The sequence below is a fragment of the Ascaphus truei genome, chromosome 4, assembly GCF_040206685.1.
Source record: "Ascaphus truei isolate aAscTru1 chromosome 4, aAscTru1.hap1, whole genome shotgun sequence".
Lineage (NCBI taxonomy): Eukaryota > Metazoa > Chordata > Amphibia > Anura > Ascaphidae > Ascaphus > Ascaphus truei.
In genome coordinates this window covers 332,835,973-332,908,061 of record NC_134486.1, presented here as the reverse complement: position 1 = coordinate 332,908,061, position 72,089 = coordinate 332,835,973, and positions in this window count along the sequence as shown.

The following is a 72,089-nucleotide window of genomic DNA, read 5'->3' as shown; positions in this document are numbered from 1 at the left end:
GTCAGGATACCTCTCAGTGGAGTGGTTGATATGCAAATAAAGGAAACCACAATAGTGCATACTATATGAACTGTAAAATGTGTATTAATCACAAATGGTAAAGAAATCTCACATTTTCCATAAATAAGATGGGTGGTGGAGAGAACCGCCGATAGAAGGGTGGTGAAGTATAGAGCTGCTACCCGGTGCTTCACTTGCGCCTCCCAGTGTATTTCCGCATCAGTCTCTGCCGTCGCGTCACTTCCGCTTTCGCGTCACGGGTGAGGGCGGGAAGCCAAAATGGGTCTGGTGTCAGCAGTGGATTGCCAGTCCTTCAGTGTGCAGATTCTCTCGAATAACACATTTTCACCAGATGCTCTTGTGTGGAAGCGTGCAATAAGGAAAAAGTTATTTATCGATCCATGTTTTTTTCGTATTGATCCCGGTGCTATTGGAGGGTATTGGTGTGTATCACCTGATTTTTCCCGTATCTATGATCATGGAGACTTCAAAAGGCGAAAGGTCATGTTAAAACCAACTAAGAAACATAATTCGCTGGCAAGCAATGCACCAGCGACTGCGCCAGCAACAGCGCCAGCATCCAATAACGGTCCGACCGTCACTGAAAACCTGGTGACCGACAACCCTTGATGTCTGTCCCCGCCCGGATACCTGCAGCCTGAGCCGGATTTCGCAAGTCAGATTCCAGCAAGCTTGCAGGTATCTAAGCGATTTCCAGCCTCATCAGCTGACTAGAGGTGTAGTTGTCCCGCTGTCACCTGTCAACTACGTGTATAATCAAGAATACAGGACTGGCAGTGGCCCGGCGCCAGCTGATTGACAAAGTCTATGGTGAGTAAAGTTGCCATATTTTATTCTGTTTTTGAAATATCAATTCAATGCACAGTCAAGCGATTCTCCTGTAAGCAATATCTCCTGTAAGCAATAGCATTGGCTGAGCAGCTTCTACAGTAGATACTGAACAATTGGTGGAAAACTAGGCGCATGCGCATTGGAACCTTCTTGAAACACATATGCGTGTCATCACATCGACAGTAGGCACATGCGCATGTGAACAGGAGACGCCCCCCGAGAAAATTATTGGTGGGACTGACTGTGAGAACTTCTTTAGGGGACTGACTGACCATTATAGTAAAACTTGTACTTTTGTTTTTCCTCAGAAAATAAAACTTTGTCATCTCATGCGGAAAACGGGAAATGGAGGGATTTCGATGGATAATGTCACTTTGTGTAACAATGCCTGCACATTGCTGAATCGGATTTTAAAAACCACGTACCGGAGTCTACAGTTTAGTGGCCATTGTTATTGATTAGGATAGAATACTGTAACTGAGAGCTTCATACAAAACCTGAAACAGTATGCAGTTGTTTTCAGACCGTATACAATACTTTTTTTTATATATACTGTATAATAAACCCGAAAAATAAAAAGTATGCATTTATTCTACATGTATTCCAGTACATATTTGTATTATATACCTGTACACCATGTATTGTTTTAATACTATTGTGATGTACAGTACTGAGCATGCCTACAGTATACAGTACAGTACTGTACAGTACTGTATGTTCAAGAAACACTGTATTTTGTTACAGTATAAAAGGAGACAATGGAACAATTTAAAACAAATCAACATATTCTTTTATTGGTGGAGTAAGTACAAAAACATTTATTTACAAATACAATTTAAAAACATTTAAAATGTACAGCAATTCAAAACATTAACAGGTGTATGGTTTACTGCTAGTGAAAACATTTATGTACAGAAAGTAAAAACATTTACAGTAGGATGGTGTACAGAACAGTCAGTCAGGCATGCACAACTCCAGTCCTGGAGGGTCGCAAACTGGCCTGGTTTATCCTGAAAACCGGGCCTGTTTGCAGCCCTCGAGGACTGGAATTGTGCAGGTTTTGTGTAAGTAAAAACATTTCTTTATTAATACAAGTTAAAACATGCAACATCTCCTTTATTAAAGTACAGACAATCAAAACATGTACAGCACAACAGTATGGTGTTAGTAAAAAAAAAATCTTTATTAATAAAATTTAAAACACGCAACATCTCCTTTATTAAAGTACAGAAAGTCAAAATATTTACAGTAGGATGGTGTAAGTCAGGCCTGCACAACTCCAGTCCTCGAGGGCCGCAAACAAGCCCTGTTTTCAGGATAACCTTGAAAACCGGGCCCGTTTGCGACCCACGAGGACTGGAATTGTGCATGTCTTGTGTAAGTAAAAACATTTCTTTATTAATACAAGTTAAAACAAGCAAAAAGTAAAAAAATAAACAACATTTGAACAGTCACGCAAATTCGATCCCCACCAGATTGTCCTTCCAGGGCCGATGCCTTGTATGATGCAAAATGCCATTAATGCAGTCTAAAACGATTTTCATTAAAGGATCTGAAATTGAAAAATAGCACCGCAATTCCTCCACAATAGTCCTTCTTAAATTTTCAGGAAGCGCCCTTTTTTAGCGATTTCCTTTGTAGTTCACATTGTAGACCCACCCGCAGTACACCAAGTAGGACACGTGGTGCTTAAAAATTAACATCCCATACTTCTGGTGTAAACCAGCACTCATCACCCTATACTTCTCCCTGAGTGCCGGTGGCAGCTCGCACAGGATGATGTCGGGCACCGTATCAATGCACGCGTATGTAGGTTGGATTCTGGGAACGTGTGTGCTTCTGGGAGTGGGTGGGTGGGCTTGTGGCAGCGGGCGAGGGAAGGTTGTCTGGGAGGAAGCTTTCCTCCTGTCTTGGTCGCCGTGTTGACGGGGTTTTCATGTTATTCTCCTCCTCAACAACATACATGTACACAAATTCTTCTGGTGGGGGGCTTGCGCTTGGTGTTGGAAGGTGGTCGAAGGTCCCATTCATCACATCCATGCCACCCTCTTGCTCCGGCATCGGGCATGAACACCAAGCAAATTATGTATCCCCGCTACGTCAGTCTATATCTTCACCATCCGTTTATCCATCTTCTCCATCCGTTGATCCATCTTCTCCATCCGTTGATCCATCTTCTCCATCCGTTGATCAATATTGAGCATGGTCTCTAAAAGAAGATCTATCTTTGCCAGCATAGTAGAGTTCCCAGGGATATCGACACTTAACCCCTTCAGCATGCGGTCTAACGAGCTGGTTCTTGTGCATGGGGTGCTGTGGACATCTGGGTGGATAGGTGCTACGGAGGATGAGATGGGGTTCCCTGGAGAGAAGCGGCAGCATCGTCGAAGAAGGATGGAGGAGGTGACCTGTGAATTTCCGGGAGAGAAGCGGCAGCATCGTCAAATAGAGGGATGGAGAAAGTGACCTGTGGATTTCCGGGCAAGAAGTAGCAGAGTCGTCTAAGCGTAATGGAGAAAGTGACCAGTGGATTTCTGGGAGACCAGCGGCAGCGTCGTCGAAGAGTAGTGGAGAAGATGGGCTGTAGATTTCCGGGAGAGCAGCGGCAGAGACGTCGAAGCGTAATCGAGGAAGTGGCCTGCGGGTTCGATGGGTTGGCTGCCATTTGTTTTGCCTTGAGTGTACATCACCGAATTTCTTCTTGACATAATAAGGCTTACGTGTATTAAAACCCTTAGCCTTTGGGGTCAGCAGAAGGTTTTCTTTATTAGACTTAGCCTGTCGCTTTGGTCTTGGCTTGGAAACGGCTGCCGCCTTTCGCTTTTTCTGTGTGATAGGCACGGCAGAGGCGAGTGGCTTCCTGCGTCCGTAGAATCAGGGTTGATCCATGGAAGCAGATGGCACAATGCAGTATCTGGACAATGGCAAGTTCAGATACAGATCATCGAGTGGTGGGCTATGCAAAGTGTGTAACCTTTTATGCATGGCGACAAGGTACAGGTGTTAAAAGTGGGCGTACTCTTATGTGAGTCATTAACGTATAAATACACCATCCATTTTGTGGATTCACTGCACATTGAATACACATCGACTAAACATTGAATATACATTCTTGTGTTTGTATTTCTTTCTACTTGCAGCAATGCCTGTTAAAAAGATTTCAAAGGATCTCAGCATGAGAACTAAGGAGATGTACACGAGCGGACAACGAATTGCAGATATCCAACGCTGGTTAGCTGCTTCTGGCCTCATTGGGCCATCAACCACCGTGTGCTATCATGCACATGGAAAAACCAAACAACGCACGAGGACACCAACGGTGACTAACGCGTAAGTATATTTATATAACTATATAATACAGTATTTCTATTATTGTTTATATTGCTGCATATTAATATAACTATATAGTATAGATCTATCCAATTTTATAGTTATTTCGGTATATTTATATAACTACAGTATATAATACAGTATATCTATTATTGTTTATATTGCTGCATATTAATATAACTATATAGTATAGATCTATCCAAATTTTAAGTTATTTCGGTATATTTATATAACTACAGTATATAATACAGTATATCTATAATTGTTTAAATTGCTGCATATTAATATAACTATATAGTATAGATCTATCCAATTGTATAGTTATTTCGGTATATTTATACTGTATAACTACAGTATATAATACAGTATATCTATTGTTGTTTATATTGCTGCATATTAATATAACTATATAGTACAGATCTATCCAATTTTATAGTTATTTCGGTATATTTATATAACTACCGTATATAATACAGTATATCTATTATTGTTTTTATTGCTGCATATTAATTGAACTATATAGTATAGATCTATCTGTTTATACTATTTAATTTTATACTATTTTTACTGTAAATGATGTGCTGTACTTGTGATCTACTGAAAGAGGGGGGGGGATCCTCTGGCGCGTGGTTTCACTCGTGATTCCGGGACACATGCAATGTAAAACAAAGAGAGGGACCACAATCAGGAGTGGTTAAGACACAGTAGTAAAACGTATGGAGTTCTATAAGGAACACACTTACATTAAAACAACAAGTCTTCAATTTGGGAATGGGGAGCACCTCTTGATGATACAAATTAGTAAGGTAGATGTCATCTGTTTTCCAATTCAGCCCGTAGCAGGACCCTTATGGATGGTCAGGCCATCCTGTATATATGTATGCTGAGTGTAGTGATCCTTCGCTGGGAATTACGGGGTTCCGGAGAGTGGATAGTGATTATATAAAAGCAGTTGTACCACACACACTGTGTACTTATTTCCTACTGTCTGTCCGCAGGCCACTTATGGAATATTAAGTATCCATAAAAGACTCAGACCATCACCTTAGCACCAGGTATCAGTCTGGGGCCTTTCAAAAGAGCTTTGCTCCCAGCAGAAATGATGAAGCTAAGCACCAGGCAGCTATGATGCTAGTTTTTAAAAGGTATATAGTGTATGAGACAGGTTGGCGCCGGCTGGGGTGTATGGCGTGCACACCACTCCTCTCTAAAGCTCACTCGCTTCTCCTGCCTCTCCTCTGCAGCTGGCTCCTGCAGTTCTTGGTTGGAGAACACGAGTGTTCACTGGTTTAGCAGCAGCTTCAGCAACAACACAGTCAGCGTCCTGCACAGTGGTAGTAGTAGTCATCTGGTTACTCAACGCGTTTCACCAGATCCCCGGTTTCATCAGGAAATCCGGGATCTGGTGAAACGCGTTGAGTAACCAAGAACTGCAGGACGGACGATTAAAAGCACAATGACAAGCTTTAGAAACGGAATGGTTCCATGACATATTTTCAAAAGGCAGGTCATAATAATAATTTGATCCCCACACCCCCAAATACATAGCAATGTAATTACACAATTCCATGATGTTTTTTCTGATTTAACAGGACAAACTAACTTAATTTCACATGCGATCGAGACAGCACCTGGGTAAAAGTACGTTCCCGTCCTTATAGGTTGCCTGAAAGTCGTAGGGCCCTGGTAGAGAAGGTACAAGAAATGTTACACTTAGGAGTGATTGAGGAATCATGCAGTGAGTGGTGTAGTCCACTAGATATGGTCCCTAAACCCAATGGGAAGGTAAGATTTTGTGTTTACCTCCGAAAAGGTCAATGCGGTATCCAAGTTTGACGCATATCCGATGCCAAGGGTGGACGAATTAATTGATGCCCTTGGTAACGCGGAATATATATCCACGCTGGACTTAACAAAAGGATACTGGCAAATACCCTTAGAGGAAAAGTCCAAGTGCAAAACAGTCTTTGCCACTCCCATGGGTTTATACCAGTTTGTGACAATGCCATTTGGACTGCATGGAGCCCCAGCCACATTTCAGAGACTCATGAATAAAGTGCTGAGACCCCATAGGACTTATGCCGCAGCCTACCTAGATGACATTGTCATTTATAGTAAACACTGGCGGGCCCATTTAAACAGGCTGAAAGCGGTCCTCAAATCTCTAAGAGAGGCAGGGCTCACAGCCAACCCTAAGAAATGTGCCTTGGGTAATGCAGAAACCAAATACTTAGGGTATGCAGTGGGAGGTGGAAAAGTAAGGCCACTAGCCGACAAGGTAGTTGCCCTGAAAGAAGTTCTGACCCCCCAAACAAAAACGCAGGTACGCTCTCTGCTGGGTTTAGCAGGATACTACCGGCGATTCATCCCCAACTACTCGGAAGTGGCAGCCCCTTTAACGGACCTCACAAAAAGTGTGCCCCTACACAAGTGGTATGGTCAAGGGAGTGTCAGAGAGCCTTTGAGGACATAAAAAGGTGTCTATCAGAGGGTCCCATCCTTAGAAGCTCAGACTTCAACAGGCCTTTTGTAGTGCAAATGGATGCATCATAGATAGGGTTAGGGGCAGTGTTGTCACAACAGTTTGAGGGAGTTGAACACCCTATCCTTTTCCTGAGTAGGAAATTGTTCCCGAGGGAAAAAAATTACTCAGTGATTGAGAAGGAGTGCCTTGCAGTAAAGTGGGCAATCGAGGCTTTAAGGCATTACCTGGCAGGAGTCCATTTTACTCTGGTGACAGATCATGCTCCACTGAAGTGGTTAAATAGCATGAAAGATTCCAATACTAGGTTAACTAGGTGGTATATGGCCCTCCAACCCTTCTTATTTGAGATTCAGCACATGTCGGGAAAAGTGAACGCAAATGTGGATTTCTTTTCTAGAGAAGGGGTGGATGATCGGGCTTCTGCCGTGCGTTGCCCCAGACACACACTAACAGGGGAGGAATGTGATAGGGTAAATAAAAGCCACCAGCTATATGCCTGGCAGACATATGTTTAGTCTGCAGTACAGCAGTGATGAGGTTTACTTCAGCTGGGAAGCTCATGGTAATTAGTTGAATCCCAGCTGCCTAATCAAGGTGTGTTAAAAACCCCAGGATGTGCACACATGCAGCTAGCTGGTCAGGAAACAGGAGTGAGTTACTGAAGAGATTACTGATATAAGGTCTGTTTGCAAAGTACATTTTTTTGATGAACTGTTGTGTCCTGCATGCTGAAGAAAACCTGTTTTGTTTGCATGCTGAAGAGAACCTGCTTTGTTTGCCATGCTGAAGATAAACTATTTTGTTTTTTCTGCTGAAGAAAAGCTATTTTGTTTTGTGTGCTGTATGTTTTAAGGCTGAATAAATAAGCCTTGTCAAAAGACCCCGCGTGGGTCGTTGCATGTACGCTGCAACAGTCACTCACTCTTGAACTTCGCAAGCAAGCAGTGGTGAAGTTATAGACGCATGCACAGTAATCATCAGCTATGTACTGTAGCTCCCTTCCCAAAGAGGATTACACGCAGGCGCACAGAGGTGATGCTCGGCTAGGGACGGACGATTAAAAGCACAATGAAAAGCTTTAGACAAGGAATGGTTCTGGAGAGGTGTCGATAAGAGGTTCAAATCCTTGAGCGAGCCTTGTGTGTGTGTGCGTGGGGGAGGGGGTTTTGATCCCCACACCCCCAAATACATAAAAACCACACAAATCAACCATGTGCAGTCAAACACACAGTGTCGCAGTCAAAAGCTACAGCACAGATTGAATATCATAATATCAAGATGGTTTAGGCAGGCTTGTGGAGAAAATAAAAATAAAAAATGACAAGAATTTTTTTTTTTTTGTCACTCTTGAACTTCGCAAGCAAGCATGGTGAAGTTATAGACGCATGCGCAATAATCATCAGCTAGCAATCAGGAATGTGATTGAAACTAGAAAGACCCACATTCAAAGGAATGGTGTGGGAGAGGTTTACTGCACTGTAGATAAGATAAGAAGTTGAAATACTGCAGTGCAGTAAATAAGCCTGTGTGTGTGCGGGGGCGAGCGAGGGGAGAGCGGTGTATATGCCAAAATGTGATACTGTTACAGTACACGCCTATGCGTTTCAACAATGTTCAAATGAGACATACAGCACTGCACATGCATGTATAAATATGGAAATGTACAATTACTGCGCGTGCTCACGCAGACTGTGTACTGACGTACTGTAGGTTGAACTGCTAAAGTATGACTTTGAAGTCAACAGCTCGCGAAAGCCCCCCTGAGTTTTTAGACTGTATTGCAGTATTGCAGACAGCGCTAATAAAATGCTAATATTACGAGCGCTAAAATAACGCAACATATTCCGGAAAAAATAAATACTGCATCTGCCCGCGGTTATCAGAGTTGCACCGATACGGCCGCATTAGTATAAAGGTGGCCGCAGCTGTAGCTAGGGCGGTGAGGTGAGATAGCCAGCAGCAGGAGGCGCAGGGAGGCTCCGGTGGCTCTCCACTGATTGTCGTCACCATCCGAGCGGGCGCCGCCATGTTGGACGTGTGCGGCGGCCGTCTTAGAGGTGGCAGATGGAGCACAGGAGAAGGTAGAGAGGCAGAAAGGCCCTCTAGAAGTTGTGCATGCACAGGGAAGTGGCGTGGCTGCCATTAGGATAGCGCAGGCGCAGATAGGACAATAGGGGCGGCCATTAGAGTGACGCCCATGCGGTTTCCATAGGTAGGAGCCTCCATGGGAACTACACTTCCCAGTAGGCATAGCAGCAGGCAGTCAGATGTTTGAGCTTAGCCAATAGGGCTGAGGAATCCTTCCATTAAGGAGAGGATCTACTTAGGGATATTATCAGGCTGGCAGGAAGGAAGTCACTCAGGGTGGGGAAGCAGACAGGGAGGAGGTAGGTGGGCAGTGACCCATGCACTAGGCCAGAGTACCCTCCCCAGGCCCCAGATAGTCCTGAGTCACCAGTGAGCTACTGCAGCTAGGGACAGACCCCAGATAGGGAGGCTGCCACTTTAGCTGAGCAGGATAGCTAGTTTCAACAGTATTTTTTGCAGTGCAGCCAGAGTAGTTGGCTTTGGCTGTGTCAGGGAAAGGCCCCTCATAGAAAAAAGAGGGGTTGCTTTCTGAGTTACAAAGTGTTATGTGATATCACCAGTGCCAGTTGCATGTGGTGAACTGCCAGAGTCTGGGATCAGACAGTATCTACAGCAAGTGATCTTCTTCATGCAGGGACTAGGGTAGAGGTTACCCCCAGGGCCCAGTTAGACCCCTGAGACACTGTAGAGGAATACTGTATGTTATAGGGACTGCCTTAAGACAGGGACTCCTTCACCATACTCAGAGAGGAAGAGACATGCTGCAGGACATTGCCTGAATGCCTGTGCAGCCTGAGTGCAGAAAAAGTATCTGACTCCATAGCAGAGACTGTGGTAAAGGATCATTCCAGCTGGGGATCCCTCCCCTGTGGAGTCAGCGTGTGAATCCATTCCTGCAGAGAGCAGCGCAGTGCGGTGTGGGATCACTGTGCGGTGTTGCTGAGTTCCAAGGATTATCCTGATCAGGAGCAGTGATCAGGGAGGTAGTATAATAAGTGCACCACCGGGCCCCAACACAGGGAAGCGCTATCCCTCACACTCACCTTATTGTTGTGGACACTCAAGGGATAAAGTGCCAAAGCACATTATTATCAAAGGGACTGACGGTTTTGTGATGATGGACATTTGGGCTGAGGGGATGGTATGCATTCAGGGTGATGCAATGTTATTCATATGATGTAATGATGTATTGATGTTATGCAAAGAGAGTTTCATTGAAGTTACCATTCATGCTCAGTAAATACTGTTTATTCACATTGTGTGTATTTACTGTATGGTTGTTCTGGTGAGGGCACACTCCCACCACGTTGGGATCCCTCACCAGTGGAGGCACTGCACCGAGTGAAAGTATATACCCAGGTTCCCTGTGGCGGAAGCTCAGCCCTCCTAGCTGCCAAACAGGTACAGCACCACACTGATAAGTAGTCAGATACACCTACCCACCCCAATCTCACTTAGGGTGGGGGTAAGAGGGCTACATATACAACAGATGACAGAGAAGCCCAATGCTACATCCAACATGACAGAAATACACAGTAAAATACTTATATATTCTCTTGAAATAGGGTCATTTAGTTTAACCCTTTGGCCAAAGCGTTGTAAGCTTGCGAGCCACGACAAGGCAGACACCTGGAGTGCTATTGAGCGTGGCATATGTATACAACAGATGATAGAGTTACATACTGTTCCATTCATCAAGTCATACAGGAGTTACAATGCACACAGGTTCTCATGAGTCTCACGTACACTGGCGACACACTTTATTCGAGCTCGGCTAGTCCCACGAATTCGGGTATACCCGGGTGTATTGAGGTTTGTGACTGTTTTCTGCCCGGGTGCATTGAGGTATTTTCTAAGCAGGGATTGAAGCATTTTATTCCCACTGGCTGCAATACTGCACAGTATATATATATATACTGCATTACAATTCATGAATTTATGCCATCTGGTAGACACGCGAAGCATTGCAGCCTATTAAATCCTAATCATTATCATTTAACAGATCAGCCGCCCGTCAGCCAGGCATGAACCCAGCCTGGGAAGGCAAACACAACGGGGCTTATCAGAGGTGAGGAGCGGCGCATTCCAGGTATCTGCCAGGTACAAACTGGGCATTTGCTCGAATAAAGTGTGTCGGTGCAGTAGCTTCAATCATAGCTCTATTCCCTACTCCAAGTGATTATCACATTTGAATTACATACAAGTGTCCTATTTGCTGCTGAGCCCTGATAATTGGGACTGGTCCCCTTGAACTTTCTTTATATTACTCCAATCAGGAGCTCGTTCATCATGGACTATTGATACTTCATGTTTTATGGGGGCTACTATATATACCAGGCTGGATATAGTGTTATAATTTTTATTCTTGGATTAGTGAGGGGTTTATAGCAATGAAAGAAACGACTGAGGATGTGATTACTGATAATCCAGTCAATACCACATTTGTACAGAAATGCACAGACAATACTGGACGCAAGAGGAGAGCTGCACAGGTTTTCACAGGTACAACATTAAATACCTGTGAAGACAATGTTGATTTGACTATGTACTTTGCAAGGTTGGAAAAAGCACTGACGACCAATCTCAGACTCTGGTCGGATATAACTACCCTAGATAATTATGTTATCTCAAAGAGGATACCCAGAGGTCTCCGAATTAAAAAGATGCCGTCATTCGGTTTCCCGTCAAAAGGTTTTGAAACTGAATGGAACAAAGTACTGGACGATTGCTCAATCAAGTTAATGGATTTAATCATTAAAACAAAAATACAAGAGAGAAATGTGGTTAAAAAGACCATCAAGGATTTACAACAGAATCTACATACCTTCAGAGACATGGCTGATTTTGAAAAGATGGATGATAAGTTGAGCCAAGATGTGGAGAAAATAGAGGATGAGATTATGATCAAAAAGCAGATCAAGTTTGATAGAGACCGTGTGGACTACGAACGCAATCAAGTATACATCTGGCAAAAACCACGGCCATTAACGAATATTAACAGACAAGAAAATACACAGAGAAGGAATTCCAATAGACGTCCGGACAATCAGAGGAAATCTACTCCCAAAAAGTAAATTTTGAAGAAAAATCCTGATAATTCTAGTATGTCAGCTTTGTCAGACAATGACACTCGCCACTCCATAGTCCCTTTTTACACAGATGATGATGCCGATAAGAGTCGAGACCATACTGAATATGAGGAACGTCAAATGAGATCATCACATGAAACCCCGACATCATATGATTTGAGAAGTTTAAAGAACTCAAAAAAACATCAAAAAGGACAAGGCGCTCGCTCAAAAGAAGGAGCGCAAAACAGAGGGAAGAGGGACTTTTCATCTGTCCTATTAATGTTTTGAATATCTCAGGCGTAAACCTGACGGAGGGTGAAATGGCAGTGCTGGAGAATGGACTTAACTTCGCTTTGAGTGATGATTTTGACCTCTTCAGCACTGTCATTGACCTTCAGAAATATGTTAGAAAACTCTCTTTAAAGAAATTCTTTCTCTCCAGGGGTGATACCAGCATCAGATGTCCTCCACCGGACAATTTGGACAGTTCTAGTCCAGTCTCTCCGGTTGACGTATCTGACAGACCCTCCTTTAGGGTGTTGAGCGTCCTTCAAGACATGAATGACCTACTTTCTGAACAGGAATCAGTTGAGACACCAGTGACGAATCTTGAAGAACAATATACATTTTTGACTGACAGTAAACACACGAAGTTTAAAAATAAATCAGTATTTTGCCCACTCTTTAACAAAGGGGCTCATATAGAGACCTTCGAAAAATTAGTTGAGAAAGATCTCCAGATGTTAGCTAGGGGCTTCTCCTTTTCTGCATCTACCCATGGTAACTTTTCCAAAGAGGAAAGAGTACATCTTAGTTCCCTTAGTAAAAGAGGGGACATCATAATCAAAAATGCAGATAAAGGAGGAGCGGTGGTAGTCATGCATATTGACACATACTTCAATGAAGCTTTGAGACAACTGAACAATACACAAGCATATTGTAAATTAGATAGGAATCCCACAGTCCCCTACCTTACTGAGATCAGAGAACTGATAGACATGGGCAAGGAGTTAGGAGTCCTCACAACACAGGAGTCTATGTTTCTTTTTAATCCATTGCCCACAGTGCCTATTTTTCACCATCTCCCAAAGATCCACAAGTCTCTGGTCAGCCCCCCTGGCAGACCTATTATATTGAGCATTGGATCTTTGGGAGATGGTCTTTCTAGGTACGTGGATCAATTTCTGCAAACTATGGTGAAGACTCTTCCCTCTTATTTAAGAGATTCATCAGATTTACTTTCAGATATCCAAAAGATTACATGGGCACACTCTTATCGATGGGTCACACTTGATGTGACCTCCTTATACACAATCATTGATCACACTTTCGGCACTAAAGCTATTAGTTATTATCTTAATCACTCTAATATTCACATGGCACAAAGCACGTTAATTTTGGATTTGGTTATGTTTCTATTACAACACAATTACTTACTATTTAATCACACTTATTATTTACAGACACAGGGCACGGCTATGGGGACATCTTTTGCACCCTCATATGCTAATCTTTTTATGGGTTTTTGGGAAACTACACACATTTTCGGTGACACTCACCCCTTCAGAAACTATATTAGTTTCTACCGTCGCTATATAGACGATTTAATACTTATTTGGTCTGGAGACACAGAAACACTACATGCATTTTTTGAATATCTGGATACTAATTTTTTCAATTTAAAATTTACTTACAAATATCATGATACCGAAATAGACTACCTTGATTTGCATCTTTATGTTGATATAAATCTCAAAATTCAAACAGACCTGTTCAGAAAAGAGAACTCCAGAAACTCTTTGCTCAGAGCTAACAGTGCCCATCCTAGACCCTTACTAAAAGGAATTCCGAAAGGACAATTTCTGAGATTGAGAAGGATCTGCTCAACCGAGCAAGCGTTCCTGACTCAAGCAGAACAACTATCCATTAGGTTTAAAAACAGGGGTTATAGTGATGGAGATATCAAGAAAGCTTTTGATTGTGCACTACACACAGATAGGACACTTTTATTGCACAAAACTAATTCTAAAAAAGACAGTTTTACTAGGAAAAAATCACACTTTCACACAAAGCCAATAGATGACATACCGTTGTTTATTACAACTTATTCCAAACAAGCTCAACAAATCAGAGCTATTCTGTCTAAACATTGGGATGTAGTAAAATTATATAAGGATTTGGACAGATATACAAAAACCAATCCCAAAATGGTATTTAGGAGAGCTAAGACTATTGGTAATAACATTTCTCCTAGTTTATTTAGCTTAAAGAAAGACTCCAAAATGACGACAATCAAAGGTTTTTTCAGTTGTGTTCATACTAAACAGAATTATACGTTACGCTCTTTTATGACATGCAACATCAAATACGTTGTTTACTTTCTGAGATGCTCCTGTGGCAGTGGCTACGTGGGGAGAACAATACGCACGCTCAGAGTGTGAGTGAACACGTTAGAAGCATTAAAAACAGGGATTAAAGTTTCCCAGTAGCACGTCAATTTATGCATTATCCATCTGGTTTACTGCAACACTTTACCTTCAGTGCCATCGAACATGTACTGTACACTTGAATGTTAGAGGAGGAGATAGAGAGGCCCTTCTAAACCGTATGAGATGTACTGGATTTATTCCCTTTGGACATTGGCACCCAGGGGCATGAATCTAGACTGGGAGTTGAAACATTTTCTTTAAATGATTCTTATAACACCTTTTGTTTTATGCATCGTTATGCATTTTTGCATCTATTGATCATTTATGTATTTTGTTTCTATGTTTGTGACTCCCATGTTCTTATATGGTGTTTTGCTTCTTATTATGAGATATCTCTTATTAGATTTATTATTCTACATAGGTTATAATTATTTGTTAATTCATATTGGTTTATTTTTTTAGTTTCATAGGTATCTACTTCATGATACATTTATTTTGTTTACTTTTATTTTATTTTTCATACATCTCTCTGAGGTTGCTTGTCTATCTCCCATAAATTGCATTTCAATTTATTTGGTTGCTTTTCTTTGATACCTTATGAACACTTTTGTGTCTATATTGCATAATTGCTTTCTTTAGTTTGCTACATTGTACATATATATGTGTTCCTGGTGCAGAATGATTTTCTTTTACCATTTAACATTCTTATGTTCTATTGCTTTATCCATTTATTTATTTATTTTCTATCTACCCACATCTAGCTTTATAATGTTTCTTATATCTTATGGTTCTATATGTCCTTCTTTAAGAATCTGAGCTTACAGACATCCACCAATTAGTTATGTATGTAATCCTTCCTTTGCTATAACATGGCTCAAGTTCGTGTTTTTACCATTATTAGCCCGTTGGCTACTTTGTTTTAACTATTGTGTTAGTTTGTTCACTGTATCTTGCTGTACACTTCCCGTTTTGTGTCTCTGTTCCTCCGCTACCACTACACGCACGAGATGCAGGCCTTCCGTCTGGCATCCCATTGGCAGATAGCTTCTGCCAATGGGATTTGTCCGTGGAGGTGTTCGCGGCAGAATTCCACCATGTGACGTCACTGTTGGGGGCGGGGGATCGCATACTTATACGGGAGGTTGTACAGACGCAAACTCACTCTTTGACAAAGGGATTTGTTCCCGAAACATGTCATAGTAGTTCTGTATACCCCACTTACCATACATTAAAGTCTTTTTAATCGTTTGTGCTGGTTTGTAGCCACCTTTCTTTCAACTGCTGTGCTCCGTTTTTGGACCTCACGGACCGTCTTTCCTAATCTGTTCCTATCCCACGCTGTGGAAATTCTTAATTTTCATGTGATTTAGTCGTAATCTCAAAGAGTGCAGAAATTGAAATTTAGCGTTGTCTGCAGTACCAGCCAGAAATGCAAATCGGCCATCGCGAGTTATTGTGTCTTAAAAATCTAACTTCAATGCAACCTGTCACTTATTTCCTGTTCATGTGCGCACAATCCGATATCTCACAGATGTTCAGTACTTTGTGTATGTAATTGAGATATAAAGAGTAAAAACGTGAACACACCAAAAATTATTTTAAGTGCATGGAATGTTTTATTAGCACACGATAATAAAGTAAAAATGAATAATACAAAAATACAAAGTCTCTTCTTCCAAATTTGCAATGTTCTTTTATTTTTCTGCTTCGAACTGGCTGGGTCCTGGACGTCTTTGCATGTAAAGAAATAGAGAATATTCAATATTCATAATCGCTCCTTACATTATGAAACAATAGTTCTGTGCTACACATACGTGTCGCTAGCTGTTGAGCCCGGTTGAAATGCATACTGTATGTGTCATAGAATTTCTGTGCATGTGTGTAAATATGGAATCTGGTTGAAACGCATATGCTTGTCATAGCATTTCTGCGCATACGTGTCACTATGGTACAAAAAACAGACAAAGATGCCAAAGCTACTTCCCTACTTCCTCCTTCCACATTACTATTGGAAATACGATCATTCACCAAGTAGCCCAAGCACGCTGCCTAGGGGTTACACATGATTCCTCTCTCTCATTCTCCTCTCATATTCAAAACGTTTCTAAAACTTGTCGCTTTTTCCGCCGCAATATCACAAAGATATGCCCTTTCCTCTGTTACTCGACTGCTAAAAGTCTGACTCAGGCCCTCATTCTCTCATGTCTCGATTACTGCGACCTCCTGCTTTCCGGCCTTCCTGCCTCTCACCTGTCTCCCCTACAATCTATCCTAAACGCTGCTGCCAGAATCACTCTACTCTTTCCTAAATCTGTCTCCGCATCTCCCCTCCTGAAATCCTTCTCCTGGCTTCCGATCAAATCCCGTATCTCACACTCAATTCTCCTCCTCACTTTTAAAGCTTTACTTCTGCCCCTCCATACATCTCAGCACTAATTTCTCGCTATGCACCATCCCGACTCTTGCGTTCTTCTCAAGGATGTCTTTTTTCTACCCCCTTTGTATTTAAAGCTCTCTCCGGCCTTAAACCTTTCTCACTTTCTGCACTGCACCTCTGGAATGCCCTTCCCCTCAATACCCGACTGGCACCCTCTCTATCCACCTTTAAGACCCACCTTCAGACACATCTGCTTAAAGAAGCATATGAATAGCACTGGATAATCCTGGACACATGATACATAAAGCTTGGCCCCCTGCAGATGCACTTATTAGAATTCCCTCCTACTGTCTCTGTATGTTCTCCCTACCTACCAGTTAGATTGTAAGCTCCTCGGAGCAGGGACTCCTCTTCCTTAATGTTACTTTTATGTCTGAAGCACTTATTCCCATGACCTGTTATTTATATTATTTGTTATTTATATGATATGTATTACTACTGTGAAGCTCTATGTACATTTATGGCGCTATATAAATAAAGACATACAATACAATACAATGTGACAAAAATACACGGTGCAATACCTATATATTCTCTTGAAAATAAAAGTGGCAGCAGGCTTAAGACGCTTTGGCCAAAGGATTAAACTAAATGACCCTTTTTTCAAGAGAATATATAGGTATTGCACTGTGTATTTTTGTCACATTGGAAGTAGCTTTGGGCATCTTTGTCTGTTTTTTGTTGTATACATTTAGCCACGCCCACTAGCACTCCTTTTGACACTTATATAAATATATATATTTATTATGTGGTAAAGGTAGGGGTTTCTCAGAGCTTGTGTGGTATCTGTGTGTCACTATGGTACCTGGTTGAAACGCATATGCATGTCATAGCATTTCTTTTCTTTTTTTTTTGCCCATTCGTTGCCTATGTGGTTATCTGTGATCCATTTGGTGGCATAGGTTACCACAGTACCAATTAATGGGTTTATTGCCTACATTGTATTTGAATGTACTGTACATTTTATTTTATTGTGTATTTATATTTTTTAACACAAATGGGAGAAAGTGCTATTAGCCAAACTTGGTTACCAAGGTTTTTGCACATGTGTATGTATGATGATGGGGGTAGATTGCATCGGGGGTGCAAAATGTAAACATTTTTAAATTAGTTATTTATATATATATATATATATATTTAAATGAGATTAGTATTTATGTACAGTACTACTGTAAGTCTATTTAATTTACATCTAAAGAGTAGAAACTTGAAAACATCAACAACTATTTTTAAAGAATGAAATGTTTTATTAATTTATTTGGTAATGCTAACAGAGTGCAACCGTCAACACACCAAAAAGTATTTTTAAAGAAGGAAATATTTTATTTGCAAATGCTAATAAAGTAAAAAATGAATAATGTGCAAATACAAAGTCATCTCTTCTTCCAAATTTACAATCTTCTTTTATTTTTCTTCTTCAATCTGGCTGGTTCTTCTTGGACGTCTTGGTCTGTAAAGAAAGAGACAATATGCAATATTAATAATCACACCTTCAGCAGTAGTGTGCTGTGCATGTGTGTCAATATGGAACCTGGTTGAAACGCATATGCATGTCAAAGCATTTCTGCGCAAGCGTGTTACTATGGAACCTGGTTGAAACGCATATGTGGATCAAAGTATTTATGCGCATGCGTGACCCAATGTTGATGCTAGGGGTGTAATGTGCATAGATGCTCAGGTCGATCATGTAGTTTGCATGCAAGTTCATCTGGCTGATGGAGTTATTTGGACCCTGCTGATAATGATCTTGGGACAGGTATCCAGATGGAGTCATATAATTAGGTTGAGGCTGGTCCTCAGTGTTGGTTGAACCGTACTGGTAGTAGTATTGGTATTGAGGCATACACTCATGTTGAAGCCGGTAAGCGGTTGATGGCACATTGGAGGGCCATGAAGTATGATTATGTCATGTGCTGGTCCCGATCTTTCTCCTTTTTTAAGTTGCTGTACCAAAAGATTGGTGCAGTGTCCAGGAACCTCCTTTTCAACAGGACGTGAATTGGTGAAAGGGGTAGTAGGCCCAAGGATGGTGTTTAGGCTAACCTGGGGGTGGGACTGGTTAACCCAGTGAAGGGGTTAACTCCTCCCACAACATTGCTGGCAGGTCTAACCACCCAACCCTGTCTACTACCCCCTTCATCCATTCCCTCTGTCCCCAGGCTATTGAAGTTAAACACCTTCATTGCCTTAGCATCTAGCCGCTAAGGTAATGAAGCTGTTTTAATAACAATTGTAAGTATATGAGCAGAGGGTCTCCAGAGCAGAACAGCATTGATTTGAGGTCCGGGAACCCCATGATTCCTGAGAAACAGGCCCCTTAATGGGGTGCTGGTATCCCCTATGCATTTAAATGTCCTCCATCACGTGACCGGGACATTTAAATGCATAGGAGATACCGACACCCCATAACGGGGCCATTATCTTGAGAAGCAGGGGATCCCGGACCTGAAATCAACGCTGTTCTGCTCCGGAGACCCACTGCTCACGTACACTAGTATTAAAATATTTATTAAACCCCTGCGATCACTGGTGAGATATGTGCAGAGAGAGGCGGCTCTCTCTGTGCTGCTCTCTATGCACCTGGGCCAGATCACTGCAGATTGCTGTGGTAGTCAGAATCTTTCTGATTACCGTGTTAAATACACTGACAAAACTTGCCACGTAACATGTCAAGCGAGACATTTTATGAAAGCTACTAGAATAGGCTCCTAAATCGAAACAGGAAATACATTAACTGTCTGAAGGGCACCATAACTATTCTTAATGTTCCTAAATATCTTACGGAGCCCTGTTTAAGTGATGTTAATACAAATACATTTACTTAAATCAAGTTTTCACATATTCTTAATCCATAATTCAATACCTATATCAAAGTATTTATTTTTTATTTCACTCACGTTTTCTTAATATGATTTAGATCAGGACATAGTAATGCATTTTTTTTTTTTGTAACTTTCATTTTTATTTGTTTTTTACAAGTCGTACAATGCATCGCCTCCCAGTGTCGAATACCAATACATAACGTAATGGGTCAAATGGCCCATTGATTTGTAGAAACTTATTTGACTGACGTGACAAACAACACTGACTTACTCCAAGAGACATACACGACACACTGGACACGGGCCAGACACCAAAGGGCGACCGTACTGGTCAGACGGGGGGGGGGAGGGGGAGCGAGGGTAACTGCTTCAATGGTTTGGTGCTTTTCCTTGGAGCACATGCTGTTCTGCCGAAACTGGTATGCGCTGCTGCGCTTATACGCCCGTGGGAGGTTGTCTACTCTATCCGTTTCTATGTCCTCGTCTTACCTGCTTGATTGAAGGAGAACGCATCTGGAGCTATTAGTGCAAAATTGTGCCGGTGTCCATCCCCGGGATTTCTGTTTGGGCTAGCCAGGGAGCCCATACCTTTAGATAGTTTGAGCAAGAGTCGTTGACCCAACTAATCAACTGCTCCTTCTGGCAGACGTGTTCTGTTCCGGATTTTGGGTATAACTGGTAATTCTGTTTGCTTCCACAATGCTGCGATCTCGCATCTCGTGGCGGTTGCAAAATGTGCAATCAGTTTGTGTGTCGCCTTGAGCACACCCTGGATCCATCTGTCCAGCAGGAACAGCCACGGGTCCAGGGGGATCTCCAAATTAAGAATCCGCTGTAACCAATCTCTAATAGATTCCCATATTGGGACCACGTTCTGGCAGGACCACAGCATATGCTTCAGATCAGCAGTTTCCCCGCACTGTTTTGGACAGAGCGGGGAATATCCCCCAACAAATTTAGAGAATTTTAGAGGGGTATGGTATCACCGCATTAGGACTTTATATGCGTTCTCCTTCAATGTGGCGCTTATTGAGCTTTTGGCTGCTGCTTTGGTCCCAGTCCTCGTCCTCTATTGTCTCCCCTAAGTCTGTCTCCCATTGTCTCATGTATTTGAGTTTTGGATCGTCAGCAGTGTCAGGACAGATCACTTCCCTGTACATCCTAGATGTTAGTCCCCGTGTGTCCGTTTCTCTAGAACACAGCTGTTCCAAATTGGTCCGTGCCGGTCGAATTGGGGATTTATTGTAAAATTCTCTGATCTGGAGGAATCTAAAGAATTCAGGGTTTGGTATTTTTTTCTCTGCTTTTATCATCTCAAATGTTTTTATAAATTTCCTGCCCTCCAGATCCTTCAGTCGTTGGTATCCCGACTGCGTCCAGATCCCAAATTTAGAACCTTGCAGCCCCGGAGCAAAATCCGGATTCCCCACCAGGGTGTCATCAATAAGTGCTTAGTAGTCAAATTATTTCAGAATTTGGAGGACTCCCAGACCGCTAGCGAGTTCACTATGGCTTGGAGCGGCAGCCCCATCTTGTTCCTACATTTTTTTGGTAGCCAGATTAGGTTGTGTAGTTCCACCGGAGCGCAACACTCTCTTTCCAGTGCCACGCACCGTCTCTTTTTTGGGTCTGAGTGCCACTGTATAATTTGGCATAGCTGGGCCGCTTTGTAATATGTCACCAAGCCAGGTACCGATAATCCCCCTTTCGTGACTGGCCTTGTCAGAATGTTTTTTGCAATTCGTGGGCTTTTTTTGTTCCAAATAAATTGAGTAATGTGCTACTGCAGCGAGAGGATGTCAGCCTGAACTAGTGGTATTGGGAGGGCTTTAAACAGGTATAGCATTCGAGGTAGTAGGTTCATTTTTATACTGTGGATCCTTCCGAACCAGGAGATGCCATAACCCGCCCAAACCCTGAGATCCTCTCTCAGAGTCTTTATTAATTTAGGGAAATTGGCTTTGTACAACAATTTATAATCTTTAGTGATATAGACCCCTATATATTTTATCGCGGAGGGTTGCCATTTAAAATTAAAGTTTAGTTCTAGTAGTTTTTCCACCGGTTTTGGTAAATTTATATTGAGGGCTTCAGATTTAGTTTGATTAATTTTGAATCCCGAGATTTGATTGAATCTCCTCAAGATCTCAAAGACATTGGGCAGGGAGGTGAGGGGTTTAGATAACGTCAAAATCACGTCGTCAGCATACAATGCCACCTTATGCTGCTGCTCTCCCGCTGCTATTCCTGAAATATCTGGGCTCAATCTGATGTGGGCTAGAGGGGTTCAATACATAGGGCAAATAATAAGGGGGACAGGGGGCATCCCTGTCTCGTCCCGCTGCGGATGCTAAATAGTTCCGAGGGGAATCCCTGATGTCTCACTCTCGCAATAGGCCCATTGTAAAGTGCCCAAATCACATCGAGCAGGCGTCCACCAAAGCCAAACGACCACAGTGTCTCTCTTAGGTAGGGCCAGTCGATCCTGTCAAAGGCCTTTTCAGCGTCCAGACTTAATACCATCGACCGAATATTCTTCCTCTTAGCCAGATCAATCAAATCAATTATCCGTCTGGTATTGCCTGCCGCTTGCCTACCTCTATGAAACCTACTTGATCTGGATGTATCAATCCGGGAAGGACAATGCCCACCCTGTTGGCTATAAGTTTAGAGAATATTTTGATGTCTCAATTAATCAGGGATATAGGCCGGTAGCTCTTATAGTCTGCCGGGTCCTTTCCGGGTTTGTGGATCAGTGAGATGGACGCATGGAGCATCTGCGTCGGGAAGGACGCCCCTGCAAGTATCCCATTAAACAATTTCAGCAGGTGAGGAGCCAAAATTTTGCTATATTTTTTATAATATAAATTAGAGAAGCCGTCTGGTCCTGGGGCTTTTGCCGGCTTGAGGGATTTCATTACCTCAGTTAGCTCCTCTAGGGAAAAATCTCCCTGCAGCGTTTCCCTTTCCCCCCTGCTCAAGGTGGGTAATTTTGCCTCTATTAGGAATTTCCTTAACAGTTCGGTAGTCTTTAGGGTGTGGCTGACCTTGTCTCCATCATAGAGCAAGGCGTAGTACTGCTTAAATACTTCATCAATTTGTCTAGGATTGGAGGTAAGGTCCCCCCCCTGGGATCTAATTGATTCTATACGAAAATTTGGAAGCCTGTTTCTGAGCTTATTGGCAAATAAGGTATCTGGCTTGTTGGCTTTGTCATAGAATCTGCGCTTAGACCATGTCAGCTCCTTCTCGGCCTGGGAGGACAGCACGAAATTAAGCTTAATTTTAGTGTCTGACAACTCCTTCCATGTGTCTCTGTGTTTATTTTCCTTATGCTGAGCAGTGAGGTGTGCCAGCTTCTCCTGCAGCTCTATTATCTTTTTCTCTTTCTCTCTTTTCCTCCTAGCGGCCAAATTCATTAAAATCCCTCTAAGGGTAGCCTTATGGGCCTCCCATAGTGTGGAGTGTGACGTAACACTCCCTTCATTTTCCGCAAAATATTCCTTAATCTTTGCTCCTATCTCCTCCTCAGTTACTGGGGATTTCAACAGGAGCTTGTTAAGCTTCCAGTTTACTCCGGGTCTGTCTAAAGTGTTCAATATGCACCTCAGCTTTATCGGTGCGTGGTCTGACCATGAGATGCAGTGAATCTCCAAACGGCCGACCACCGAAACCACCCTATTCGACACTAGGAAGTAATCTATCTTGCTGTATCTGTTGTGGGGATGGGAGAAGAAAGTGTATTCGCGTGAGCCTGGGTGCTGTTCTCTCCAGACATCTACAAGTTGACAGTCTTGGAGGCCCTGTTGTATTGTTAGTACGTCCTGTCTGTTGGCCGTGTTAGTCCCCGTACATCTGTCCAAGTCAGGGTCTAGCGTGCGATTAAGATCTCCCGCAAGGATAATATTGCCTTTCGCCACTTTGTGCAATTTATTAAAGAAACGCGTAAAGAATGATGGGCTTTGCTCGCATGGGGCATATATTGATGCTAATGTTAGGTTTTGGCCCTGTATTGCGCCAGTCAGTATACTAAATATTCCATCTCTATCTGTGTATGTCTTGTCTACTTCTAGCGCTAGTCTATTGTCTACGACGATGGCAACTCCCCTTTTTTTAACCGCGGCCGAGGCCAAATATAATGTTCTATAGTTTTTATCTAGGTACTATGCTGGTTTGTTTTTGAAAAGTGCGTTTCTTGTAGGAAGATTAAATCAGCTTTTTTACGGTTATAATCTCTAAATGCTACTCTCCGTTTAAGCGGGCTATTGAAACCTTTAACGTTGTGCGATACCATATCTAATTCCTTACTCATCTGAGATGTCCGGCGGTGCTCCTTCGTTGTCAGGCGGGAATGCTATCCACGAGCATTCTTTTGTGCTGGTTGCTCCTTCAAAAGGATTGCTCTCACTCCTCTGTCGCTCCGTGGGGATTGGGGTGCTGGAGGGAGGGCAGGAAAACAGAAAAGGGGGGGGTGGGAAACAACTAGACAACCACACATATAACAGATAAAGAGTGTCCCCAGGACCCTGGCGCACGCACCCTGGTCCTGAGTCCATCGCCCTTGGGTCAGTGGTAGAGGAACGCACTCCCCTCCAGTTCCTCTTGTCCCCTCTGCCCCTCGCCCTCACCCAAGGGACTTTACCGGTGTCCTGGGAACAGCCCTCCCCAATCCCCGGCGATTGGCCCATGCGGATTCTGGAACAGGCCCCCCCCACCCACCTTGGTCCCGCTAATTTATTTACTTAAAACCAATAACTTTCTAAACTAACAGTGCTCCAACCTGGTTGCCATTGCGCACTACAGTGAATGCCCCTGCAGCCCTTCCTTATGAGCTTGGTCCCTGTTTTATTCCGTAAAGATCTGCTCTTATCTCTGCCTCTTTGGTGTATTTTTACCTCCCTTGTCGGCTGCTATTAATTAGACCACCCGTTCCCTCTCCTACGGTGTTCCTTCACTGCTATACCCTCTTTGTGTCGCTTCCCTTACATTTCATTTTTCCTGCCGTCTTTCGTTCATTCATTTCCATGGCGTCTCGCCTCTCGCTCCCTTCTCAAACTACACCCCTGTCTCTTGCCCTCTCCGCTACCTGCTTCCTCCCTTCTTCTGTCAACTCACTTCCCCCTTCCTTCTTTTCAACCTGCTTTGTGCCACCCCTCATTGCTTACCTAGCCACTTACCCTCCGTAACACTTGCTAACGTCTCCCCTGCCTCTTTTCAATTTCTACTTACATATTCTAATCCTTCTCTCTTTACCCACCTCCGTGTTGCCAACCTCCTCTTATCTTCTCTACATCCCCTTCTTCTTGCTCTCTCACTACTCGGCTTCCTAAACACTTACCCCATACCTTCTTACTTTCATATGCCTTCCCCTCTCATCCCATACTATTATCTTTATTACTCTCTGCCTTCCTATGATGCTTCACTTGCTATTCCCTTCAACTTTCATGTGTTCCCCCTGTCCTGCGCGCCGTCCGCCTGTGTTTTTGCCGGCTCCGTGTGCCTCCGCTCTGCCGCCTCCTCATCTCCGGACACTCTCCTGTCCGGCTCTCGGGTGCAGTCGTCACTTCCGTAGCCATGTGGTGACGTCGTCGCTGGTATCCCTGATACCTTCCGCCTCCTCCAAGATGGCCGCCACCCATCCGGTTCCGGCTGATGACGTGTGTCTGGCCGCCGCCATCTTGGATTCATCGTCTCACCTCTGCGGACGCAGTTTCCTGGGGTCTTCCCTCTCGTGGAGTTCTTCCCGCCAAGCTTCACTTCCTGGGTCTGCGTGCCACTCTAGAGAGGCTGCCTCCGCCATCTTGCCTTGGACTCCATTCTTCCCCACGAGGTGAGTGAAAAAGTTTTTTCAACACAGGGATCTCCGTTTCTTGGTGTGTTGGCAGCGGGTCAGTTCTCCAGGGCTCAGTGCTATAAGGGCTATTACAGGTGTGTTTGCGTTAATTCCCAGGTTGGTATCCATCAACTTGATAACTGTGGCTCCCTTTAACAGTGGAACTTGAAACTTTATTATAACAATTTTATTTATTTATAAAATATTTTACCAGGAAGTAATACATTGAGAGTTACCTCTCGTTTTCAAGTATGTCCTGGGCACAGAGTTAAGACAAATAATACATGGTTACAAATACAGTTACATAAATGAACAGGGTATACATTATATACAAGACATTGCATGCACAGGTAAAGAAAATATATGTTATGGGCGTATGTAACAGTTACAGACCAGATTAAAATGTGAGACAGCCTTAGATTTGAAAGAACTTAAACTGGTAGTGGATGTGAGAGTCTCTGGTAGGTTGTTCCAGTTTTGGGGTGCACGGTAAGAGAAGGAGGAACGTCCGGATACTTTGTTGAGCCTTGGGACCATGAACAGTCTTTTGGAGTCAGATCTCAGATGATAGGTGCTGCATGTGGTAGGGTTGAGGAGCTTGTTCAGGTAGCTGGGTAGCTTACCCATAAAGAATTTAAAGGCAAGACAGGAAAGGTGAACTTTGCGCCTAGACTCTAGTGAAGACCAATCTAGTTCTTTGAGCATTTCCTAGTGATGTGTGTTGTAGTTGCATTGGAGAACAAAACGACAAATTGAATTGTAGAGGGTGTCAAGTTTGCTAAGGTGGGTTTGAGGTGCCGTGCCATATACTATGTCTCCATAGTCAATAATTGGCATTAGCATCTGCTGTGCGATACGCTTTCTGACCAGGAGACTTAGGGAGGATTTGTTCCTGTAAAGTACCCCTAATTTGGCATAGGTCCTGGTTGTCAGGGTATCAATGTGCATCCCGAATGTTAAGTGGGAGTCAAACCATAAGCCCAGGTATTTAAAACTGGTAACAGGAGTTAGGGTGGTGTTAGTGTTGGTTCTAATATGGAGCTCAGTCGCTGGAAGCTTTAAGAATTTAGTCTTGGTCCCAAATACCATTGTTACAGTCTTGTCAGTGTTTAAAAACAGTTTGTTTTGGGAAATCCAGTTTTCGAGTCTCAAAAGGTCAGACTGAAGTATGTGTTGAAGGTCAGAGAGGCTATGGCTGTGTGCATATAGGATTGTATCATCTGCATACATGTGTATTGAGGCTTCCTTACAAGCTGTGAGAAGATCATTAATGAACACTGAGAAGGGTAGGGGCCCCCGAACAGAGCCTTGCGGGACACCGCAGGTGATATCCAGGGGGTTGGAGTTAGAGCCTGAGATGGACACATGTTGGGATCTTCCTGATAGGTAGGACTGAAACCAGTTTAAAGCATGCTTCCCTATTCCAGAGCTCTGGAGTTTGTTAAGCAGGATAGCATGATCAACTGTATCAAAAGCCTTTGCAAAATCTAGGAACACTGCACCAGTGAGTTGTCCCCGTTCCATTCCACACTGGATTTCATTGCAAACTTTTAGCAGGGTAGTTACGGTGTAGTGTTTGGGACGAAAGCCAGATTGGAATTGGCTAGGGAAATTTGTCTTGGTGTAGTAGTCTTTTAATTGGGAATGGACACATTTTTCCATGACTTTGGATAGAATTGGGAGAAGTGAGATTGGTCTGTAGTTTGAGACAGTGTTTTTGTCTCCACTTTTGAAGATTGGGACAACTCTGGCAGTTTTCCAGGTCTTAGGGATATGGCCTGCAGACAGGATAGAGTTGACTATGGAAGCAATTGGTTTGGCAATGGCTGGGGCACCAAGTCGTAGGAACCTAGATTGTAGCAAGTCAGGTCCGCATTGGCTGCTTAGTTTTAGTTTGAGGAGCGCCTGTGTAATCTCCTCTTCAGATACTGGGCCAAATTGAAAATTGTGGGCAGTGTTGGGAAGGGGTGGGGCTATGTGGGCACTCCCAGGATGAGATTCAGGTTTGTGGTTTGGGCTGCGTTTCGCTAATAAGTTAGTGGCACACCCCACAAAGTAATCATTGAATGCAAAGTTCGTGAGGGCACTAGTCCCAGTGTTCAGGGCTCAGAACAAGCAGAACTGGATGTATCAATAGGCTTGATTGAAGTTAGGGTAGTCAAAGTTATGAAGGCTGTGTGAGACTCAATGTATGGTGCCTATAGGCACCATACATTGAGTCTCACACAGCCTTCATAACTTTGACTACCCTAACTTCAATCAAACCTATTGATACATCCAGTTCTGCTTGTTCTGAGCCCTGAACACTGGGACTAGTGCCCTCACGAACTTTGTTTACTGCTTTATCAGGAGCTCGTTAAGCATAGACTTTGCTACATATAATCTTTTTCATAGGAGCTGCAATCACATTTTTTCTAGATCTACTGCATCTTATACATTTTAATTGGATGGTGCTGGGGGACCTATTAACATGGAGGAAACAATAGAAGACAATATCACAGCTACTACAGCTAACATTACGTTTGTGCAAAAATGTACTGAAAATGCGGGACGAAAACGGAGGGCTGCACAGGTTTTTTCTGGCACCACATTTGCTACATGTGAAGATAACACAGATTTAACCCTTTACTTTGCTAGACTGGAGAAGGCACTCACCACTAACCTCAGACTATGGTGGGATATTACCACCTTGGATAATTATATTATCTCCAAACGGATCCCTAGAGGCCTCAGAATAAAAAAGATGCCTTCATTCGGTTTCCCCTCTAAAGGTTTCGAAACAGAATGGACAAAGGTCCTGGATGATTGTTCAATCAAATTGATGGACTTAATCATTAAAACCAAGATACAAGAAAGAAATGGGGTCAAAAAAACAATTAAAGATTTGCAACAAAACCTGCATACATTTCGGGATATGACTGATTTTGCTGACCTAGATGGGAAACTGAGCAAAGATATTGATAAAATAGAAGACGAGATCATGTTGAAAAAACAAATAAAGTTCGACAGAGATCGCACTGACTATGAACGCAATCAGATCTATGTATGGCAGAGGCCACGTCTTCCAAGAAATTTTAATACACGAGACAACCCACAGAAAAGAAATACTAATAGAAGCCAGGACCATCAAAAGAAGTCAACCCCCAAAAAATCAATTCTAAAGAAATATACAGACACATCTAGCATCTCTGATTTTTCTGACACTGAGACTAGGCATTCAACAGTGGCTTTTTCAACAGATGATGATACTGATGACAGGGTTCGAGATCACACGGAATACGAATCACGACAAGCTAGAATAACACAAGACCCTCCACGTCCTATGACCTGAGAAGTCAAAAAAATTCAAAAAACCATTTAAAAGGACAAGGCGCTCACTCAAAAGAAGGGGCGCCAAACAGAGGGAGGAGAGACTTTTGAACAACCCTACTACTGTGTTTAATATCTCAAATGTTATTCTCACAGATGGAGAAATGTCAGTGCTGGAGAAGGGTCTCAACTTTGCAATTAGTGATAACTTTGACCTCTTCAGCACTGTCATTGATCTCCAAAAATTCATTAGGAAACTCTCTCTGAAGAAACACTTCCTCTCTAGGAGTGGCACCCCTGATACACAGAATCCATCTGTCCCCACTGATGTTTCTAGTCCTAATCTCTCTATAGAAACATCTGACAGGCTCTCATTTAGAGAATTGGGTGTATTACAGGACATGGATGATACTATATCTGAACAAGAATGTATTGAAACCCTAGGGTTAAATTTTGAAGATCAATATACGTTCCTTACAGATACTAAACATACTAATTTCAGAGATAAATCCCTGTTTTGCCCACTCTATAACAAAGGAGCACACATAGAGACATTTGAAAAATTGGTGGAGAAAGATCTCCAGTTGCTAGCAAAAGGTTTTTCTTTTACTACCCCCACACACGATAATCTTTCCAGAAATGAGAGAGGATACATCAACTCATTGTCTAAAAGAACTGACATAATAATTAAAAGAGCTGACAAAGGAGGAGCCACTGTAGTTATGAATACAGAAATGTATCATAATGAAGCTCTAAGACAATTAAAGAATCAACAGGCCTATTGTAAATTAGATAGGAATCCCACGAGGGCTTATCTCAGTGAAATTAAGGAACTCATTGAAATGGGTAGCGAACTAGGTGTACTTACCAAACGATAATCCATGTTTTTGTATAACTCTTGTCCCACTGTACCTATTTTTCACCATCTCCCAAAGATCCATAAGTCTCTGGTCAACCCCCCTGGCCGACCCATCATCTCGAGCATTGGATCTTTGGGAGATGGTCTATCTAGGTACGTGGATCAATTTCTTCAGCCACTTGTTCAAGCTCTCCCATCTTATTTAAAAGATTCATCTAACCTCCTTTTAGATATTCAAAAAATCACTTGGGCACGCTCTTATTTTTGGGTCACACTTGACGTGACCTCTTTATACACCATAATTGATCACACCCTGGGCACACAAGCAATTAGTTATTTTCTTAATCACTCCAATATTCATTTAGCACAAAGCACTTTTATTTTAGATTCAGTTATGTTTCTCCTACAACACAACTATTTCTTGTTTGATCACACTTTCTATTTACAGACACAGGGCACGGCTATGGGGACATCATTTGCACCCTCATATGCCAATCTTTTTATGGGCTTTTGGGAAAAGACACACATCTTCGGTGACACTAACCCTTACAGAGACTATATTATTTTTTATCGTCGTTTTATAGACGACCTGTTACTCATATGGTCTGGTGATATCATTACTTTGAAAGCCTTTTTTGAATATCTTAATGAGAATACATTTAATCTAAAATTTACATACAAATTTGATGACACTACCATCGATTATTTAGATCTCCATCTTTACATAGATTCAAATTTTCAAATTCAGACTGATTTGTTTCGCAAGGAAAATAGCACCAATTCCTTGCTTAGAGCAAATAGCGCGCACCCCAGATCTCTAATTAGAGGAATCCCTAACGGGCAATTCCTCAGACTTAGGAGAGTTTGCTCTACTGAACAGACTTTTTTGACACAAGCCGACAAACTGACTGAGAGATTTCATAATAGAGGGTATTCTGATAAAGACATTGGTCTAGCTCTAGACAAAGCAACACGTACAGATAGGACAACTTTATTAAATCAATGTTCAACAAACAAACGTGTAAAAAATAGATTACAATCAGGAAAACAACAGTCTGATGACACTCCATTGTTTATCACAACTTATTCTCGACAAGCATCCCAAATTAGAACTATACTATCTAAACATTGGGACATTTTAAAGCTCGATAGAGACTTGGATAGATATACGAAGAGTCATCCTAGACTTGTTTTCAAAAGAGCTAAGACAATAGGAAATAAGATCTCTCCCAGTCTTTTTGATTCCAGGAAACACTCAGGTTCTACTATCCCCAATGGATTTCACAGTTGTGGCAAATGTAGAATGTGCAAGTATGCTCTATCCATTAAATCTGTTACAGATATTCACACTAAGAAGAAATTCAAATTGCGTTCATTTATGACATGTGACACTAAGTTTATTGTATACATTCTGAGATGTCCATGTGGCAGTGCTTATGTGGGCAGAACCATACGCATGCTAAAAGAAAGAATCAGTGACCATGTAAGAAGCATTAAGAACAGAGATGAACGTTTCCCTGTGGCTCGCCACTTTATGCACTGCCCATTAGGCTCGTTACATAATCTAACATTCAGTGCTATTGAATATATTCCTTTGAATATCAGAGGCGGTGACAGGGAATCTCATCTCAACCAGAGAGAGATGCATTGGATTTATGCACTGGGGACTTTATCCCCCAGGGGCATGAATCTTGACTGGGAGTTAAGACATTTTTTATAATGATTTGTTTTGATTTTCCGATGTCCTCACATGTTGTTCCATTCCTGTCTATCACATCCCTCCCTTCTCTCCCCCCCCCCTCTCCCCCCTTCCCCCCCCCCCTTTTTCCTTCCCTCCCTTCTCACCCCCTTTCCTACCTTCCCTTCCCTATCCTTCCTTCCCCCCCCCCTTCCCATCCCATCCTTTTCATCCTCCCTCATCTCTTTCTTGTCTGCATTATTTTGCTTTAAAAGTGAGAATTTTGTATATCTGATTTACAGTACATGAATTAATATTTTATATATTATGGTTATTTATGAATTCGTTCGGAATTATTTTCCTTAACCACATATATGTGTCATGAGTAGATTTATTATAAATGATGCCTTGGTGTAAAAATTTCACGAGACACTATAATTGCATATTTAGTATTATCTTTCTACCCATTATATTACCATTATGTTTCTGCCCACTATGATAAGTACTTTGATACACTTTAACTGTGAATCGGCTTTTTTGCACTTTTTTGTACAACCCATTATATTCAGCTTTTTATATACTAACTATGGATTATGCTGAATATCTGTGACATTGCTATATACCACATTAACATTATCTGTTTCCTCTGATGAATAGGTTATATGTATTGTTCGTATCTCTATTTTTATTCATTGTGACATTTTAATGATACTGTTAGTAATTGTTGTTTTTATGTTGCACTATAATCCCTTGTATATGTTTTACACAGTTGCCAGTTTAGTTCCATTATTGCTCCGCAACCATCCAATTGCTGCCTATAATTTATTCACCTTCTCAGCATAACATTGGCTGAGGGTAGGAACCAATGATAGCGCTGCAAGAAACCTTCGCGCCCAAAAAAATACACTGAATGACGTCACGGTTGGGGGCGGAGCTATGGATACATAACGGGCACTGTGAACGAACATGAACCAACTCTTTGACAAAGGGATTCGTCCCGAAACGCGTCAGAGTTGGTTCTAACCCCCCCACCTCCTCACAATAAAAGGTTTTTAATCTTCATAGTAGATTGCAGCTCCTTTTTGTTTCACCGTTGCTGTGCTCCGCTTCCGGATTCCACGGACTACCTTAATCATTGAATGCATTTGCAATGTCAGTGGGGTTTGTCAAAGTAATATCCCCCTTAGTGATATTACTTGGTTGTTGATAGTTAGGAGGGTGGAATATATTGTTGATAACCTTCCAGAAGTTAGCTGGGTTTGAAGTATTTTGGTGGAGATTGTCAGAGTAATATTGTGCTTTTGCGTGCCTTGTTTGCCTTGTGCACATGTTCCGCAGGCATCTGTAGTGATTGAGATCCTTGGTAGTGCCAGTTAATTTGTAGCTTTTCCACAAGGTATCCCTGAGCTGGTAGAGTGCAATAAGGTCAGTTGTAACCCATGGAAGATGGGTCCCCCGTACCCTTATTTTGCGTAGTGGAGCATGGGTATCGCAGAGTTTTAAGAACTTGGATTGGAAATAGTCGAACGCAGAATTAGGGTCGGGAATTAAATCTATTCTGTGCCATGGGCAGTTGGTAAGGTCATCCAGAAACTGTTGTGGGTTAAAGTTTTTAAATGTTCTAGTGAGGAGAACTTTAGGGCTTGAATGGGGCGTTTTAATTTTCCTTACACAGTACACTATTGCATGGTCACTGAAAATGTCCGGAAGGATGCCAGAGGATTGGATTCTGCTGGGGTTTGAGGAGAGTATCCAGTCTAGCAAGGAATGGTTATGCGATTTCAGGTTTGTCCGTGTGGGTTGGGAAATGAGTTGTGATAGGTTAAGTGACTTGAGATGTATCTGGATTTTATGGTTTTTAGGGTCAAGCCAGTTGAAGTTGAAATCCCCTAGAACTAGCAGCTCACTCTTCTCGTTCAGAGAGGAAATGGAGCCAAGAAACTGGGTGATATCAGCCAGGGATTGTAGAGGGGCTTTAGGGGGGCGGTAGATGCCAGCGAGAAAGATGGGCTTAGAAAAGGGGAGGCAGATTTTGCCAACTAGAATTTCAAAAGAGCGTGGGCTTGGGGGGCAATTTAACAGTGTAAATTGTAATGTGTCTGCAATATAAAATAACTCCCCTCCTCCTCTCTTTGACCTATCTCTCCTAAAAATGGAGTATCCCTGAATGGCGATATTTGCATCAGGGGTTTTATGGGTTAGCCATGTTTCTGTAAGAACACTGGCTTTGGGTTTATGCATAAGGCACCATGCCCTTAGTTCGTCCAGTTTGGGCAGCAGGCTCCGAATATTTATATGGGCGACAGATAGCCCTTTTTGGAATTTAAAGGTGGAATTCTCAGGGGCATAGGCCAGATTTGAAATGGGAGGACCTGGGTTTGGTTCAATATCACCTGCTAAAGAGAGTAATAGTATGAGCAGAAATGTGGGTAGTTGTTTGCAAGTTGTAGATTTGTGGTGTTTGCCATTAGAGTGAGCAGTGGTTGGTGTGCTGGTTTTTAGAGTTCTCCACCAACATTCCATAGATGTGAAAGGCTTTTGAGTAGTCCAGGGTATATGGTGATGTTGAGTGTGGGCCAGGATGGAGAAGTTTGTATTGTATAGAGGGAGTAAAATTTCCATGAGGCCAGTAGAAAGAAAAAAGGTAAGATACATAGCAGGTTCATGATGCCAGAGGTAGGCTGTGCTGCATGGAGCTGTTGTGAGTGTGTGCAGACTAAACAGCAGGGGTGTGCCTGTTCCTTGTTAAATTGTTAAATGTTTTGCTGCATTGCAATGCTAGTCAATTCTGGGTTTCAGTGGGCTGAGTGGGTGTGGGAAGTATTTTGTGCAGTCAGTTTTGGGAGAGGCTGCAGTGAAATAAGTTGTAAAGGGGTGTGGGGTTAAAATATGCAGGTTAACAAGCATGGGATCAAAGTGTGGTCATATAAGCTCACCGTTTGTTGCCTTGAGTAAGAGAGTTTGCAGAAAGGATGCAGTCCCTAGTCACCTCTAGTCAAACTACAGTAGCGACCAACTTTATTCTAACTTGGCTAGCTCTGCGAATTTTAGAATATCCCGGTGATGTGCGGTTTTGTGTCGTTTTCTCCCGGGGTGTATTGCGTTATTTTCGCGGCTGTGATTTAAGCATTTTAATCCCGCTGGCTGCAATACTGCAATGCCGTGTAAAAACGCATGGGGGCGCTTGCGAGCTATTGTCTTTGAAGCCGAGAAATTCATGAATTGTAATGCAGTATATACTGTATATATACAGTATATACTGTATAACAACAACCCCTATAACCCCTAACATACACATACAGTACTGTATATGCACATCAATGATACTATAGGCCGTCCCCTGGCGAGATGTGTTTGCAGCAGAGAGAGAACCGCTGCTCTCTTTGCGCAAACATCGGCACATTAAAAATTATTTAAAATACATTTTTATTCATAGTGTAGATGTGCAGGGGGTCTCTGGAGCTGAACCGCGTTGGTTTCAGGTCCGGGGACCCCCTGCTCCCCGAGATACAGCCCCCTTTATGAGGTGCCGGTATCCCTCTGCATTTAAATGTCCCGATCATGTGACCGCGGCATGTAAACAAAGCAGAGGATACCGGCACCCCCTAAAGGGGCCTGTATCTCGGGAAGCAGGGGGTCCCCGGACCTAAAACCAAAACGTTTCTGCTCCGGAGACCCTCTGCACATGTACAGTATAAATAAAACACATATATAAATAAACACTCGTTCCTTACCTTAGCGGCTATGTGCTATGGTAATGAAGCAGCATGACTGTATTTTAATAATATTGTACAGTGAGCAGGGGGTTCCCTGAGCCAGAAATTAATGCTCAGGGAACCCCCTGCTCCTGCACAATATTATTAAAAATACAGAAATGCTGCTTCATTACCATAGCTGATAGCCGCTAAGGCAATGAAGGGGTTAACCCATCGTGCCCGCTTTATTGTGGGTAGCGGGGTGGGTGAAGGGGGTATTTAGCCATTGGTGTGAGTTTAGGACTTGCGGGGGGGGTTCGGGTGCACTTAACCCCTTCACGACCGTAGCAGTTAATACCGCTATGGTCATGAAGGGGTTCACCCCTTCTGCTACCCCCCCCACAAGCCCTAAACAACCACCGTTGGGGCTAATACCCCCTTCACCCACCCCCGCTACCCACAATAAAAAAAACTCACACACAGCAGCCGCCCAAAAAATAAATAAATAAATCTAAATAAATAAATAAATACATGAATATAAATAAATACATTTAAAATACATTTTTATTCATAGTGTAGATGTGCAGGGGGTCTCCGGTACTGAACCGCGTTGGTTTCAGGTCCGGGGACCCCCTGCTCCCCGAGATACAGCCCCCTTTATGAGGTGCCGGTATCCCTCTGCATTTAAAGGTCCCGATCACATGACCGCGGCCTGTAAACCAAGCATAGGGATACCGGCACCCCCTAAAGGGGCCTGTATCTCGGGGAGCAGGTGGTCCCCGGACCTAAAACCAAAATGTTTCTGCTCCGGAGACCCTCTGCACATCTACAGTATGAATAATATATATATTATTAAAAATACAAAAATGCTGCTTCATTACCATAGCTGATAGCCGCTAAGGCAATGAAGGGTTAAGGCAGAATAAACAATAAATACATTAAAAACATATTTTTAATGTGTGTTTTTTAAACTCCCTGCCTTGACTGTAATCTGTGTTAGACCCCCTCCCTCTATTGTGTGTGTTAAACTTCCCTGCCTTGACTAATCTATTTAAAACCCCCTCCCCCTATTGTGTGTGTTAAACTTCCCTGCCTTGACTGTAATCTATGTAAAAATCCCTCCCGCTATTGTGTCTGCTAAAATTCCCTGCTTTGACTAATCTGTGTAAGCCCCCCTCTCCCTATTGTGTCGGTTAAATCTCCCTGCCTGTGTTTCTGTGAGTGCAGTGTACTGTATGTAAATGTGGGGAGGGGGATCCCGTGTAAATAACCACACCCACACCCACTACCCACTACCCACCTTTACATGGCCCCTCTGCTGCTGCAAAACAGACACAAAAATTAAAAAATACAAAGTAATGTCCCCTAGAGATATATATATTTATACAATGTAAATGCAATGTATTGATTGGAATGTGCAGTTTTTTCATTGGCATTTAATGATTTAGATTGTAAGATCAGTTAGGATTATTAAAGGAAATTCATTGTAATGTAGTGTGTCTGTATGGAGAAGTGTTATTTGTAGTACAGTATGGTTTTGATAACCCTTCTACATTTATTTGTATATTGGTTCATCATGTGTGTGTATATACTGTATATATATATATATATATATATATATATATATATATATATATATATATATATATAATATATATATATATCTGTATATATATATATATATATATACACTGGCGACACACTTTATTCGAGCTCGGCTAGTCCCACGAATTCGGGTATACCCGGGTGTATTGAGGTTTGTGACTGTTTTCTGCCCGAGTGCATTGAGGTATTTTCCAGGAAGGGATTGAAGCATTTTATTCCGGCTGGCTGCAATACTGCACAGTATATATATATATACTGCATTACAATTCATGAATTTATGCCATCTGGTAGACACGCGAAGCATTGCAGCCTATTAAATCCTAATCATTATCATTTAACAGATCAGCCGCCCATCAGCCAGGCATGAACCCAGGCTGGGAAGGCAAACGCAAGGGGGCTTGTCAGAGGTGAGGAGCGGCGCATTCCAGGTATCTGCCAGGTACATACTGGGTATTTGCTCGAATAAAGTGTGTCGGTGCAGTATACTGTATATATAGTTGCATGATGAAGCCACTGTACAAATTCATGGGTGAAGGGTGGGTATCGGGCCAGTGTGGCTTAACCCCTTAATTACCTTTACGGTTATTATCTGATAAGGTGTTTAAGGGGTTAATTGATATCTGAATGTAATTGCAATGTATTGGCTTTGTATTGGCTATGTATTTTGTGGGCAAGACAAGGATGTTGCTGGCGACGGACACTTCGTATTGATGAGGTCAGTAGTACTTTATTTATTTTAATATGCTAGTTAATGTTTTTAATAATGGGCAATTAAGCTATTATCCATATCTGGATAATAGTTATTTTGCACATTATTGTACTGTAAGGTGTTTAAGGGGTTAATTGATATCTGAATGTAATTGCAATGTATTGGCTTTGTTTTGGCAATGTATTTTGTGGACAAGACAAGAATGTTGCTGGCGACGGAGACTTCTTCTTGATGAGGTCAGTAGCACTTTATTATTTATTTGAATATGCTAGTTAATGTTTTTAATAAGGGCAATTAATCTATTATCCATATCTGGATAATAGTTATTTTGCACATTATTGTACTGTAGGTGTTGGGGGGGGGGGTGTATGTATTGAATGTATAGGCCAGGTTTATTTTTTTTACATTCAGGGTTTGTTCCGTGGTTCCGCGTGAGACCTCTGGAGACAACCTGTGGTTTCCTTGGGTATCTCACGGGTACCAGGCTGGTGGTTCCACAGGTGACACATGCGGGGATGAAGCGGTGGCCTCACATCTGTGGGGGCACCACGGACCCGTAGTCTGCGGGGATGAAGCTGTGTGGTCCCACTTCTGTGGGGGCACCGTGGACCCGTAGTGAGCACCCGTGAGTTCCCCAGACCCCCGTGGGAACCACCCGAGGCGCCGCAGACACCTGTGGGTCTGACCCAGGGCTCCCAAACATCCTTGGGCCTACCGTGGGGACCCAATTGTGGCCCACGGTGGCCCAAGGAGACCACCTGGGGGCCATGGTGCTGGCGGGACCCACCAGCAGGCCTCCAGAACCTGTTTGAAAAGGGCTGCTGGTACCCTGTAGGTCTGTCCAGGTGCCCCGCCAGCCCACCGGGGACTCGCGTGGGGCTGCGTTATGAACCCTGTTTGTAAAAGGATAAATCTTATATTTATGGGGGGGCACAGGGGGTGGGTAATGTATTTAATAAATATAATGATGTTTATTGTGGGTCACTATTGTTTTTATTGTGGGTACTGGGGGTGGGGGGGTGTTCCCCAACGGTATGTGGGTAGGCCTCCCTTGTGGGTAGTGGGTGAGGGGGGTTAGGCCTCACAGGATGAGAGGTTAGTGTGGGAGGTTATGTAGGCATCCCGAGTGGTGCGTGATGGTGGGTTAACCCCTTAATGACTGTAGCGGTTAATAACCGCTATTGTGATTAAGGGGATAGGGGACATTACTTTGGATGTTTTAATTTTTGTGTCTGTTTTGCAGAAGCAGAGGGGCCATGGCCAGGATGGGTGGGGGGGTAACGGTATGTGGGTAGTGGGTGAGGGTGGTTAGACCTCACAGTATGCACATCGGGTCCCCCCCCCCTCCCCACATTTACATAAACTGCACTCACAGCAACACAGGCAGGGAGATTTATCAGACACAATAGGGGGAGGAGGCTTTATACAGATTACACTCAAGGCAGGGAGATTTACCAGAAACATTAGGGGGGAGGGGGCTTTATACAGATCATAGTAAAGGAGGTGGGGTTATAACCAACTCCCCCTCCCCACATTTACATAAACTGCACTCACAGCAACACAGGCAGGGAGATTTAACAGACACAATAGGGGTAGGGGGCTTTATACAGATTACACTCAAGGCAGGGAGATTTAACAGAAACATTAGGGGGGAGGGGGCTTTACACAGATTACACTCAAGGCAGGGAGATACAGGGGATGTACTGTACTGTATGTTGTTTATTGCAATGCTTCAATGTGTGTACAGTATAAAGTTGTTTACAATTAGATATATGTAACTGCTACGGCTGTGAAGGGGTCAAGTGCACCCGCTACCCCCCCCCGCAAGCCCTAAACAACCACCGTTGGGGCTAATACCCCCTTCACCCACCCCCGCTACCCACAATAAAAAAAATTCACACACAGCAGCAGCACAATTAATAAATAAATCTAAATAAATCAATAAATATATGAATAGAAATAAATACATTTAAAATACATTTTTATTCATACTGTAGATGTGCAGAGGGTCTCCGGAGCTGAACCGCTGTGGTTTTTGGTCCGGGGACCCCCTGCTTCCTGAGATACAGGCCACTTTATGGGGTGCCGGTATCCCTCTGCTTGGTTTACATGCCACGGTCACGTGATCGGGACCTTAAATGCAGAGGGATACCGGCACCTCATAAAGGGGGCTGTATCTCGGGGAGCAGGGGGTCCCCGGACCTGAAACCAACGCGGTTCAGCTCCGGAGACCCCCTGCACATCTACACTATGAATAAAATTTTATTTTAAATGTATTTATTTATATTCATGTATTTATTTAATTATTTAGATTTATTTATTTATTTTTTGGGCGGCTGCTGTGTGTGAATTTTTTTTATTGTGGGTAGCGGGGGTGGGTGAAGGGGGTATTAGCCCCAATGGTGGTTGTTTAGGGCTTGCGGGGGGGTAGCGGGAGGGGTTAACCCCTTCATGACCGTAGCGGTATTAACTGCTACGGCCGTGAAGGGGTTAAGTGCACCCGCAACCCCCCCGCAAGTCCTAAACTCACACCAAGGACCAAATACCCCCTTCACCCACCCCCGCTACCCACAATAAAGCGGGCACGGTGGGCTAACCCCTTCATTGCCTTAGCGGCTATCAGCTATGGTAATGAAGCAGCATTTCTGTATTTTTAATAATATTGTGCAGGAGCAGGGGGTCCCCTGAGTTTTGATTTGTGGCTCAGGGAACCCCCTGCTCACTGTACAATATTATTAAAAATACTGTCATGCTGCTTCGTTACCATAGCACATAGCCGCAAAGGTAAGGAACGAGTGTTTATTTATATATGTGTTTTATTTATACTGTACATGTGCAGAGGGTCTCCGGAGCAGAAACGTTTTGGTTTTAGGTCCGGGGACCCCCTGCTTCCCGAGATACAGGCCCCTTTAGGGGGTGCCGGTATCCCTCTGCTTTGTTTACATGCCGCGGTCACGTGATCGGGACATTTAAATGCAGAGGGAAACCGGCACCTCATAAAGGGGGCTGTATCTCAGGAAGCAGGGGGTCCCCGGATCTGAAACTAACGCGGTTCAGCTCTGGAGACACCCTGCACATCTACACTATGAATAAAAATGTATTTTAAATAATTTTTAATGTGCCGATGTTTGCGCAGAGAGAGCAGCGGTTCTCTCTCTGCTGCAAACACATCTCGCCCCCGCCGGCCTATAGTATCATTGATGTGCATACAGTATACAGTACTGTATGTGTACAGTACAGTATGTTAGGGGTTTTAGGGCTTGTTGTTATACAGTATATATATATATATATATATATATATATATATATATATATATATATATATATATATATATACTGTATATATATATACTGCATTACAATTCATGAATTTATGCCATCTGGCGGACACGCGAAGCATTGCAGCATAGTAAATTCTGAACTATTATCAATTAACACATCAACCGCGCGTCAGCCGAGCATGACCCCTTGCTGGGACCGCAGCATGCTCCGGGTGAACAGCGTGGCATTCCAGGAACATGCCAGGGACAAACCGGTGATTTGTAAGAATAAAGTGTGCCGCAGCTGTATAGTCTAACTATATTTATCACTTAAAATGATCACTTTAAATGCATCACTCTTAAGATGCCAATGCTTCCTTGCCAATGCAAGGGGAATAAGTGTTTTATATATCTAAAGCAGTCACATGACCCTCCCCCCCGCCCCAATAAATCAGCTTGTTCCAGTTGGTCAATTAATAGCACAAAGTTAAGAGGGAAAAAAAAAACACCTTTTGATATTCAAACATACCAAAATTATCACTGCTTAAGGCCACTGAGTAAATCTTTTAAACAGGACTTGCACATCAAGGGACATACCAAAATTATCACTGCTTAAGGCCACTGAGTAAATCTTTTAAACAGGACTTGCACATTAAGGGACATACCAAAATTATCACTGCTTAGGGCCACTGAGTAAATCTTTTAAACAGGACTTGCACATCAAGGACATACCAAAATTATCACTGCTTAAGGCCACTGAGTAAATCTTTTAAACAGGGCTTGCACATCAAGGGACATACCAAAATTATCACTGCTTAAGGCCACTGAGTAAATCTTTTAAACAGGACTTGCACATCAAGGGACATACCAAAATTATCACTGCTTAAGGCCACTGAGTAAATCTTTTAAACAGGACTTGCACATCAAGGGACATACCAAAATTATCACTGCTTAAGGCCACTGAGTAAATCTTTTAAACAGGACTTCCACATCAAGGGACATACCTGTGAAGAGAATGCAGTTAGATCCATATCATATCAGCTGAGGTTATTGGTCTTGCATGAAGAAAGTAAGTATATTAACTATAGTCTAACTATATTTATCACTTAAAATGATCACTTTAAATGCATCACTCTTAAGATGCCAATAGAACTTGCCCAAACATCAAAACCGACTAGAATATCAGTCTTATTTGCTTCAGCCTTGTTCGGCACCCGCCTTGGCCGGGCTCCCCACCGTGGTCCACGAGGGCCCCAGTGCTGCTTCCTCTGCCGCTGGGCCAGGAGGATTTCCCCCTATCCCCAGCTTTTTGAGAAACGTGGCCCCTTCCGTGGCCCCTTCCTCGTAGAGATGGGTCACCCGTTTCGGACCACCAGCAGTCCGAACGGGAAGGTCCACCGATATCTGATGGCTTTGTCCCGCAGTGCTTTGGTAATGGGCCAGAGGTTTCGCCGTCTGACAAGTGTGGAAGGTGAGAGGTCTTGAAAGACCCATATTTTGGCGCTCTAGAACTCCACGGCGGCAACGTTTATGTCTTTTTGCAGCACCGTTTCACGGGTGCCATAATAATGCAGCCTGACAATGATGTCTTGTGGCTGCTCGTTCTGAAGAAGTCTTGATTTGAGTGCTCTGTGGCACCTGTCAATTAGCAGCCTATCTTTGGGGCTATCTGGGCAGAGGTGCTCTAGCCATCACGCCACAAAGTCTTCACAGTCCCCAACTGTCTCTGGGACCCCTCTGAGGCGAACATTATTCCGGCGGTCGCGGTTCTCCGCATCTTCTTGCCTCTCCCGGATCTCATGTATCTGCTGCTGGAGGTCTGTTGTTTTTTTTGTGTTCTTTTTCGCTGCCTTAGCATTGGCATCCATGCGCCCTTCCAGGTCATTTGTCCCCGTTCCAAGGCTCCCAACCTCCTTGCGGAGTTCTTGGATATCTGCCTGCAGGAGCGACTTGCGGTCTGTATAGAGGCGCTCAAAGTCACAGCGCCTGACCGGCAACAGCCCCTGCACCTCTCTCACTTCTCCCTCCCCGTCTTCCTCCTATTCGGATCCCGTACGAGAGGTGGGCGTGATTGCGGGGGCCGCCCTGCTGCTTCTCCCTCCACCAAAATATTCCGGTAATCCTTTCTTCTTGGGAGTTTTGGTAAATTTTTTGGACATCCTGAGTGCTTTGACACCATTTGGTGATGATTTGTGCCGGAAAATGTACGTTTGAAAGTTATTTTTTACTTTATTATTGGAGCGGGTCCCGCAGCTAAAGAGCTAAACGGCCATGCTCCTCAACGTCACGCATGCGCCTCCCATAGTAATGCATTTTGTTTTTACTTCTCATAGTGTGTTGTAGAACAGTAGAAATAAAAATTACCACTGTCAAATTGATATGACAAATTTCATATTGATGAAACAGTGCATATTATCCCTTAATATGTTAATTACATTTGGTCGCCTGCTTTTTGCTTCCATTACTGAACTTTTCTTTGCAAAAGCGAAATTGGTTTTAGTTAAGTGCTCGAATGCTGCAATTACAACTTTCTGGCCAAAGAAAAGCACTTGACCTAACCTCATGGTTTACAACATACTCAATAGAATGTTGGAATTAGTGCACAGCTTGTCAGAAATTGTTGCTTTTGTTTAATGTCAGTAAAATAAATGGCACCAGAATGTGCTGTTTTCACTTTCTCCATATTCCACATTTATAGTCATAATTAAGACAGTTAGCAACACCATTTACCATACTGAGATTAAGGGTCATACAAATCCCATCTGCTATTATTTCTAGTTGTTATTTCCATCATAACACAAAATCGTCACAGCTTAAAATATCTTTACATCTTCCAAGTCAATTTCTGTAAAATAAAAATGCCCTTTTGAAAGATGCTCTTGGTTTTACAATGATAATTCTTTCCAAAAAGAAATTGCTTGATTTCTGTGTTATGCATGTTTGTGGTTGCATGTTGTATGATGATTTATGCAAATTACAGAACAGTGTTTACAAAGCCATATTAGCTCACCTGAAATGAATTGATTTACCCATGTTGGTATAGTGACCAATGTTTCGTGAATAATCCCCAAAGTGTTTACCTTAATTATGTTTGACACTTCTTATAAGATAGCACTTACAACTCACAAATAACAGTCTCAGTCACTTGACAAAAGGGACCGATTCATGCTGCCTGTATTACATTAAGCAATGTTTCATAGGCTTCTAATGAGTCATTGTAATACCTGTATCAGGTAATCATATGATGTAAATTTTAAAAGAATGTCCAATTAGGGAAAAAAAGGGTATATTATTATGCCCATATACTGTAAACTACCACCAAGCACAATGCTGTATAAGAAATAACTGTGACAGTGAAAGGGTACCCAGGCTCACTAATAAAGGTTAAGTGCACTGGGTCCATGTGTTGAAGTCCTAGAGTGTTTGCTCTTGGACCTAGATGTCGGAAAACAATGCTGTGACTGTGTGCAAATTATGCGACATTAAAGATTTTTCTGTGTTTTGCCTATTTCAGGGGGCTGGGATCAATAGATTTCTAGGCTGTAAGTTTCAGGTCGGGTTTGCTGGAGAAAGTCTTTATAGAATGTGGCTATGTATCAGGGTTCTGGAGTTTCAGGATACCCCAACGATGTATTCGTGAATCAAGTGAGATTCTCGGATATAGCAAAGCACATTGCTCCGGGCAAACACCTACCCTGAAAATGTTCGTGCGACTCACCACAAGGATTCCTATGCAGCATGATTCACAAGAGGTAAATGGGGCATGAAGGGGTTAATGTATCCCTGCCACATACAGGGGATCAGTACTGATGCAGCGGCTGTTATTCGAACACATCAACGCGCCGATTTTGAGTTCTCTGCTGTTCCCCATGCAGCATGAACGCTGCCAATCGCCCCAAGCATCTGCGCTTATCGCAGATGTTTTGTTTGAATTTCATGGATTCTGTTTCTTCGTTTGCAATAAAATGGATGAATTGTAATGTGTACAGTACTGTGCTACTGTGTCAATTTCATGTTTTTAAAAGCTAGAACACTAAAATTCATTTTTATGCACCCGCCGCGCTCGCATCTTAGTGCAGGAAGGCTGGAATTCATCCGGCGGTTTCAAATTGGGATTGCGTTGTACATGACGCGTGATGGGTTCGAATAACGTCCGCTCCATCAGTAAGATAAAGGGGATGCCCAGGTACAGCCGCGCCCCCTTTTATTCTCCAACATCTCTGAATTTTTTCGAGATTTTTTTCCGAATGCCATGCACTTCACTGCACTTCACCATGTTCATGCCGCATTCTGACCGCATTTATACCGCATTCATGTTGCATTCACACCTACGGTTGATGCGCGGTTGATGTGTTTATTGATAATGGTTCGGATTTAGGGGGCCTATGCAGTAAACTGCGAGAATGGCCATTCGCCAGACTTAGAACTCGCCATGTTTTTGGCGGATTCCCCTCGCAGTATGCAGGAAGGTGTGCATATCTGTGAGAGGAATCTGGCAGAGAGATGGCGAGCCCTGGCAAGAAGGGCTCCGCTGGCGAGATCTGTCAGCAGAGAGCAAGATCCGCCTCTCTCTGCACAAATCTCGCCGGCAATTGAAAAATGTTTACATAACGATTGGATTAATATTGTAGATGTGCAGGGGTCTCCGGAGATGAACCGCGGTGGTTTTATGTCCGGGGACCCCCTGCTTCAAGAGATATAGGCCCCGTTATGAGGTGCCGGTATCTCCTATGCATGGAGATAGCCCGATCACATGAAGTGGGACATTTCCATTCATAGGAGATACCGGCACCCCATAAGGGGGTCTATATGTCAGGAAGCAGGGGGTCCCCGGACATAAAACCAACACGGTTCATGTACGGAGACCCTCTGCACATGTACACTATGAATACAAATACTGTAATGCTGCTACTTTACCGTAGCGGCTATCCGTTAAGGCAATGAAGGGGTTAAGTCACAGTAGCATGTTTATTGGGGACAATTGCCCCCAAAAACATTGCAATACACAACAAAATCAGCCTCTGTGCCCCCAACAACCCCTAAACCCCTCTTCTATACATAACCCATAGTTAATTTTAGGCATAGGAATGGTACTATAGGCTGGCGGTGGCCCTTGGGTGTTCCCGCAGGGGTCCCCGCTTGCCTGCAGTATTAAGTCAGTGCCCCAAAAAAATAATTAAAAAACACATAAATACTTTAACATAAATACACCCCCCCCCCCCTACTCACCCCCGTGAGGCATAACCACCATCACCCCAACACATTGGGAGGCCTACCCTCCGTCCCTTGGGGACAATACTTCTACCCCCAATACCCACATTCAAAACAATACAAACACCCGCAATAAACATAACAATTATTAATAAAATATACATAACCCACCCACACCGTATAGCAAATATATTGTGGTGTTACTTAACCCCTTAATAACAATAATGGTTAATAACCGCTAAAGTTATTAATGGGTTAAGCCACCCTGCACCCATTCATTTGTAGAGTGGCTTCATCATTCTCTTTATATATAGATATACATTATATATATTATATATATATTTTTATAATAAATAATAAATAATAAAAAATAATAAAAATAAAAATATATAATAAATAATATATATATATATATATATATATATATATATATATATATTATTTATTATTTATTTATTTATAAAATATTTTACCAGGAAGTAATACATTGAGAGTTACCTCTCGTTTTCAAGTATGTCCTAGGCACAGAGTAAAACAAATAATACATGGCTACAAATACAGTTACATAAATGAATAGGGTATACATTATATACAAGACATTGCGTGCATAGTTAAAGAAAATATATATTATGAGCATTTGAAACAGTTACAGACCAGATTAAAGTGTGAGACAGCCTTAGATTTGAAAGAACTTAAACTGGTGGTGGATGTGAGAGTCTCCGGTAGGTTGTTCCAGTTTTTGGGTGCACGGTAGGAGAAGGAGGAACGTCCGGATACTTTGTTGAGCCTTGGGACCATGAAAAGTCTGTTGGAGTCAGATCTCAGGTGATAGGTGCTGCGTGTGGTAGGAGTGAGGAGCTTGTTCAGATAGCTGGGTAGCTTGCCCATGAAGAATTTAAAGGTAAGACAGGAAAGGTGAACTTTGCGCCTAGACTCGAGTGATGACCAATCTAGTTCTTTGAGCATATCGCAGTGATGTGTGTTGTAGTTGCATTGGAGAACAAAACGACAAATTGAATTATATATATATAATATTTTTAATATATCCTTATAAATATATTTAAAATATAAGTATGATTAAGCAATCTACAAAGAAATGGGAAAAGATATGCATGTAGCAATTTAAAACATCCGATCTCTAATTGACAACATCACTGCCAAATTAAAAACAAAGCCAAATGAAAATAAAAACACATCTCATAAGAGAATACTGCAAGCACCTATCCAAACCAGTAAAGAGCAAATTGCAATAAAACATACAATTGAACAATTTGTACATGATGCAAATGATATTTCCATCATGTACACAATAGCAATAAATGGTCCAAAACAAATACACAATTGAAAGTAAACATTCAATATATACAAAGCAAGTAGACAATAATAATTTACCAACACACAATTAATGCCAACCGAAATACATTACAATCAAATCTAAACCAAAAACCCTATTCAAGATTGTTATGCAAACACAAAACCATTGCAAAAACAAATCTATTTCTAACCAACACGATCATACACAATCTAAATTCACCAAATAAGCCACAATAAACAATTAAGGCAGGGTCCCAACATAAACCCATGCAATCATCATCATCATCTGTAATGACATAACTAATTCTACATTACATTTCACACACACAATAGTAACCAAACAGAGAAAAGACTTGTAGAAGACATGAAAAAATGCAATAAACATTTGCAAAACAACCCTTTAATAAACATGTATGTATATAGCTCCATAGGGATATATATACATACATGGGCATGAAATGGACATTAAAAAAATAAATCTGACTTGTTAAAAAAAAAAAAAAAATCAAGTTACAACTTAAATCAAACACATTTCTTTATTTTACTTACCATTAGATGACCAATGACCGACTTCCGGGGGAACCGCTATGTCTGCAACAAATCCAAAGACACGAATCAGGAACCCATAAAATAAAAAAACCTTTGTAATCCAATATGGTGTCTTCTTTCTTGTCTTTATAATCCATACCGTCTGTGGTCTTCTTTTCTGTGTCTTCTTCACTGTCTGCGGGGTCTGCTGGGTCTTCAGGGTCTTCTGGCTTCTTCTTCTGCGACTCACCGTCCATCTTCTTCAGAGGGGAGGTCCTCTCCCCACGGCGTCTAGCTGGAAAATGAGACAACATAGGCTTTTATAGGCCTATGACGTCATATTTTGCATCAAATGGTTCTCACGGTTCTGATTGGTCCGTGAAAAGCATGTGATTTTGGATAAGGCTAAAAAAAATGATGACGTCATTTAAAGGAAATGAAGCCAGCCAATCAGAATGGCTGTGCTTCATTTCCCTTTAACATGATGTCAACAAAATCAACATGGCGCCGTCACATGGGACTAGAGCCAATGAGATCGTGGAAACTAAATCAATGATCTCATTGGCTCTAGTCCCATGTGACTGCGCCATGTTGGTTTTTTTGACGTCATGTTAAAGGGAAATGAAGCACAGCCATTCTGATTGGCTGGCTTCATTTCCTTTAAATGATGTCATAATTTTTTTTAGCCTTATCCAAAATCACATGCTTTTCACGGACCAATCAGGACCGTGAGAACCATTTGATGCAAAATGTGACGTCATACTCCTATAAAAGCCTATGTCGTCTCATTTTCCAGCTAGATGCCGTGGGGAGAGGACCTCCCCTCTGAAGAAGATGCACGATGCGTCGCAGAAGATGAAGCCAGAAGACCCTGAAGACCACGCAGACCCCGCAGACGGTGAAGAAGACACAGAAAAGAAGACCACAGATGGTATGGATTATAAAGACAAGAAAGAAGACACCACATTGGATTACAAAGGTTTTTTTATTTTATGGATTCCTGGTTCCTGTCTTTGGATTTATTGCAGACATAGCGGTTCCCCGGGAAGTCGGTCCTTGGTCATCTAATGGTAAGTAAAATAAAGAAATGTGTTTGATTTAAGTTGTAACTTGATTTTTTTTTTTTTTTTAACAAGTCAGATTTATTTTTTTAATGTCCATTTCATGCCCATATATGTATATATCCCTATGGAGCTATATACATACATGTTTATTAAAGGGTTGTTTTGCAAATGTTTATTGCATTTTTTTATGTCTTCTACAAGTCTTTTCCCTGTTTGGTTACTATTGTGTGTGTGAAATGTAATGTAGAATTAGTTATGTCATTACAGATGATGATGATTGCATGGGTATATGTTGGGACCCTGCCTTAATTGTTTATTGTGGCTTATTTGGTGAATTTAGATTGTGTATGATCGTGTTAGTTAGAAATAGATTTGTTTTTGCAATTGTTTTGTGTTTGCATAACAATCTTGAATAGGGTTTTTGGTTTAGATTTGCTTGTAATGTATTTCTGATAGCATTAATTGTGTGTTGGTAATTTATTATTGTTTACTTACTTTGTTTATATTGAATGTTTACTTTCAATTGTGTATTTGTTTTGGACCATTGATTGCTATTGTGTACATGATGGAAATATTATTTGCATCATGTACAAATTTTTCAATTTTATGTTTTATTGCAATTTGCTCTTCACTGGTTTGGATAGGTGCTTGCAGTATTCTCTTATGAGATGTGTTTTTATTTTCATTTGGCTTTGTTTTAAATTTGGCAGGGATGTTGTCAATTAGAGATCGGATGTTTTAAATTGCTTCATGCATATCCTTTCCCATTTCTTTGTAGATTGCTTAATCATACTTATATTTTACATATATTTATAAAGATATATTTAAAATATTTTATATATATATATATATATATATATATATATATATATATATATATATATATATATATAAAGCAGAAAGTAGCCCTGTTAGTCCAGTTGCGATAGTGCAGAATAAATGAGTTCTTCAGTATTAGGTAATACCTTTTTTATTGGACTAACAATTTATGTCATAGGACAAGCTTTCGAGAGTTCTCCTCTCTTCTTCAGGTCAGCAATACTGATTTACACAAGAATCAATGCTAAAACAGTGTAGAGAGAAAAAAAAAAAAAAACAGATATTTACTGTAGATAAGGTCGGGTGTTAAGTGTTTGAAGCCAGGGGACAGTGTCAAAGAAAGGTGGGGAGGGGAAGGGATGCTGGGGGGGGGGGGGGGGGAGAGAAAGTGTGGATAAGAATAGAGGCAAGCAGGATAATTACAGACAATTTTGGTAGGGTGTGAGAAAACCCATGTCCACATTAAGTCCTTTGGTTTTGGTGTCAAAGAGTCTTATCATTCTGAGCTCAAATGTTTTCCGTTCTTGGACATTCCATTGAGGATTTTGATTTTTAAATCATTTATGGAATAATCTGGTTGTGAGAAGTGATGTCCCACAGGTGAGCAGTATCTTCCTTCTTCGTGATGGAGTATAGAGTGTCTGTGCATATTCATTCTTCCTTGTAATTTTTGGCTGGTTTCCCCAATGTAGCAACCTTGGTCACATTTGTTGCATTGAATCATATACACTATATTCGTGGATGTGCAGCTGTATGATCCTTTAACATTGAATGTTCTATGGTTGTGACTGGCTGTGGGATCCTGGCAAATATGTTTGCAGAGTTTGCAGCGTGTGTTGCTGCACGGGTTTGTGCCGTTATTCATGTCTTTAAAATCGTTGTGAAGTTTTCTGCTGACTAATTTCTGTTTGAGGTTTGGTGGTTGCCTAAATGCAAGAATGGGAGGTTTGGGAAAGATTTCTTTTAATGTTTGGTGTGAGTGGGATGGAAGCTGGAGTTGTGGAGGTAACTGCATCTGTCAGTTGGTTTCTTGTATATAGATGTGTGTAGTTTCCCATCTTTCAGTGTTACTGTCGTTTCTAGAAAGTTTATTAAGTTTGCAGAATAATCCATTTTGAGTTTTATTGATGGATGGAATGAGTTTAGGGACTCATGGAATTGTTTTAGGTTTTCTTCACCCTCTGTCCATATTATAAACAGGTCATCAATGTATCTGTAGTATTTGTAGGGTTTGTGGAGGCATGTAGTTAGGAATCTTTGTTCAAGATTTGCCATGAAAAGATTGGCATATTGCGGTGCCATCTTGGTACCCATTGCAGTCCCCATTAGTTGTAGGTACATTTCCTTGTTGAAGCTGAAGTAGTTGTGTGTGAGGATGTATTCTATCAGTTTGGTAATTACATCCGCGCTGTATTTCTGATCCAGGGGAGATGCTGTAAGGAAATGCAGGCATGCCTCAGTACCATCCTTGTGGGGGATGTAAATATATATATATATATATATATATATATATATATATATATATATATATATATATATATATATATATATAAAGAGAATGATGAAGCCACTCTACAAATGAATGGGTGCAGGGTGGCTTAACCCATTAATAACTTTAGCGCTTATTAACCGTTATTGTTATTAAGGGGTTAAGTAACACCACAATATATTTGCTATATGATGTGGGTGGGTTATGTATAGTTGATTAATAATTGTTATGTGTATTGCGGGTGTGTGTATTGTTTTGAATGTGGGTATTGGGGGTAGGGGGAATTGTCCCCAAGAGAAGGTAGGGCTCCCGGTGTGTATGGGTGAGTGAGGGTGGTTATGCCTCACGGGGGTGGGTAGTGGGGGTTGTGCTTAGGCCTCCAGAGTGGTGGGTGTGGATGTGTTAACCCCTTAATGACGGTAGCAGTTAATAACCGCTACGGTAATTAAGGGTTTAGGGGACATAACATTGGCTCTTTTTATGCTTATTTATTTCAAAGTATTTGTGTGTTTTACTTATTTTTTGGGTGCACAGACTTGATACTGCAGCCATGCGTGGACCCCTCTGGGAACACCCGAGGGCCACCGCCATCCTATAGTGTCATTGCTGTGCATGCCAAAAATGTTAGGGAACTTAAGGGGTTACTGGTGTATTATATATATCTATATATATATATATATATATAATATATATATATATATATATAGATATATATATATATATATATATATGTAGAGTGGTTAGCAGGGATGGGTGCAGTGTGTGATCGCCCCAACGGTGGTTGTTTATGGCTTGCGGGTGGGTAGCTGGAGGGCTTAAGCCCTTCAAGACCGTAGCGGTATTAACCGCTATGGTAATGAAGGGGTTAAGTTGACCCGCAACCCCTCCCTCCCCCCGGAAGCCATAAACACACCCCAAATTCCAAATACCCCCTTAATCCACTGCCGCTCCCCACACAAAGCATGGTAATAGATGGTTAACTCCATCATTGCCTTAGCGGTTGGCCGCTAAGGTAATGAATTGGGCTGTTAATGCATTATTCCTGCTTCGGATGCATGGAGGGGGGGGGGCTTCGGTGCTGGTATTACTTGGTATCAGCTATGGAGCCCCCCGGCATCAATGCAAGGCAGGAAAAGGGCCTGATTTTTTTTCTATGTCACCTATCGCCACTCAGCACCAGCTCCTTGCCAACTTTTGTTGGCAAAGCGATTTGGAGAAAATGTCTCCATTCTAGAGCGCCAATCAGCGCTGAGCTGCTGATCGGGGCTACTTGAATACAGCGGGTTTTAAAACTGGCGAGATATTGCCTCTCCCCACCCGCGCGGCGAGTTTCTTTTTCCGAAAAAAAAACCGGCGGATTTTCCTCATCTCGCCAGTTTTTCGGCATTTACTGAATTGCTGTAGGCATACAGTAGTGGCAGCTTTTAATTGAAGTAATGCCGGTGGCATGCCGGGATCTACTCCAGCTGCCGCCAGTCAAAACCACGCGCCACCGTGTTTCCCCCATGCACCCCCCTTCCACTTCGCGCGCAATTTACCCGACCTTCCCGACCCCGAACCCGGCTCCTGCTCTGCCCCTCTGCTTACCTTACTTTAATCTCCAGGGGTGCCGGGGAAGCCCGGGGAAGCCGGGGAAGCCGGGCGCGCACGTGACTGTGATGTCACAGTGCGCCGCAACGTGCCGCGTCTCCACGCTTCGCACACGCATCCGGCCGGCGGCATTACTTCAAATAAAAGCTGCCGCTACTGTATTTGCAAAAAAACTGTCGAGATAGGGCCTCTCGCCAGTTTCTGCATAGGCCCCTTAATTGGTTGCATGTCTTCGCGTATCCGCCAGATGGCAGATATTCATGAATTGTAATGCGCATGCACTTCAGTAATGTGTCGACTTGCAGGTGTTTAAAAAAATACAAACAAATATGGAGACAAAGAGGTCTCCTACTCCATCTTAGGGGGCACCAGGTATATAGTTTTAAACTAGATGTTCGTTTTGACCTAAGGGGCGGACAACCTAGGTTAGTTCACTCCTACACTCCATACATTTATATTCATATACCTGATTCTGCGGTTGTTATCTATCCACCTTACATATAATTTATTAAGATGGTGTTGATACCCTCTTTCAAACTCATGCTGCCCTTTACCCTTATATTTCGTGACCCTTGTATCATATGTTGTTCATCGCATCTATGACACTTTCAATACACACTGACCCTTAACCCTATTTATAACACTTGTAATTTGTGTACTCTGTGACTCAAGTACTATATGCTGCTCGTTATATGTAAGGCATTACATCTTTATATAGGGTTCTGTACAGTGATCTATAGACTCATTTGGGTTCCCCTTTTCTCATAATGTTATTATGCATGTATTTAATGCTGTCATTCATCATTATGGTGTCTGCTAGGGGTATTTTTAAGTATCGCCCGGCACGTGGGTATATAAGGGGGCAGCGCTACTCTACTTGTTACCTCCCACCTTGAGAAAGCGCCATCCCCGAGCGCGAAACGTACGTTGGGATGACGCAATCGCGTTGACGTCGTGGAGGTTGTGACGGGTGAGATCGCTCTGGTGTAGTGGGGGGCGTTTTTTTTTGGTTTATGGTAAGAAGTGCATTTGGACTACAGTCTACGCGGTATATACTGCAAGTCTATCTGAGCCTGATTACTTACTAAAGTGAACCTCTTATGCACAGACCGCAGTTTGAGGACTCCGTTATAGTGTCCATCTGCATCACACTATCTGTATACCACCATTACCTGGTCATTGAGACTGTGTTCATACATACCCCAACCATACACCTGCGCCCTATACCATAGAGAGGAGGCTCTATTAGGAGATTGTTAGGTTGCATATGTTATATTTGTATACACCTACCTTCCCTGACTTAGATAGATACCTCGCTATTCCACCTCAGATCTAGTCACCTTTATATGGGAATATTTGCTTACTGAATTTGGATTATCCACCATATTTCCTTTTTTGGTGCCACCCACACTTTGCGTTTTAATTGTTTTTAAATTAAAGTAGTAAAGAGTATTAGAGTATGCGTCATTGATTAAGCATCGTTGCTTTGTTTACTATTAAATCTTTATTATTTTTGGCCTGCATTAGGCTTTTATTGGTAACTGCCCTCCCACAGTGGTGGGAGCGGTTACTTATTTGTACCCCGCACAGCTTATTCCAACTATCTGTTAGGGAGTATTTGAACCCCTACTATATTTACCAGCCTTGTTGTGCAGTCAATAGGGATCTTTGTAGGAGACCTCTTTGTCTCCATATTTGTTTTTTTTAGTATCACCATCCCTTTGCACGGCTGCACTTATCATTTATTTCACTTATTATTATTATTATTATTATTATTATTATTATTATTATTATTATTATTATATCGGTGAGCGGTATCTCACAAGTTATATATGTTTAAAAAAATACCACAGTGGTCCATTGCAAATTGGTCTTGGGACTCAAGGAAGAAGTTACAATAATGTATCAATTTAGGCTTTTCATACTAAAAAAAAACAAGCACAGTTTCTGGTCTGGTTATTGTCCTGAGAGTCCCGCCATGAGTGCGCAACTGCAGTCCGTCTTCCAAAAACCCGACAGAACGTATGCTTATTTAATATGGGCCGCGATTAATGCAACAGATGATAAGATGGCAACAGTTGTTCAAATTTATCAGTATTTTTCGAAAACTATGATTTTTACAAATTTTCGCCAGATGCTCATGTGTGGAAGCGTGCAATAAGGAAAACGTTATGTAGCGATCCATGTTTTTTTCGTATTGATCCCGATGTTATTGGAGGGTATTGGTGTGTATCACCGGGTTTTTCCCGTATCTATGATCATGGAGATTGCAAAAGGCGAAAGGTCGTGTTAAAACCAACTAAGAAATGTCAGTCGCTTGCAAGCAATGCGACAGCGGCAGCTTCCAATAACGGTCCGACCGTCACTGAAAACCTGGTGACCCGCAACCCTTGCTGTCTGTCCCCGCCCGGATACCTGCAGCCTGATCCGGATTTCGGGTACAGATTCGAGCAAGCTTGCATGTACCTAAGCAATTTCCAGCCTCATCAGCTGACTACAGGTGTAGTAGTCCCGCTGTCACCTGTCAACGACGTGTATGATCAAGAATACGGGACTGGCAGTGGCTCGGCGCCAGCTGATTGGGAAAGTCTATGGTGAGTAATGTTGCCGTATTTTATTCTGTTTTTTTTTTATTTTGAAAATATCAATGTGATTCAAAAGTCAAGTTATTCTCCTGTAAGCATTATCATTGGCTGAGCAGCTTCTAGAGTAGATACTGCACAATTGGTGAAAAGCTAGGCGCATGCGCATTGGAACCTTCTTAAAACGCATATGCGTGTCATCACATCGACGGTAAGCGCATGCGCATGTGAACAGGAGACGTCCTCGAGAAAATTATTGGTGGGACTGACTGTGGGAACTTCTTTAGGGGACTGACTGACCATTACAGTAAAACTTTAACTTTTTTTTTGTTCCTCAGAAAAGAAAACTTTGTCATCTCATGCGGAAAACAGCAAATGGAGGGATTTCGATGGATAATATCGCTTTGTGTTACAATGCCTGCACATTGCTGAATCTGAGTAAAAAAAAAACAAGTACCGGAGTCTACAGTTTAGTGGCCGTTGTTATTGATTAGGATAGAATACCTTAAACAGTATGCTGTTGTTTTCAGACCATATACAATACTTTTTTATAAATAATGTATAATAAACGAAAAAAATAAAAAGTATGCATTTATTCTACATGTATTCCAGTACATATGTGTATTCTATATCCGTACAGCATGTATTGTTGTAATACTCTGAGCATGCCTACAGTATACAGTACAGTATGCCTGGACAGTACTGTACAGTATGTTCTAGAAACACTGTATTTTGTTACAGTATAAAAGGAGACAATGGAACAATTTAAAACAAATCAACATTTTCTTTTATTGGTGGAGTAAGTACAAAAATATTTATTTACAAATACAATGTAAAAACATTTTAAGTATACAGCAATTCAAAACATCAACAGGTGTATGGTTTACTGCTAGTGAAAACATTTATGTCCAGAAATTCAAAACATTTACAGTCAGTCAGGCCTGCACAACTCCAGTCCTCGAGGGCCGCAAACAGCCCCGGTTTTCAGGATAACCTTGAAAACCAGGCCTGTTTGCGGCCCTCTGGGACTGGAATTGTGCAGGTCCTGTGTACAGTAAGGAAAAACATTTCTTTATTAATACAAGTTAAAACACGCAACATCTCCTTTATTAAAGTAAAGAAAGTCAAAACATGTACAGCACAACAGTATGGTGTTATTAAAAAAAATTATTTATTCATAAAATTTAAAAATGCAACATCTCCTTTATTAAAGTACAGAAAGTCAAAACATTTACAATAGGATGGTGTACAGAACAGTCAGTCAGGCCTGCACAACTCCAGTCCTCGAGGGCCGCAAACAGCCCCGGTTTTAAGGATAACCTTGAAAACCGGGCCTGTTTGCGGCCCTCGGGGACTGGAATTGTGCAGGTCTTGTGTACAGTTGGTAAATACATTTCTTTATTAATACAAGCTAAAACACGCAACATCTCCTTTATTAAAGTACAGAAAGTCAAAACATGTACACTGTACAGCACAACAGTATGGTTATATTAAAAAAAATTCTTTATTCATAAAATTTATAAAACGCAACATCTCCTTTATTAAAGTACAGAAAGTAAAAACATTTACAAAAACATTTACAAAAAATAAACAACAGTTGAACAGTCACGCAAATGCGATCCCCACCAGATTGTCCTTCCAGGGCCGATGCCTTGTATGGCGCAAAATGCCATTAATGGAATCTCGAACGATTTTCATTAAAGGATCTGTAATTGAAAAATAGCGCCGCAATTCCTCCACAATAGTTCTTCTTAAATTTTCAGGAAGCGCCCTTTTTTCGCGATTTCCTTTGTAGTTCACATTGTAGACCCACCCGCAGTACACCAAGTAGGACACGTGGTGCTTAAAAATTAACATGGCATACTTCTGGGGTAAACCAGCACTCATCACCCTATACTTCTCCCTGAGTGCCGGTGGCAGCTCGCGCAGGATGATGTCGGGCACCATATCGATGCAAGCGTATGTAGGTTGGGTTCTGGGAGCGGGTGTTCTTCTGGGAGCGGATGTGCTTGTGGCGGCGGGCGAGGGAAGGTTGTCTGAGAGGAAGCTTTCCTCCTGTCTTGGTCGTTGTTGTCGCTTGGCGTGGTCTTGACGGGGTTGTCATGTTATCCTCCTCCTCCTCAACGGCATACATGTACACAAATTCTTCTGGTAGAGGGGGTGCGCTTGGTGTTGGAAGGTGGTCGAAGGTCCCATTCATCACATCCATGCCACCCTCCTGCTCCGGCATCGGGAATATAGGGGCATGAACACAGAGCAAATTATGTGTCCCCGCTATGTCAGTCTATTTCTTCTGCATCCGTTGATCCATCTTCTGCATCCGTTGATCAATATTTTGCATGGTCTCTAAAAGCAGATTTATCTTTGCCAGCACAGTAGAGTTCCCGGGGATATCCACACTTAACCCATTCAGCATGCGGTCTAACGAGCTGGTTCTTGTGCATGGGGTGCTGTGGACATCTGGGTGGATGGGTGCTATGGAGAATGAGAAGCAGCAGCGTCATCAAAGAAGGATGGAGGAGGTGACCTGTGGATTTCCGGGCGAGAAGCGGCAGAGTCGTCTAAGTGTAATGGAGAAAGTGACCCATGGATTTCAGGGGCACCAGTGGCAGCGGCGTCCAAGAGCAGTGGCGAAGATGGGTTGTGGGTTTCCGGGAGAGCGGCGGCAGCATCGTGGATGAGTAGTGGACAAGTATGGCTGTAGATTTCCGTGAGAGCGGCAGCAGAGTCGTACATAGCATAAACGAGGAAGTGGCCTGAGGGTTTGATGGGTTGGCTGCCATTTATTTTGCGTTTTGTGTACATCACCGAATTTCTTCTTGACATAATAAGGCTGGCGTCTATTAAAACCCTTAGCCTTTGGGGTCAGCAGAAGGTTTTCTTTATTGGCCTTAGCCTGTCACTTTGGCCTTGGCTTGGAAACGGCTGCCGCCTTTCGCTTTTTCTGTGTGATAGGCACGGCAGAGGCGAGTGGCTTCTTGCGTCCGTAGAATCGGGGTTGATCCATGGAAGCAGATGGCACAATGCAGTATCTGGACAAGGGCAAGTTCAGATACAGATCATCGAGTGGGAGGCTATGCAAAGTGTGTAACCTTTTATGCATGGCGACGAGGTACAGGTGTTGAAAGTGGGCGTACTCTAATGTGAGTCATTAACGTATAAATACACCATCCATTTTGTGGATTCACTGCACATTGAATACACATCGACTAAAAATCGAATATACATTCTTGTGTTTGTATTTCTTTCTACTCGCAGCAATGCCTGTTAAAAAGATTTCAAAGGATCTCAGCATGAGAATTAAGGAGATGTACACGAGCGGACACCGAATTGCAGATATCCAACGCTGGTTAGCTGCTTCTGGCCTCGTTGTGCCATCAACCTCCGTGTGCTATCATGCACACGAAAAAAACAAACAACGCACGAGGACACCAATGGTAACTAATGCGTAAGTATATTTATCTAACTATATAATACAGAATATCTATTATTCTTTATATTGCTGCATATTAATAGAACTATATATTGTGTAGACCTACAGTTTTTATTTTTATAGTTTTTTCGGTATATTTACATAACTACAGTATATCTATTGTTTATATTGCTGCATATTAATAGAACTATATATTGGGTAGATCTATCTAATTTTATAGTTATTTCGGTATATTTATATAACTACAGAATATCTATTGTTTATATTGCTGCATATTAATAGAACTATATATTGTGTAGGCCTATCTAATTTTATAGTTATTTCGGTATATTTATATAACTACAGTATATCTATTGTTTATATTGCTGCATATTAATAGAACTATATATTGTGTAGACCTATCTAATTTTATAGTTATTTCGGTATATTTATATAACTACAGTATATCTATTGTTTATATTGCTGCATATTAATAGAACTATATATTGGGTAGATCTATCTCATTTTATACTATTTATACTGCAAATGCTGTGCTGTACTTGTGGCCTACTGCGCTGTAACTTACCGGATTGTTGTTTTTCTGTACATTGTAGGGAGACAACTCTTCTGGTCGACAAAATAAGTGAAAAGAATGATGAGAAGAGTGCATTAAGGGTCAAATACACTCTGCAGCAAAATCACAATCTCACTGTATCCGAGACCAGCAGTGCCCTAGTAATGCCCAGGTACCCTGAATCCAGGATAATGCTGAGTTTATTGGTGTGTAAGGAAAATGTTTGTCATGTTAGAATAAAACTGTGTAAGTTAGGTTTTTAAAGTAGAACAGGAAAGGGCTAGTAAGTGTAGAAACAATTAAGGTTTAATCACTCTCTCTCTCACCCCAACAGACAGTACTGTACATTTTAATAAAAAATTGTAAAAAAATATAGGTTATTGAAACCAGTGTGTTTTAAAATGTATATACTTTTTTACTTTAACATAACGTGGGACCGGTGTTCTCCAAGACTCAGAGGGGGGGCTTCTGCAAACAAAAGGTGTGGAGCCATTAAGTCTGATTCTGACCCTGGATCACAATGATACATGCTAGGCATAAGTGTGAAAGCCATCTGAACAGGATAGCTAAGTTGAGTACTGACGTCCTGTTCTGACAAAGGCTGTAAGACCAAATCCAGACTCTGTGGAGCCTAGAGTAACAGGGAGGCCCCTGGCTTTTTGCGTAATGATAAGGCGTGTTTTGCACATGCTCCGTTGCCATGCTGAAGCTCAGGTGATAGCTTTCCCAGAATTCTTGATGTGGACCCTATACCTACAGTAGGAAAGACTAGTTTATCCCAGTTTCCAAAGGAAGTGTGTCTTTCTTCTGTAGTTTGTGTAACATAGCTGTGAATGTTCATTTTGTAAAAAAATCACAATTTATTTTATTTCTCTGCTTTGCTCAATCAATGATCCCGATAATAAAGGTGAAATAAACATTTGAACAAAATCAAATCGCCGACTGAGCGGCGATAAGCCACTTATCGACGCTTTTTGGAATGTTCATAAACACGCGCAATTCTAGTAGCCGCGAGTAGGTTATCGCTGCCTATCGCCACCTATTGCGACCCTAGAATGGCGATTTTCTCCCCAAATCCAAACGCCAGAAAAAGTTGGCAAGTTTGTGGGAAGAAGCGTGGATAAGCAGCGAGACGGGACTTAGAAAAATGTTGGCCTTTTTCCTGCCTCGGATTGATGCAGGGTGTCTCCGGAGCTGATATCCAATAATATCAGCACTGGAGACCACCTGCATGCATCCTATGCAGGAAAAATGCATTTACAGCCACTTCATTAACTTCTCGGCTAACCGCTAAGGCAATGAAGGGGTTAACCACCTGTGTCAGGCTTATTGTGGGGAGCTGGGGGGGGGAAAGGGGGTATTTGGCCCTTAGTTGGTGTCTAGGCCTTGCGGGGGGGGGGGGGTTTGCGGGTAGACTTATTCCCTTCATTAACTTAGTGGTTTACACCGCTAAGGTAATGAAGGGGTTAACCATCCCGCAAGGTCTAAACGCCCATCCTTGGGGCTAAAAACCCCTTCACCCCACCCCCCGCTATCCACAATAAAAACAATAACACACAACAGCCCCAAAACCCACCTCCTAGGCCATAATAAACATAGCAATATTTAATAAACATCAATACAACACCCCCCATGCCCCCCATAATGTTAAACCATTATTTATTTTTTAACATACAGGCTTAATACCCCAGGCCTAAGGTAGTCCCCGTTGGGCCCAACAGGTGTTCGCAGGCCCGACAGTGCACCAGAGGTGGGTGCTCACAGGCTTCTGGGGTTCTCTGTGTTGTACCCAGTAGGCGCCGTGGGCCTCCAGGTGGTCCCCGTGGGTCATTGTGGGCAACAATGGGGTCCACGGGTGGGCAAGCAAGTGTCAGGGGGGCCCTAGGTCATCCCCACAGGTGTCTGAGGGCCCTCGGGGTGGTTCAGAAGGGGGTCTGGGGGCCCTCAGTTGGTCCCTGCGTGTCCACCGGTTCTTCCCCGCAGGTGTACCCCCCATGGGTCCGCAGGTGGTACCTGTGGACATCCGGGGGTCCTCGGGTGGTCTCCATAGGTCCCGTAGAACTAAAGTACCAACCCTGTATGTCAACAAATAAAACGTGGCCTACATTTCAATCAATCCCCCTTTCCCCCACCCAGCCAAACACATTCAGTACAGTAGTGGGCAAAATAACTATTATCCAGATATGAATAATAGATTATTTGCCCATTATTAAACACAACATTAACTAGCATAAATAAAGTAAATAAATACAGTTCTACTTACCACAGCAAAATGATGGATGTCCTCATCATGATACAGCAGGTCCCTGTCCTCCGTTGCCAGAAAGCATACATACATAATAAATATAATCTAATGGCCCCTAACCATTTAATCACCAAGCTATGCAAAATTGTAAGTGCATGAATTCAAATGTATGAACTTTAAGGCGGTCATGCACTAAGCTCCGTTAAGTCGTTTTTAGAGCGCAAAGTGCTCTTAGAACGTGATGTGGCGCTCAACACGATGCACTAAGCCACGCAAACAGGCATTTTGCGCTCTAAAACTGACTTTTTTCAGGAAATGTTTCTAAGTCCAACTTTGCTCGTTCGTTACCCTGTTTGCGTTAAATTCTGCCCATAAGCGGGATGCACTAAGCTATGTACAGCCGTGGCCCCTTTTAACCTCCTACTTACCCGTAAAAATGCGGGGATGTTCTCCGTTTGTCACGGCGTTTCCCATGCGTCAGCCGCATTGACGATAAGCGCTAATGGCGCTTAACATTGAAAGCGCCCGCGACGCCGAAAACGGCCAAAAACGGCCCGCATCTGCCCGCGATTTAAAAAATCGTGGGGAAACGGCTGCAGGAGAGTAAAAGCGGCGCCACTGTAACCTTAGCGTACGCGAAAGTTGCGTTTAACAGAACATGTCAGCTCAAGGTAGATGCAAAAAAAGCTGGACTTTGAAAAATTTCTTGTTTTACCTTTTTGCATGCGCCACACCCATACAACAGGCCGGCGGGTGTCCCCGGCTGACCCTGCGGGGGTCCCCGAGGGAGGCCGGGGGTTGCGCGGGTGTCCCCGGCAGACCCCGCGGCCGTCCTGGGGTCCCCGCGGGAGTCCCGGGGTACTTGCGGGCCTGCGGTACCAATGTTGTGCCTACAAAAATACTAAACATTATTTCTAACAAATACACCCCCCTAACACATACAGTACAATAATGTGAAAAATAACTATTATCCAGATATGGATAATAGATTATTTGCCCATTATTAAACACTGCATTAGCATACCTAAATAAAAACAGTAGCCAGCTAATCCAATGAATACAAGCAGTAACAACATCAACAATGAATTAATTAAACCATTAAAGCTGCAGTTCAGTCTTTTTTTTTTTAATTATTTTTTTTACTTCAATAGTTTTATGCGTGTAATCTCTAATTACCTAAAGAACTGTATAGCTGCAGGTCAATTCGTTCTCCATGTATTGATAGGTTGAAATTTGGTGACATAATTAGTGATGGGATCTGTTTATATTCTGCTTGTCTGTCAGTGGAAGCTCATGAATATTCATGAGCAATCTTGCACTGACATGTGCTAGAGGGAGGGCAGGGCTGACAAAGGGGTGTGCCAGGGCTTGTGACAGGACATGAAGGGCAGTGCCTTAGCAAATGGCTGTTAAAATAGAATACAAAAAAAATGGTCTTTCAAAGTTGTTTTAATAAAAACAGAAAATGCTAAAAGTATTTTTTCTTACTACAGAACTGATTTATTAAAAAAAACACACATGCAGGATATTGACTGAACTGCAGCTTTAACCAATGAAACCAATTAATTCCTAAAGCAACTCAAAATGAATAGTAAAACTAACCAAGCAAACCAATGAATTATTACTCATACAAATAAGTGTCCCCGGCGCTTAAAATCAGTCCAAGATACCGTAATCAAACAAAGAAAGTCTCTGATACAGGGCTCCTTCTGGACAAGTAGATGAACTGATTGATTAAAGTTCCAGTTGGGTGGGTGTCCTTAATAGAGTGTCTCCACTGCTTCTGAAATAACAGAAAAAAGTCACACCAATTGCGCAGTATACCACAGCAACAAGTCCCTAACTGAAACTTGCAGAATCCTACTCACAGAATGATTATTAACACATTCAGGGGAGAGAATCTGTTAACACGTCCCTGCACAGCTCCCCACGGACCCCACGTGGTTTGGCTTGTGGAATTCCTCTCAGGTCGGCGATGTTGATTGTGGATGTCAACGATACAGCATACACCAACGGTAGAACAGGGAATAGGACAATAATAGTGTGATATGTAACAAAGATTTATTAACACACTAAGTGAGATTGATTTTTATATGTTTTTAGAAATGTTTTTAGAAATGGTGACAGATGAAGATAGAAGAAGGTGATTAAAGAAAGAAAAAAGAAGATTTGGGTACCTGATCCGGATCTTCATGGCGGATGGCATCGGATGCTGTTGGAGGCCTTCAAGGTACGTGAGCTTCCTGTTTCCCCGGGAGTCGGAGGGCCACCGTTTCTAATGGTAAGTAATATATTGAATGTTTGTAAATGTCTCTTTTTTACAGCTTTCTTCATTGGATGTGTTTTTTTATTTTTTGGGAGAGGCACATTGACTGATAATATATTCATCTGTACCACTTTAGGGTACAGATTAATACATTATTATGACAATATTTGGGGGGCATTTGTGGCTTGGTATTGCTGTTGTTTTTTTTCATTTCAGTTTATTATGTGGATGTCATTGTTTGTTTGTTAATGCTTAATGTAATAAAAGGTTTGCGATTGGTGTTCGTTTGTACTTAATGTTATATTATGTTAGCTAATGTGTTTTATGGTTAGTTCAGATATTGTTAGAATTTCTTTCTTTCTATTTTACTGTTTAAATTCATTAATGTTGTAGTAATTCATTGTTTGGATTGGTTAGTGTTACTATTCATTTTGAGTTGGTTTAGGAATTAATTGGTTTCATTGGTTAATGGTTTAATTAATTCATTGTTGATGTTGTTATTGCTTGTATTGATTGGATTAGCTGGCTACTGTTTTATTTAGTGAAGTGTGTTTTTTTGGAGTTTAGTTAGATTTTATTATTGTGTGTCTTGTGTATTAATGTATTGTCATTAGGGTGCCCATTGAGTGCTATAGAGGCTTATCATGCCCATATCATTATTATATGGGTATGATGTACCACTATACTACTCAATGGGTACAGGGTGGGTATAGTCAGTCCGGGGTGGGTGCTTAGGCCTCACGGATGGGTGAAGGGGGTGTTAGCCCTAAGGATGGGTGTCTAGACCTTGCGGGGGGTAGCGGTTGGGTTAACCCCTTTATTACCTTAGCGATATTAACCGCTAAGGTAATGAAGGGGTTAAGTCCCCCGCAACCCCCCCGCAAGGCCTAAGCAGCCACTAAGGGCCAAATTCCCCCTTCACCCACCCTCGCTAGCCACAGTATTGTATTGTATGTCTTTACAGTAAGCCTGGCACGGGTGTTTAACCCCTTCATTGCCTTAGCGGCTAGCCGCTAAGGTACTGAAGTTGCTGTACATGCATTTTTCCTGCATCGGATGCATGCCGGGGGGGTTCGGAGCTGCTATTAATGGCTTTCAGCTCCGGAGACCCCCGGCATCAATCCAAGGCAGGAAAAGGGACTGATTTTTTCTAAGTCCCGACATCACAGCTCATCGAGGCCATCTCCCCACCAATTTACCTAAAGTTTGAGGTGAATTGGATTTGGGGAGAAGAACGCCTTTTAGGGCTGCGATGGGCTGCGATAGGCCGCGACAGCCGACTCGCGGGTATCTGAATCGCGCGAGTTTATGATCCTTCAGAAAATGGTCGATAAGCGGCTGATCGCTGCTCAATTGGCGAATTTCTGTTGGTGATAAAATTTTGCGTCGATACAGGCCGTTATCGAGCACTTATCGAGGCTTTCTGAATACGAGTAGCCATTTTGGTCGATAAGTGCTCGATAAGGGCCTTATCGAGGCTTTCTGAATGAGGCCCTAAATGTACTTGCAAAATCATAGCAGTAGCACATAATTACTTTGTCATTATGTTTACCACAAATTAAAATATTTATTATAGGCTAAAGCAGTAAAATTCAGGGCATTATTGAAATTCCTGCCCTCTGATTGGTTCAAATTCCAGGCATTATCCAATCAGTAAAGCCCGGAATTTCAGCTGCTTGCAAAGTGTTGATTTCAATGTGATTATTTCCAGCCAATCAGCTTTCCGAACAGCTGAGACAGGGCAGGGGATGTGTCTAAAAGTAGGAACAGCTCTGAAACAGGGCAGGGGATTGGTTAAGAAGTATCTGCCACGGGTTGACTCCTCCCCCTTGCTCTGTGACCTGAGCAAATTCAGTTGAATTGGTGGGGTGGGGGAGAGAGAGAGTCTGCAAAGCAAGTGAGTGTCTGTCTGCAGTTTGTTTCTGGCTATAGTTTCTGTGTGTGTGTGTGTGTGTATGTGTCAGCAGCAGTGTTTATGAGTGTAGCAGCAGCTGTGTGTGTGTGTGTGCTGTGCTGTTGTGTTGTATGTGTGTGTATCAGCAATTTGTGTATGTAGAGGTGCTGTGTTGTGTGTAGAGGTTTTGTGTGTAGAGGTTCTGGGTTGTGTATAGAGGTGCTGTGTTGTGTTGTGTTTAGAGGTGCTGTGTTGTGTGTGTAGAGGTGCTGTGTTGTGAGTGTACAGGTGCTGTGTTGTGTGTGTGTAGAGCTCCAATGTGTGTATGTATGCTTGTCTATGTAGAGTTGCAGTGTGTGCAGAGGTGCTGTGTTGTGTGTGTGTGTGTGTGTGTGTTGTGTGTGTGTGTGTGTGTGTGTACACACAAGGGGGCGGCAGTGTGTGGATATAGATATCTGCAGTGTAAGAGTATATAGAGGTGGATTCCTGTATTTACAATTTTATTTTAATAAAAAAATCTATATAACTATACAAAAGTGTCTATTATTTAAGAAAATTTTACATTTAGCCTATACTAGTAATAATCCCCTCAGAACAGGGCATTACTGGCCAATAATGCCCTGGCTGGGTTAAAGTCCCTCGGCTTCGTCTCGGGCCTTCAACTCTTTCAGCCAGGGCATTACTGGCCAGTAATGCCCTGTTCTGAGGGGATTATTACTTAATTATATAGTTATGGATGATGAAACTGAGTCAGATTTGTCTGCCACCCCCAATCTGGAAGCATTAGTAAGTGAGGAGGAATTTGTTGATGAGAGCCAAGATAGAGAATCTGGAGAGGAGACCGTAGAACACGAATATGCTGAGGCAGTCAGAGAACTTGATGTCCTTGACCCCGATGATTCTACACCAGAACAAGAGTTACTTTAATGTGACAATCGGAAAGAAAAGGATATTGAAGATCCTGTAACAGAAGAGTTAGATGACCATGACCTCTACAACCATGCCATGGGGATAATACATGTGCATCTGCATTGTCTTCATTAAAAACAGCAGAGGAAATGTTTTTCAAGCATCAACAGGCCAATCAGCAGCAAACCGACCACCCATTTGTCAAGAACTGAAGAACATGCAAGACCTTTACAGGTACAACTGGAGACTCTACAGGTGATTTGTATAAGTCTAAATATTATTGCACAAAATATGCCACAGGCACAGGCACAGGCCCAGCCAATGGCACAGGCCCAGCCAATGGCACAAGCACTCAAACCACCCTCAGCTGCCTCTCCTTCCTCCATCTCCGCTCAGGACTTTGCTGACTATTTTAAGGAAAAGGTGGAATCCATACGGCAGAACATCCCCTCTGTTTCTTCCCCCCATCCTACACCTCTTCCTAACTCTCCTCCTGCCTTCCTTGACTCTTTTTCCACTGTCTCAGAGGAGGATGTGTCGCTGTTGATCGCCTCTTCTCCCTCTACCACTTGCTCTCTTGACCCCATTCCCTCCCATCTCCTAAAACCCCTAGCTCCTACTATAATCCCTACGCTTACACACATTTTTAACTCCTCCCTCTGCTCTGGAACCTTTCCATCCTCCTTCAAACATGCAACAGTCATACCATTACTCAAAAACAGCAAGCTTGACCCTACCTGTCTTTCTAACTATCGACCTGTCTCCCTCCTGCCTTTTGCCTCTAAACTCCTTGAACGTCTTGTATTCTCTCGCTTGCTCCATTTTCTCAACACCTATTCTCTCCTAGACCCTCTACAATCTGGCTTCCGCACTGCTCACTCCACCGAAACAGCCCTCACTAAAATAACTGACGACCTCCATGCTGCCAAAGACAGAGGTCATTACACTCTGCTCATATTACTCGACCTCTCTGCAGCATTTGACACAGTGGACCACCCTCTTCTCCTCCACATTCTCCATACTCTAGGTATTCGGAACAAAGCTCTATCCTGGATCTCATCCTACCTCTCCCATCGTACTTTTAGTGTCTCTTCTGCTAACACCTCCTCCTCCTCTATTGATCTCTCTGTGGGGGTACCCCAGGGCTCTGTCCTGGGACCTCTTCTCTTTTCTCTGTACACACTCTCTAGGTGACCTAATAACATCTTTTGGGTTTAATTATCACCTCTATGCCGACGACACACAAATATACTTTTCAACACCTGACCTTACACCTGCTGTACAAACCAAAGTTTCTGAATGTCTCTCTGCTATATCATCCTGGATGGCCCTCCGACGCCTTAAACTCAACATGGCTAAAACAGAGCTCCTCATACTTCCTCCCAAACCTGGCCCTACTACCTCCTTCCACATTACTGTTGGAACTACAATCATTCACCCAGTAGCCCAAGCACGCTGCCTAGGGGTCACACTCGACTCCTCTCTCACATTCGCCCCTCACATTTAAAACATTTCTAAAACTTGTCGCTTTTTCCTCCGCAATATAACAAAGATACGCCCTTTCCTCTGTTGCTCGACTGCTAAAACTCTGACTCAGGCCCTCATTCTCTCCCGTCTTGATTACTGTAACCTCCTGCTGTCTGGCCTTCCTGCCTCTCACCTGTCTCCCCTACAATCTATCCTAAATGCTGCTGCCAGAATCACTCTACTCTTTCCTAGATCTGTCTCAGCATCTCCCCTCATGAAATCCCTCTCCTGGCTTCTGATCAAATCCCGCATCTCACACTCCATTCTTCTCCTCACTTTTAAAGCTTTACATTCTTCTGCCCCTCCTTACATCTCATCCCTAATTTCTCGCTATGCACCATCCAGACTCTTGCGTTCTTCTCAAGGATGTCTTCTTTCTACCCCCTTTGTATCTAAAGCCCTCTCCCGCCTTAAACCTTTTTCACTGACTGCCCCACACCTCTGGAATGCCCTTCCCCTCAGTACCCGACTAGCACCCTCTCTATCCACCTTTAAGACCCACCTTAAGACACACTTGCTTAAAGAAGCATATGAATAACACTGTGGATATTCTGAACACAGGATACATAAAGATTGGCCCCCTGCAGATGCACTTACCAGAACTCCCTCCTACTGTCTCTGTATGTTCTACCTACCTACCAATTAGACTGTAAGCTCCTCGGGGCAGGGACTCCTCTTCCGAAATGTTACTTTTATGTCTAAAGCACTTATTCCCATGATCTGTTATTTATATTATCTGTTATTTATTTGATTACCACATGTATTACTACTGTGAAGCGCTATGTACACTAATGGCGCTATATAAATAAAGACATACAATACAATACTGGCACAGGCCAAGCCAATGACACAGGCCCATTTACTGGCACATGCACTGGCAAATACAAGCCAAACTCACAGTTCTGTCTTGGCCCCAGCAATACCAGAATATGTGCCACCTATTTGTGTGCCACCTATCACTTCAATACCAGTATCTTTGACATCAACCAGTCAAACAGAGACAAGCTCAAGACCTACCACCCGGGCTTCACTGAAAAGCTTAAATAAAAAAAACCCATTAATATCACATAATATCTTTAAAAAAGGGAAACTAACTATTGATTTGGACCATAGTATATACAGTACATCTCCAAGTTGGACCCTTAAATTACACACTAAGTGTATACAAAATAAGTCTGCTTGGTTTGAAGTTTGTTCAAAGTAGTCAAAAAGTTGGTATAAAGGAGTGCATGTTCTGATAACAATCAGCAATTCATCTTTCATGATTTGAACATGTCCTGCTCATGTATCGTGTACATACAAATATATGTGCTGCATTGAATTCTATATAGTACATAAATGTATGCAGGATATCTTTATTATAACTGTATACACAGTGAAGTGTGACATGAGCATACATTTCATACAAACGTACTATACTTCAGTAATGCTATAGCCACATCCTGAACAATGTGAAATGAATAAGTGTGCATGAGAAAATATTTCACGTGCATACATATGTGAACTAAACTGCACTGCGATTCTCATGTCTGTTGAAGGATCATTATCATGATGACATGAGAAAAATGTAGTTATTTAGTACACACAGAGAACCATACTAATTAATTTTTGTGATCATTTTCAAATGTGCTTTAAACACAATAATGTTTCCAATTAATGGGTGTTTCGTACAGTAGTTTGGCTAATGAATGATGTTGAATATTCAAGCCAAAATGATCCAATACACTGCCTGCACCTATATGTGGGAGAAAATTACATGGGCACTTCTTCCTTTGTATAATGACCTTGTACAGTGTTCTCCATATTGTGAACATTTTGATATTTTTTTAAACAAACTGATTTTAAGGAATAGTTTGTGTAACTTTCCACCATTCCACGAGAACACATGCCGTTAGAAATGTCTTCCAACAAGAAACCTCTGTTCTGTTACGCATATCTCATATATTGCGAAAAGACAAATACAAATTTTATCAAAATAAGCCAAAGCCTGATATATGGCGAAATTCGATCCGGTGGACTGTATCAAGCAATGATTGTTTTTTTCGAAACACACTGTCTGCCTGAAAGAGGGGTGGCTGTTGGTCAGTGCATGAATCATGGATGCGTATGTTTGATCATGGAAATTTAAGACGAAGAGAGCGAATTTTCAGCCACAATTACCATAATATTAGTGCCCGCAACGGTGCCTTAAATGTTCAGCAGAATTGTTATTCTTTTCAACCACGGTGCTTCAACCAATACCAGAACCATGATGGACCTAACTATTACGAGAACATGAATAATTGCGACCTTGCTCCAGCAGAAGAAATGCCACAAAGTAACTATCTGGATCCGCCTCAGTACATGACCCATTATCCAAACTATTATGGAGCAAACTACATTCTGTGTTTGTCCCTTAGATAAATGGCAGGAAATGCTGCAGATTTACAGCTAAAATGTTACATTATGATGGGTATTTCATGTTATGTAGCATTGTGTACATAACAGTGTTGCAGTGATAGCATGTGTAGCACAAGAAATGTCTGTAGTACAGTCAGTTTGTGCATTTTCACTCGTTGCCAATTCATACAGTATATTGTTGTTAGATAAGGTATTCATGCCTAATAACAAATCAGTTGGAAAGCTAATATTTGTAAGATGTCACAAAATATTTCTATACGTAAACGTTAACACGTATGCTGTTTGTTTCGATGCAGCTGAAATGTAGTAGGAAACGTGTACATTTATAAGTAACATTACATATCTACTTATTTCACATATGTTAAAATCTCCATTCCACAGACAGAAGATCGTGTGAATGGAAGTATCCAAACACACACCAACTTACACTTTTACATACTCTACACATTCTGTCAACATGATTTTTACACTTTGCTACAGCACATTGTCACTCATGCTATGACACACTGTACCTCATAAATTTATGTTATATGCCAAATCAATTCTTATATTCACAATGTTCTAAATTTTAGATAGCTTAAATGTATTAACGTTAAAAAAAAGCAAAAAAAAAAAAATGGTTGGGAACATGACAATAAAATTTGACATTATATACTGTACATTGGATCGGTGTGCCATTTTTAAGATAGATCATGTTCATGACCCTTTACATGAGGCATATAAATCCTACGAATAAGGTTTTACTACATTGTGTGAAGAAACAGTAAAATTATGTTCTTGTATTAATGTTATGTATCATGCTTCAACACGAGTAATTGTATGAAGCATTGACATGAATTATGACTATTGCAGTGTGTGAAGTTTCCATACAACTAATGTAACTGTTGTTGGGACACATACCAGGTTACTGATACAAGTTATCCCCTTGTCAGCAGCTCATGCTCATGCGGGCATAGTAAAATAATGTACAGTATGTTATAATTGTTAATTAAGTGTCAATTATACAATGAAGTAATGAATGTGAACAATGACATTTGTTGAAATATTTGCTATCACAACTCATCATAAATCATTTTATTGAAGTATATAATTGTTATAATGAAGTGGAAATGTAAAAAAAAACTTTACATATATTCTAATGTACAGTAGTTGCTAAGTATACATGTTACACATTCTATTAATATTCATCACTACACCAATATCTGTTAGCTTAATGCACAACATTCAGCATTGTATGATGCACACATTGTAGAGGGATGGGGGGGGCATGTTTTAGAAAAGAACAAATGTGTTAAACACTCACATACCGTTATCAGGTGAAGTTGTGCTAATTCAGTACAAAATGTGCACTTGAATTTTGAGAGAGCAGGATCCTATGATTAGATACACACAATGAAATGTGACATCACGAGCTGAGTCTAGATTCTCTTATTTATAAATTAAATTCTTACATGTGAAATAATTGTCTATTAAAGTCAGGCGGGTCTACACCCCACTGGCTGTATGCTCCCTAACCCCTGCAGGACGCACAGGAGGATTCTCCTCTATATCCTCCCGCATGTTGCCTTGAAGATTTTGATGTAGTGCAATGTTGTGCAGAATACTACAACAAATTACTATGTCAGCAACTTCTGTGGCAAATACTGAAGGGCTCCACCAGATCTATCAAGACATCGGAAGCGACTTTTCAACAGCCAAATGTCCTCTCAATCACCACACGGTTGGATATGTGGGCCGCATTATATAGTTCCTCTGCAGGGGTTTGAGTAGTAACCAGTGGGGTCAGATGCCATGGCCGGCTTC